The sequence below is a fragment of the Platalea leucorodia genome, assembly GCF_965183815.1.
Source record: "Platalea leucorodia genome assembly, chromosome: W".
Classification (NCBI taxonomy): Eukaryota; Metazoa; Chordata; class Aves; order Pelecaniformes; family Threskiornithidae; genus Platalea; species Platalea leucorodia.
Window position 1 is genome coordinate 10,682,096 of NC_138859.1, and position 63,409 is coordinate 10,745,504.

At 39.3% G+C, this 63,409-nt stretch overlaps 1 protein-coding gene across 2 annotated transcripts; it reads right to left on the bottom strand.

Annotated features, from left to right (window-relative positions):
- Positions 1-11,730: 11,730 nt before the first annotated feature.
- LOC309602049 (regulator of G-protein signaling 7-binding protein-like) lies at positions 11,731-53,379 on the bottom strand (the record flags this gene model as incomplete). 2 transcript variants are annotated; one of them, XM_082335350.1, is made up of 6 exons in its annotated part: positions 11,731-11,822; positions 14,529-14,599; positions 16,029-16,176; positions 25,389-25,519; positions 50,262-50,428; positions 53,221-53,379. In XM_082335350.1, 6 exons carry the CDS (start codon positions 53,377-53,379, stop codon positions 11,731-11,733), a joined length of 768 nt encoding a protein of 255 aa, XP_082191476.1. The 2 variants fall into 2 exon arrangements, with proteins under 2 accessions (XP_082191476.1, XP_082191477.1); XM_082335351.1 differs by lacking the exons at positions 11,731-11,822; positions 50,262-50,428; positions 53,221-53,379 and having other exon boundaries at positions 14,567-14,599; positions 16,031-16,176; positions 25,389-25,452.
- Positions 53,380-63,409: the final 10,030 nt, after the last annotated feature.

Genomic DNA, 63,409 nt, shown 5'->3' on the forward strand with positions numbered 1-63,409 from the left:
TATCAATATGAACATACTTGCTATCTTCATGATCTCTTAAACTTCTGAAGTATTTTAGTTACTACTAGCATCAATTTGCAGCATGAGAAAAGTGATGTGTACATCACTAATCCTTTAACAATTTAATATCAGTTTTCTATTTTGTCAATATTAACAAATAAAACCACTGCAAACTCTTGTAATATGGTGCCATATACCATTACATGCTCATGCTCCTTTACCATCAAAATTTGTATGAATATTACACCATCACTCGTTAAGTTTACATTTTTTAGATTGTGGCATTCAGTAGTGTCAGCTTGTGTAGTTTCCAGGAGTTTTTCCTGAATATTTTCTGCAGGTTAGTCAGGTACTTGTTTTGTTGTATTCTGAGCTCTCTTCAATGGTCTATGTTGGTTCTTGTGCAGTCTGCAAGGGAGCATAAATGAGGGACAAACAAAAGTGTTAGCCATAGGTACCCAAGATGTGGATCTAAAACTAAAAGAAAAAATAAATTGTGTGATACAGTATTATTACACATCTCTAAAACTGAAGGATTTTGTCTTTTTTTCTTTCAGCAATAAATCATAGAGAAGAATCATAATATAGCTCAGAATTGCAACAAGGAATTATAGCTAGAAAAAATTGCACGGTCTAACTATGAACCTGGAACACACTGAGTACCCTTACAGGTTTAATCTTTAAGGAGATCAAAGCTGCTGAGATAATCAATGCATATTGAACTCTGTATTTTCTCAGTGCTTCTATAGTTGACAACAACAAAGCAAGTCATATCTGCAGGTCACTCCAGGAGTATCATGAGTAATGAACCTGAGATGGTGCCTGTTCTCTGTTTCATACAATAATCAGTTCCAGTAACTTCTGAGCTGCATTTTCAGGAGTACATCTTTTGCAGTTCCTCACATCTTCTCCAGCCAAAAAAGGGAGCAATCTGTATTTACACAGAGCAGAATGTCAAATATCACAAACCTTCTAACTCAATTTATTAATAGTGTTTGATTATTCAGTAGTGCCCTGCAGTCTCCACAGTAGAGCCAGAAGTAAAGCTGTTGGAAAGTAGTTCTGATATTGCCATGTCTTGGGGACTCACCTATCTTAACTTGTCAAAATTACTGTACATCAGAGACTCTTAGGCAAAACACACACTTGGTGCCTCTTATCGCAATTTCTCTGGCTCAAGGCAGTAGTACCCAAGAAGGGCATTAATGGAGACTCTCAGCTGCAAATCACAATAAATAAGAACAAGGATGGATAGAAAAATGTGCCAAAAATGCTTCTATAATAAAAATGCCAGAACACTGAAGCTGTTCACGAGAAATTCTAGTATAACAATCATGAAGACGAATTTAGGGGATAAAGAAGAACACGAGATGCAGAAAGTAAGCAATTGCAGAAGAGGCACGGGAATGAGGAAACCAAAGGGATTGGAGAAATACAAGTACAAGGATGGAAAAGATACAAGCAGTCTGAACCAATGATTATCCAGTACAGTAAAATCCTTTCCTGTCAAGAATATGATATATTGTCATGTTAAAAAACTATTTGAGAAAGAAGATCAGAGGGAAATGTTTGTCTAGAAATGCAAATATTCTCCTAAAATGCTGTAGTTTAAATAACAGCAATAAAGGAGAAAAGTCTATAATAGAAACAGGCTATTTAGTAGAGTTTATTTAAACTCCAGTCATAGTATTAAAAATATGACTAACTATTGTTTACAGTTTTCTGTATAAGCTAAATATTTGTCCCACGGATAAAGTGTACAGTGAAGAATGATTAATCCTCATTTATCTATATTTTATATAAATATTCCTGAGGTTTTAACTTAGTGCAATAGTTTATAAAATATCCTGGCAGAATTTTGACCATCAGAGCATTTCAACAAAAAAATGAAGTTGAGCTATAAGAAACAGGCTGTATAATAACTGTATATGAATATTGCTTTAGCATCCCTTTGTCCCAGTGCACTTTAAAGCTTTCCTGTGTGAGGAAGCCATACAATAGTATGCAGTGATATTCTGAAGATATAGTTCGCAAACTACAATGTTTATCTATATAGAACTCCTACATTTAATTAAAAAAAACCCTATAGCTTATTTTGGGGACAACTCCACTACAGTAATTTAAAATTGAAGACATATGGTCCTAAGGCAATGCAAACAAGAACAGCTGATCAACTTCAGCAACCAATTTTTATATGTACTTCTATTTCAAAATATCTGATCATAGATTATTTAGTATCCAGCCCAGATCTGAGGAAAGGGGAGTTTCAAGACTGTTTTAAATATAACAGAAATACTACTTTAAGCTATGCTCCATGCTTGTAGTGTTTATTTTAAACTCCTATTGATTACTCATTTTCCTATTGTAAGTCATTTGTCCTCTTACAGAAAGTTCAGCAAAGGCCATAAAAACCAGTTGTTTCTTCAGCCAAACCAAGTGCGAACTACTTTCCAGACTTATGAACGTAATGGAAATTATTTTGGTGGTAGTGGCAACTAATGTTTTAAACAAAGTTTTGGTGCTCTAGTCTGCAGGAAAATTTAGAGTCAGTTTACGAAGAGACAATTATGCCTTAACTGATCCTGGACTGTATGCATTCCAAAGGAGAACACCAAGGAATAATTTACAGATGTTACATCCCTCCTGTCTCTCTCTCTTTACTTTATCACTCCTATCTCTCTTTTCTTCCACTTGCAGGGAAAGCATCTATTCCAGAACAAATGACCTGTTATACTCTGAAAAATATGAGTTTTCTGTGATTTGGGGTTTAATTCTACTTGTTAAGAAAACAGATTAAGTTCAAAAATAATTATTTGATCCAAATAAAACAAATATTAATTTGGCTGAAATATTACACACAAAAGATGGGAGTCACAGAAATACAATAATAAAAACCCAAAACTTGTAAAAACTAGTGTGGTAAGGATATGTTTTCCTTTTCCATATATATATAAGAAATGTGGGGAAATGGGACTACATGATCATAGAATCACAGAATCGTTTAGTTTGGAAAAGACCTTTAAGATCATCGAGTCCAACCATTAACCTAACACTGCCAAGTCCACCACTAAACCATGTCCCTAAGCACCACGTCTACACGTCCTTTAAATACCTCCAGGGATGGGGACTCAACCACTTCCCTGGGCAACCTGTTCCAACGCTTGATAACCCTTTCGGTGAAGAAGTTTTTCCTAATATCCAACCTAAATCTCTCCTGGCACAACTTGAGGCCATTTCCTCTTGTCCTATCACTTGTTACTTGGGAAAAGAGACAGGCATCTCTCCAGCCCCTCTTCCCCAAGCCTGTAGTGTTGCATGGGGTTGTTGTGACTCAGGTGCAGGACACACCACTTAGCCTTGTTGAATCTCATGCAGTTGGCCTTGGCCCATAGATCCAGCCTGTCCAGATCCCTCTGTAGAGCCTTTCTACCCTCCATGATACATGGAATTCACTGTGCAGGCTTCAGTTTTTCACATTATGTTTCGAAAGGAATGGGTTAAACTCTTGACTTGGGTTTATGCAAGGGGTCCAGGGGCATTTACACTTTTAAAGCCCTGTTTTTTACAAACTTTCAAGAATTAAATAAGGTAATCATTGCAGGGGAAAAAAATCTATTTTTGAAGACAACAAGAAGCCTCCAATACTGGACACTAATAATGAACTGTCTCAAATAGGCTTCAGATAATATGTAGCAGAAACGTTTTAAAACAAAGTGTAAGAAATTCGGATGCTGATAGGTGTTTCACAGACCTCAGACATACCTGGGCATATATCTTAAAAACTTTCCTAATACGGCACTTGACTCAAGAATTTTATTTCTGTATTTAGCTAACCAGTACATGATGGTTTGCTATAGAAAGGCTAACTTGCCTAACAATTACTACAGGATGCCTAAGTTTCCCTTTGAGGTTCTTCCTCAGTTCAGATCAGCTCTCTAGTGAGGTATTGGAATTAAAGAAGTTACTGTGGTTTTAAGCTCAACTTCAGAATAAAAGAAGTAGGGAATATGAGGAGGATGAAGTTTTCTTTCTAAGATACTAGGTTGCTTGTGCCAGGGACTAGGAATGCAAGGTACTGGAAGGAGGTTGAAAGATTGGGATCTAACAAAAAAAGTCTTTTTGTGGATTTGTACTGATGAGAACTTACATATTTCTTTCAAAGGAGAAAAAGCAGACTTTTAATCCTTTGAAAGATATAATTTTTTAGATATATAACCTTGACTTCCTTAAGGAAATCTCTTCTGTTACATTTAAATTCTACTAATTTGCTTTTCCAAACCTTTCCAAATCTCTAAAGTGTTCTGAATCTTAAATAATGCTCTCCTAGAACATCTGCCAGATCTGTTCCATGTGCAATTGCTGTTTCTGCTGTTAACATATCTTCTCCTGACTGAAAGAGATTAATGGTTTGAATCTGGAAAAAAGAAGGCCAAAACAGTGTTGCTCTTGAGATCAGCAACTTTCTCTTCCCCCCTTGCCCCCTCCCCCCCCCCCCCCCAGCTTTGGAAGCTTTATTACCTTTTCTTCTAAGTTGCAGCACAGAAAAGATTAAAAAGTCTCTTTTCAATGCTGACAATACAAATGATTTCTTTAAATTTTCCCAGATGTCTAAAAAAGAATTTTCCAAGCTAACGCTGAGAATACAGGAGCTAAGTAAATTAAAGTAAGAAAAAGCAGAGGAAGAAACATTTATCTTCTGTTCTGATTGATTAGATGTGTAGATTACTTTTCATTTGATGGCTGAAAATTAATAAGCTATTCCTAATATAAGTGGGGAAGAAACATCACACGCTTCATGTTATTAAATTTAAGGATGTTTTTGCTCTTTTCTGGATGCTTTAAACAGATTTTTCATATTTCTAAACAAAGCCTTCAGTTACTGAGTTTTTCCCCTCTAAATTTGGTAAGTACATTGTATTAGGTCTTGTTTCAGTAAACTATTACTGAAGGAACTCAAAAACAGAAAGAAGAAAATTGGTATTTACTCAGTCTTTGAGGAGGAAAGCATTTTCACTCTGAAGATATTGCTATAGGAATGTTTAGAGAAAACTAGAAAAACTTGATTTTTCAATTAGAAAAATGCAAGTTTATAAGGGTATAGTCCTCCCTAAGTATTAGGGGATAAGAAGTAAACAACAGCAAAGAAAGAACACTTAAAAGATAATTTAAGTATACAAACAAATTGGTATTAGCTATCCAGGAATAAATTTAGGCTGAAAATTGGCAGAAACTTTTTATACATCAAAGGACGGAAGTCCCAAAAGAGCAAGAAATACAACTTTTGAAAGATGGAGCTTGGTACATATAATGGCTCAAATGAAGATACAGCAACAGACTGGACAAATAGAACCAGGTGGTCTTTTGGACTCCAGAATTCCTATTACTACTGATACTTAACTATGTTAAAAAAAAATGGAAGGGATATAAATATCACACCAAGAAGATTTACAGATAATAGGAAATAAGGTGAAGTCTCAAGTACTAGTGAGGAGGAAGGGATAATAAAAGTACATCTGAAGAGGTCAGAACAGCAACAGACAATTATCAGCCTGAGGATCAGCCTAAAAACTGAAGAAGGGAGTGGTAAATCTGAAGGAAGCTTAGCTGTGACACAGGTTTAAAAAGTAGCTGCACAAAAAGCCTAGGCCTAGATCCTTAGAGTTGTCACATTACAGGGAGGGGAAATCACTCTTACATAGATAATAAGGAATCTCACTGACATGACACCAGTAGGCATTTTAGAGACATCAGTGCATCACTGTGCATTTATTCTTGAAATGGGATAAAAGTTGGTTATTTCTTTTTTCCATTTTTCTGACACAGATTTTCTAAGTTGAACTTCAAATCAAGATAAAAGTAGAATTTAAAGTTGTATTTTTAAACTTTCCTTACGATGGCATGATGTACTGATTTTGGCTGGGATAGAGTTAATTTTCTTCATAGTAGCTCGTATGGTGCTGTGTTTTAGGTTTGTGAGTACAACAGTCCTTTTTGGTGCCCTATCTGGGGCTCAAAGGGTTCGAGATAACAACAGGTGATTGGATATACACCTAATATCACACCTAGTTCTGGGTGAACACCACCAATGTTATTAAATCTAAACTCAAAAAGCCCAAATAGCAGTAATACAATAGTGCAGAAGTCCCAAGCAACCATATGTGAAGCACTTCAACGAAGAAGCCTGTTCCCGGCTAGGCCGATGATAGCTCTGTGATTCTGCCTGTAAAGAAGCACTTACATAAGTTATGGAAGTTATATCTACATAGAGGCAGTTGCTGAAAGACTGGCACTGCAGACTGGCAGACAAAAGCTGAAACAAAGGATGGTATGACCTGCAGAATGAATACTAACAGCATGTGAGGTTTCCAGTTCCACTCCTTCTCCAGCCTGTGGTGAGCTCGCCAACATACATGCTGTCTTCAGCTTTTTTGCCTCGCAACACCCAAGTCTGACAAGGCCCCTAATTTCAATCACTTTTTGCATTTCCCTAATCACACTGTTTGTTATAGCCTCATGATAGCCTTATAGCCTTATAGCCTTGTGAAGGCTACCCACACCTCATAATGTGTGCTAATTTCCTTATTAATTGGATATTTCTCTTCCTCAAAAAATGCATTTGTAATAGTTTTTATTTTAAACTTTTTTCATGCTCACACAAAATAGTGTTTCATATCAGTCTAAAAGGACATCAGAGTGTCAGTGAGGTTAGTTATTAATACATCTGTCCTCATTCTTTCTGTGATCCAAGGAAAATGTAAACATGGTAGAACAGTTACATGATCTGGGCTGGATAAAAAAAGACTGTCACACCTGAATTGTTTCTGTTCTACGCAAGAGAAGATCTGATCTCAGATATCAGAGATGATACATTATATTGCATGTGTTTGGGGTTTTTTTAAACTGAAATAGCTAGCCAAATTCTGTATCCAGCTGGTTGTCTTGATTAGAAGAAAAGAATGCTAGAAAAGAAAATCTTTGCTGAGAATGCATAAAATCCGAGGGTTTTGGAACACAGAAATACTCAAATGGCAGAAAACTGTTCTTTGCCACACCAACCAGCATTTACATTAAATGTTATGATTCCTCTTCCACTAAGAACAGAAATTTTGAACAAGTCATCAGTAGACATGATTTCTGCAGTCTTTTTTTAATAGAAGGTGTTAAAAGGCTTCATCTGTAGGGAATGAGATGGTAGCCTTCCTTAGAAATTATAAAAAAACAGGAGTTAGTAGGAAATTTATTCAAAGATACCTCTCAATTCTCCAATACCCAGTTGTCTTCTTTCAAAGTTGTATGAAAGGGTCAAGTGGAAAGACCTTCCTTCGATCACAGAAATGCTTAAATTGTAATATAGAAATTAAATATGGGAAAGCAGCAATAAGGATTATAGTATCATTTACTAACTATGGGTTTTTTTGTGTTGTGGCTAGCTATTACCATCCACTTGCACTGAAAGAAGAGTATTCATCTTTTTTTTTTTGTGCAAAAACTGATAAGGAGGTTAAGAGTATTGACTTAAAATTAGGTTTTGTTCTTGGGAGATGACACAGCATTAGAAATCTGTTATATTTGATAGTTCTTCACTAGAAAGTAGTGCAGCACTAGGATAGGTTGCCCAGGGAAGCTGTGGAATTTCCATCTTTGGAGGTTTTCAGGACTCGGCTAGAAAAAGCCAGTTGAAGTGGAAGGACAGACTAGGTGATTAGGCTAGATTAGATTTTGTTCTTGGGAGACAACACAACATTAGAAAACTTTACACTGTACATAGATAACTGACTTTTTAGACCGGCATTTTGTATAACGTGAAATATCTGTGAAAAGAAGAAAGGTACTACAAGTGAATGGTGCTTATAAAGAATTTGGCTTTGCTCTGAAAAGCAGGAGCTGCACAAAGTTTTAATAAAAAAGAGTTGGTGGAAATTGGCATATTTGGTGGGTACAGAAATTGCGCTTCTTGTTTCTTACCCTGCAAAAGAGTTGTGGTGCCTTTATCCTATTGCATCTTCAACTAAAATGTTCAAACCCCATTAAGGATTTAGAAAGCAAATACTGTTTTCCCCAGTATTTTCCCTAAATTGCTTGTTTCCATGCATTCAGGCATTTATCAATGTAAAGTTGTCTTTTTTTATAATACTTGGAAAATAAGCAAATAGAATGGTTCTTTATCATCTCAAAGTGATTTGTACATAATTTTGTTGTGGATTCTTCTTAACTTTGATCTCACATTGCCCTATTCCAATAAACTAAAATGTAGTAATATCATTAATGTTTATTCTTCTTGGACCTACATGATGTTCTGGGGCTTAAATTTTTTTTTCGTTTGTTTCCTTTTGAATTTTAGTGAAAGATAATCCTCTGCATTCTTAACCAAGCCAATTTATCCCTTAACACCTCTTCAACTGAGATACTTACCAGGCCTTGGTTCATGGCCACTATCTATTAAAAGATAACTGGAGGACATTCCATTTGCCCTTGATCACCGATATTCCTTAAGTGGTCATAAAGCTTGGGAATTAAGGCATGTGTCCATTAGGATTAGTAAAAGGTATAATAAATACAAGGGGCTTGAGAAAAGCTGCAAAATTGGTTAGAACTATGGAAAAGGCTTCAAAATGAGTAAAGACTGAAATTTTAGTAGACTTTAGTTCAGGAAGAAGAGACACAACTAGTTTCCAGAATAACAAAAGATACAAGGATGTGCATATTACTATACACTTTAAAACAGTGCAAACAAAAAGGTCTTAGAACCATTAAAGACAACATACGTAAATCTGTTTCCATCACAGGATGTGCTAAAGTTGTGCAACTCATTGTGATGAGATATGATTGATGTCAAGAGCTTTGCATAAATAATTAACATGTATACATTTGTCTCATTAATGTATATTCCATCACAATAGATGCAATAAAAATACAGATATATGAGCTGTCATGTAACTTGGCATGTTAACTTCGATGTGATGATATGTGGTCAGGTACTGCACTAGACACACTTACTGCTTTAACCTATCCATCTTCCTTTGAAAGTAGTTGTTAAAAAAAGATATCACACTGACCTGATACAGCAATTTCTCTGTGTGTACCAATATAACAAGATTTTAAAGAATTAACACAGTATGCTTATGTGAAAGATGTATAAAGGCTATTTTCTTTCTCCCTTTCTCTCTCTTGTAGCATTGCTGCATATACAGTCTTGCGTTCATACACTTTTTTTGTCATTAATGTCCACAGGATTAATAAAATAGTATCAACCTGGCTTTTTAACTTATGATGAACCAAAATTAATTGGTCAATTGTAATGACAGATCATCTCCTCAGACAATATTTTTTAATAGCCATTAGACATCAGGAGTTATTTTTCCAAAGTTTTAACAGTTGCAAAACCTGTTATATTTCTGGGGATGGAATCATAGAGCAAGTCTATTGGTTTGTAGACTTTTAATGAAAACATGTCAGTGCTGCCATCTTTTGGACATTCTTTAACAACTATTATGGAAAACTAGGATCTGATTAACAAGGACATTGTTCATGAAGGATGTGGGGAAAATGTCAAAGACTTAATTTTGAAAAAACATCCTGCTGTGGACTTTGATTCCATTCTTCTTAGAAATGCGTTCATGCTCACAAGTACACACTATTTTGTGAGTGTATAGTGGTTTCCCTGTGTTAAATGCTGTGTACTTTGAAGAATAGTTTGTGACTTGAAATTTTATAACACATTGCAGTTACATTTTTCTGTGCTATTTAATGAATATTACTGTGCTTGCAGCTATATGCTCTTTTAGTATTTAGTCATGCATTCCTTGGATGGAATTAATTTTGCTTATGGAAACACAATTTCCATGAGGGCATTTTAGATTTATTTGTCCTCACTGCATTTAAAGTATTTATTTGGGGGCGTGATTATTCAAAAATATATTTTCTGTCTGGGAGACTGAAAGGTGAACAGATCAGTCCAACCTGGAAAAAACCAAAACACCCTGCTGTATCTGAGTGAAAAGGAAAATATCCTTCCAGAGAAATGCTGGAAGCTCAGTTATATGACTTCCTAAAACTGGAATGGTGTGGCTCTGACTGGATCACTGTTCCAAAAGAAAAATTCCTGCCTTCTCCTCTTGGGATTAAACTAGATCTCAATTTTTGGGCCTTGCTATAGACAGTACACTAATATTTCTGACAATGTAGGTGTTTCCTTCCTTTTTCAGCAAACAGCATTCCAGGAGAAAAAAAAAATGGTAGAAAAATCAGTCAGATCAAACTTTGTAGGTGCCAGATATAGTTCAGCAAATAGCTATACCTAAAAAACTGCTTTTGGGAGTGGACTAATATCCTACCAAAAAAACACAGAGAATATAACTGTATGGATGTTTCCTGTGACAAGAAAACAATACCTCCTTACCCACCACTAAACCCTTACGCAGTAAGAAGGAATTTCATTCCTGTTGACATGCTGGATCATGGTGGAGTGGCAGAAGGACTCATAGTCACCTTCCTCATGTATTACTGACTACAAGGGTATGGTGACCTGCTCTATATGGCAGTTACAGATTGTTATGGGTTTCATAGTGTTGCAGTCTAGCACAAGTTTAGTTGTGGTGCCTTGCCTATCATCCTGAAATATCAGTCTGACATTCATATCTATTGCTGCTACTAGCTGTCATTTTAGCATTTATATATTCATCATCATTTTTGTCTGTCGTTGTAAACATACATCTTGAAATGGAAAAATTACCAAAACTTTTTGTAGCACTCTGACAACAAAATTAGAAAAAAATATATATTTTGGCAATGTAACTAGAAACAAGACAACATTTAATTTAAATAAAAAACTTTATTAACAATGTAAAACATGTAATATCTTACAGTCTGAGATAATTCTGTCATGCCCTATAAGTTAATACTTAGTGATATGCAGACATCATGCTATAAATTCTTTTGGAAACAAAATGGGTTGGTGTTGTGTTTTACATTGTTTATTTTAATACACCTTCTTTTAATAAATTATTTCTTTTTTCCAAAAGCTTGTAGAGATACTATTGTCTTAAAAGGAAATCTGTTACTTCTATGCATTGTACAGTATGTAGATATTATGATTTCTCTGTATTTACAAATTCTAAGTATTTTCATATATGGTTTGTGTATCATAAATTAAGATATTTTTCTATGAAGCTTTTAAATTGAGATATAGTGGATAACTAAATATGAATGAGAGCACAAAAAGCAACTGGAAATTTTGTGCAAATTCTGTTACAATATTGTTTAAATGTTTTAGAACTATAATACTTTTGCTGTTAAATAGTTTTCTATGCTTAAAGACTGTTAGAATATGATCAAGTATTTCAATATGATACTAATAAGAGTACTGTACTATGCACAAACTTTTAGCTGTAGTTCAAACAATTAAAAAGACTTAAAAATGAGCTATTATCCATAATTTGTGTGTCTTTACTCTGAGTGGTTGAAAGTAAGCATGCAAAACATACTTTAAAAAGTTTTAAAAACATTCTTAGTTATGCTAGATCTATTCCACAGCTGGTTCTTGACCACCATAACTTTAGACTATTAAAACTCTTGTTTTGAAAAGGAGGATGGAGAAGAAGAGAAAAAGCAATAGGCTAGTGTAGAAAATATACTTTATAATCAAAAGTAGCAATGTTTATCTTTTCAATGGTCAAATGATAGTGGTTTAATCAAAGTTATGATTTTCTTGGTGTTTCTAAATCTAATCTTCTAACTTGAGACAAGACAACACAGTCCAAAGAATCTTCGCTTCCGTCTTCTTACTAATGGGTAAGGAGTCAAGTTTAGGAGGCTGCTATCATCTGTGATGGAAAAACCCACATTTTAATACAGCATGTACACATGCACATACACAAAAGACTTTATATCATTTATGTGTCCTAACAGCACCTACAAGATCAAGTAGTAGATCCCATTGTTCTAGGCATAGAGCAAATAATAAAAATAATAATAAATATTTTTGTATATGAGAGTCTTAAAATATTAATTATCAGGATCTCCATGATAATGCAATAGAAATTTTGGCAAGAAGAATGCCAGTTCAATGATGAAACCTAAAGAAAATTACACCTTCAGTACTGGGAGACCTAAGCCAAAATATTCCTGCATGGATGAATAATATTAGGGTCCCAAATAAAACCTAAAGATAAATAGTTTGAGATCTTTAAGACATGCAAGTTCAGAAATGTTGATCCTAAGGTTAAATTCTGGCTTAATTTAAAGATGAAAAAAATATTATTGAGTGGTCGTTTGTGCACATCAGTGAGAATTTCCATTTAAAACTCCAACATTGGAACATCTTGGCATATGAAGACTAAAAGCACTTGTCTGGGAAAGTTAGCACAATATGCTCACCCTGCTTCTGGTTAGCTTTCTACCTGGTATATTAATTCCTTTTAAATTCATACAAAATTTATAAATTATTACCTATACTTATGTTAACTCATGCACTGTCGGCGAACTATCTCAAAAAATCTTTATAATTTACTTTGAATTTGAGCCATCTTCAGGCATGGTTTCAGGCTCAGAACTATGCCTCATTATGTTCCTATTCTTGTTACATCAGGGATCTAGTTTTGATTGTAGGCTCTAGATGCTACTGTAATACAAATACTTAACTATAAGAACATAGGTAAGAGTTCTGAATTTCTTAGCATAGTAACTTTCCTGCTGTCACTTACGAGAATTCCATACAAAAAAAACCAGGTCTGTGAGCAGTCAGTAACATTATGGAAAGCTTTCGTGGGCTTACAGTCACCTCCTTTCTGGCTGTCACTGAAATCAACAGCAAAACACTCATTTAACTGAAAGCAGGATCAGGTCTTGTAAAGATTGGTTCATTCAATGGCATTCAGTCATCTCATAATCATTCTCTTAAACCGTGCTTATAATTCATATAAATGTAAAAATTACAGTCCAGACTACTGGAACAGGCTTCCTAGAGAGGTGGTCGATGCCCCAAGCCTGTCAGTGTTTAAGAGGCGTTTGGACGATGCCCTTAATAACATGCTTTAATTTTTGGTCAGCCCTGAAGGGGTCAGGCAGTTGGACTAGATGATCATTGTAGGTCCTTCCAACTGAACTAAACTATTCTATTCTATTCTAATTCTATTCTATTCTATTCTATTCTATTCTATTCTATTCTATACTAATTACCTATAATGTTGTTTGTTTGTCCTATTTACTTACACTGTTATCTAGGTTTAATTTATTAAAGGTCTTGGAATATTTAAAAAAATTTAAGTGCTGTATGAATAATAAGTATGACTGTCCATTCTTGAGGCATCAATTCTCAGAGGTCATCTGTAAACTATGATCACAGTTGTAGTCTGTGGGAGCAGCAAAAACACCACTTATGATTCCCTGATCCTGGGGCATGTCTCAGAGCTTTTCAACTCTAGCTGACATGTTTCCCATCCTGCTGCACAGGTGATCAGCAATTTTCTGGCCAGTGTTGAAGGTGGTGTAGACACCAGACAGCAGAGAAGAATTCTGTATGCCTTTCTCTCTGTTCTAAATTCAAGTTGGTATATGCTTTATACCCCCTAAATTTGTCTTTTCTTTCCTTATTTCCACCATGCTCCTTTCTTCTAGGCTAGGCACAGACTTTATGGCATTTTTCCAGTGTCTGTAATGGCACATCTGTATCATAAGCAATTCCCTTTCTTCTTTCAAATAGTTTTCTATCAAGCCATCCTGACATATATACACCCATCCATTCTATATTCATCTTTTACCATATTATGATGAACATTAGACTGCTTAGTTACTTGGGACAAGATCTAGGACACATTAGGCATACTTCATCAGCTGCCAGTGTGCAAGGACTACACAGCCTTTAAGAAATACATATTATCAAGAAGAAACAAAAAAGGAAAACAATTATCTTTTTAATGTTGTTCACATGAAGAGAGTCCCTGTAGATGTGGAGTATTTAAGACTGCTGGGCCACAAAATGAAGGCCCATTGCTAAATACACGCATAGGGTGGAGATCCTGTCCCCTGTGCATTTGTATAGGGTGCCTCATAGCTGGCTACTGGGAAGAGCAAGCTGTTAGCAGTCTCAAGGCAAGTATCTCTTCTGCATAGGGTGTGTCATATCACAGAAGCTACAAGCCTTGCAGGGGTAAAGCAAACCACATCACTCAGCAGGATCCCTATCATAGTCTGTGCAATTTATACCTTCATCACCTATGAAAAAAGAAAGCCTCCTGACACAGGGAATTAGTTGTGCTGCTGCCTTCATGTCACCAGGAAAAGTCTATTATTTTATCTATAGATATCATATCATATCATATCTATAAACTTCCAGAATGCCTCATGTGAAACTCAAGAGGACAAAGTTCACTTATTAAATTCTGGCTCCACTGAATCAGTAGGGAAGGGACTTCACCTAGATTTTTCTTTTTGTAATTTCTACCAAAAAACCCTATATTTTTCAGATCTAATGGAAGGTAAAACCTTTAATTGTCTTAATTTTCCTTACATGAAGAAAATATAAAACCTACCTTGATTTTTCAGTGGTAAAGGCATAGTCTCCCTGAGTTTACTTAAAAGGTTTTTCATTTCTCTCATATCTCTGTGGAAACAAAAGTTGAAAGAGATGATACAGTAGAACAGCAGTTGAAGACTGAATGGGGAATGGCTCACAGTATAGCTTTATATGCTGAAATAATGGAGCAATAAACCAAACTAAATAATAGAAAAATCTATCGGGCAAGCATTTGGTTCAAATACATGTATCAGAAGACGCATACCAAAATAAAGGGCAGTAGATTTAATAAGGGAGCACTTTTAAGCCAGTCTGATTTTAACTAGTAGCATCCAGTCCAAATTTATGATCTATTCTGGCCCTTGAGTATTAAATGAGTTGGTGGGCACAATGTGATCCTAGTGGCAAAATACACAATACGCCTTAAAATTAGCACAAGCCAGTACTAATGTTGGCTTAATACCCCTTATAAGCATTTTGTAGCTTGTGCCATGAATGTGTTTCATTGTTTATAAGGAAATTATAATACACGTAGCTAATCCATGTCACATAAGCTCCCTGCACATTAAGTGCAAATTTTAGAAACAGCACTGTCACTCTTACCCCCTCTTAAGAGGACTTTGGCATGAAATTTGCTAAAAGGCAGAAGATGGAAACTATGATAACAAAATATCATCTCACAAAGCAAGTTATATATGGATATGTTTTGAGAGAGGCCATACGTTGCAAAAAGATTCCTGTTTTACAGATAGATGGCAGACCAGCAATTTTGTGTGCAGGCTTGTAATGTCTTAAGGCTTTCAGGATTTAAAAACAATGTGTTCTTGCCTCATTCATCTACATATAAAATAGTTCTTAGAAATGAAGCAGCATGACTTTCTTATTGCTCAGTTTTATTCTCCGAGTTACTCTCTCAGTAGAACAGAACTTTATATAAATAAATATGGTAACCATTAAAATCTCAGCAGCAACTTAATATACAAAGCCATCAAAACAGGCATTTTTTGCAAAGAAATGTTGGCCATCAGGATTGTTCCCTACTAAAGGGTCTCAGTTTTGTCTTTCAACTGCACAGTTAAGAGGGTAAGAGAAGTCCACTTTGACATATCTGTGGATGATGTTCCCCTCCTAAGGCTTCCACATTCATAACTATGGGCAGGCAGAAACAACTGACATGAACTAGATTCTGTGCTTTCGATTTATGAATGCAGAACCACAGGCCAGCAGATTTCAGGTACAAATTAATAACCACTTAAGATGAGACAAAAGCTGCCTCTTTTAGAGGACCTGGCCTGCTAGTACTATAATTTCCTACCCTTTGTTTTTGACAATTACCCTCTGGTAAGGTTGTCACTTCTCTCTGCCCTTCTTTTAGGAGGTGCTCTCAGATATGTTAAATGTAACAGAAATGTTAACAGGCTATTTAATTTACTAACACCTTTTATAGTAGCAATACTGACTGCCTAATTGGAAAAGACTAAATAAACCCTAGACAGAAATTAAGTTCTATACATACCTTTCAGTGTTTTCAATATCTGTAGAAACCTGCCATAAATGCTGTTGAATATCTGTTGGTGATGATGACGTGTCTTCTAAAATAGGTAGTTTGGAACTCTCCTCCACTTTAGTATCTAGGATCTTGGATGGGGCACAAGGCTCTTTTCCTTTAAAACAGTTAAACAAAACATGTATCCCCATTATTTATTAATTAAAATGTATGCTCAGATTATATCATTGATGTTTTGAGCTTGATCTTGCACTGAGTAAGAACTGTTCAGAAAAAGAGCAGACCACACCAATCTGCTAATCAGAGTGCTGCTATATGTTACTTCTACCAAACAAAACTAAGAGAAATCCCATGCAGGCATGTGTGGAGCTTAGAATTTTACTTAGTATTATGAAGAGCTTCAGTTAAACTCCAGTGGCTCACATGTGGCACAAAATAAGAGCCAGAGGACAAAACAGAACAAAATAAATTGGGAACTAGAGCATACATTCTGAAAGCAACTTCAAAAACTGGCATTAAAGAACATTGCAATCCATGTCTCCTAGTATTACTGCAATACTAAGGGAAAACAAAGGACAAAAATGTGCAGTTTTGTACTTGATGATTTTAAAAGCAATACATAGTCACCACCATTCACAGCCCAATATGCATTATATTCTGAATTTCCATGCTTACACTTGCCTAATTCATGCTTACTATATGAAAATGAAATGCAGTGTTGGAATTGAGTGGGGACTTCATGACAGATCTGCCAGGGCTTTTGTCAGGGAGACAATGGAATAAAGAATGTGGGCCATGATAGCGGAACATGCAAGACAGTTAAGTACTGGTGGGATTTTTTTGTATCCTTGAAAACCTCCTGTGGATTGTCTGATGGTATTCCTTTTCTGCAGTGGCAAGTAGAGCGGTGGCACCAAGTACAGGATGGGACAAATTCTTTTTGTGAGCATCATTTAAATGAGAATTTTCAAATTGTAGTGCATCCCAGACACGTTATTGAGAAATTAAAGTTTTTCCCCTCTTAGGTCTCTTACAAAATGGAGTAAACAATTCTCAGAAAGAAACAAATAAAGCCTTCTAAAAATAGAGAAAACAACATCAATGTTTAAACTAGTGGTATGAGGAGCTGAGTAGGAAATGTTTATTCATCTCACAATTTTTGCAATTTGATAAATTTTCACATCAGGACAAACCTGAGTACTTCCTGTAAGGTTTGACAAAGAACAGTAAGAACAAGAACAGCTAATAGAGTAGTAGTTATTTAGCCCATTTTTCTGGGACACTAGAGACTAAGGTTGTAGACTGAAAGGGTTAAAGCCAAGATAGACAAAGCCACTGCATCAAAATGCCTCCTGAAAGAATTAAAGCCTAGGGGCAAGGAGGATATTTTAAATATCTTAGTCACTTAACTAAACAAAAGAAAGGCCTTTGGGATTTAGAGAGTAGTTAGAATGGTTGCAAGATAAGGGGGCTCCGGGATAATCCCATCCCAGACAACTGGGCCTTGGGAGAACAAATGCACGGAAGATAGGAGGTCACAAAAGAATGACAACAGCCGCCTTGAAGGACACCGTTTACGTGATCCTAGGACTGAGTTTGCACAGAAGCAAAGGTCAATCGGCGAACACAGTGAAGAAGACTACGAGCCTTCATCTGAAGACCCCCAAAGACCACCTGAAGACCACCACGGGAGACGACTGCGCATGCGGATCGGACATTTGCATATGTTAATAAGTTCCAGGAAATCTCATGTTTATGTAAATGATTTCTCGGAAATCCTGTGAATATGTAGGATTTTATAGTATATAATCTCTGAAAGTCTACCAGATCGGTGGAGCACTTATGGTGGAGAATCCCCAGTGCTGCCCAGCGCTGCAATAAAGGATACCTGCTTAACAGTAACTTCGTTGCTATTGAGTTTCATTTCAGGGACTCTCTGAATACTCCGTTTCTCCCTTGGGGAGATTCGGACTGTGAGGAGAAGCATCCGTGAATTTTTGTATCAAGACAATTTCTTTTCCACATCACAAATAAGTATCCCAGCTATCAGGCTTGTAACCTTTTTTTTTTTAAACTAGAAATTCCTGGATCTTAATAAACTCTTTTGGGGCAGGTTCTCTAAACTGTTTTATTCTGGTAAATTATTCCTTTGTTGAAAAAAATATTTCTTAGCTACTTGTCTGAATGTCAAATAGACATTACTTATACTACAGAGGATATTTCCTTAATGTTTTCATTATCCTTTAAAGTCAATAGGAAGCCCTTTTCCCTGCTTCCCCCCCAACTAAGTCATCTAACAATTCCAAGAGATGGCATGACTTGACATAACAAGTTTATCATCTATAAAAGAATGATGTCCTGTGTCCTTTCTCTGCTGCTTACTTTGGCATCCACTGATAACATCTGCTTAGCAAGATGCCTCTGTGAGCCACTTTAACCCATCAAATGGTAGATTACCCCAACAAAAGGAAAAATAAAAGGTGAATAGTTTTCTGATGTTGCAGTGATTTAAGTCAGTAAAGGACTCTCTGAATACTCCGTTTCTCCCTTGGGGGGGATTCAGACTGTGAGGAGAAGCAGCCGTGAATTTTTGTATCAATAGATGCATCCTTCAGGGATGTGAAGTGTGATTCAATGGAAGCAATAACAATACTAGATGAAATAACAGTAAAGGTTCTTTTTCCCAACTTGAGAACAGAAGCACTGAGACTGTAACGTTCTTTTTGTTAGCACAAAGGCAATCATCTCTTGCAGATTTAGCAGAATGAACGGCACAGATTTCTTTTTAACTGAAAAGAGCTCTTTACCAGTAATTCTGTTGTATTGTGAACAATTCATGAAGCCTTCCTTGAATTTCAGAGCATCTGCTCAATCACTTGAAAACAGTTAGTCAGCTAATAATAAAGGCTTTGCTTGAATAATGTATATGACAAGCTTAACATTTATACTACATGACATAGACTGTAGAGAAACAAAAGCTCTTTAATCTTCTTATCCTTCTAGTGGGGGTAAGGATATATTTTGTATTACATTCTTAAAATAGGGATATGAACCCTAAATTTTACTTTCAATTTATTCAGTGGAAAGACTTTCATTAATTTCAGTTGGAGTTTGATCATGTACACAGTGTTTTCAGAGGTGTCCACATTCAGTTGCTGTTCTTGCCAGTTGACTAGACAGAGGCTCTTTTTACTGTGAAATTTTAATATAAAACTTGATGTATTATTTGTCTTCTAGCCTCTAATTCAGCATATCTCTTTAAGTGGAAAATGCCTTTGGTATGAAATTAAATTCATTGAATTAAATAATGCCAAAGATCCAACTTGAGTGATGATAAATAAGAGAGTAGAAAATGATCAGTTCAGGAAGGCTACATACATCACCTATGATCACTGTGCTTTATGTTCCTCACCTGTTGTGCTCCTTACTGCTTCTTTGGTGACCTCTGTGTTTGCTTCTGTCATGCTACTCTATGCACCTACTCTTAGTCATCACCTGCTTCCCAGAGAAACTTATGTAATGAAAAAAAATCTATTATAGGTCCCTCAGAGCTAGTTAGATTTCACTGCAGATGAATTGGAAAGATCTTTGAGGGGAATAACAGAATTTGACAAAGCTGATAGAACCCATCTCAAAAAGAAGGCAGGATTTGTATCAGTTAGATTTCTAACCTGGCAATTAAGGATAATTGCACAAGCTCTAGATCACAGCTAAAGTAAATGAAGAGAACATAAAAAGGGGAATAGGAAAGAATCACGCAGAAAGTGAAAAAGAAACGTGGCAAATATGGCTAACAGTCTGATGAACTTCATTCCTGACTTACACTTGGGATCTGCAGAACTCAGATATTGTCTTACTGGAAATATTATTATCAAGGAAAATGCAATGGGAACAAGAAGTCTATGGTGGAAATTGTGTTTTCCTCCTTCCATGCCTGTTTTTGTTCTATTCATTTTGTCCTCTTCACAGTGTCCACATGAGAATGGGTGATTCTCTGGATTTTTTTAAGTGCTTATTTCTCCACACCTGTGTGCTTCTTTTCTCTCTCACATCTTATCCCTCTTACTTACACATATCTACCAGTCTTTAAATAGAATGCTGAGATTGTAGTACATCAGTTAAACAATCCTTCCTTTCTCCTTCAAAACTCTAAATAGCATGTAATTTAAACAAAGCCAAATAAAATAAAAATCCCTTCACTGAATCGAGGATTTCTTTTTGTAATCTGTAACATAAGCTATCACAGGCTTTCAGGTACTATTTTAAGGAAATATATGTTGTTTTCACAAAACATACTGGAAAAACAACAATTATACTATGAACTTCTTGTATGGTATATGATACACGATACATGGTTACCTGTGATTTGGTATCATTCTGATGTACCAACAATGCAGGAATGAGTTCAGTTTGAATTTACATAGAATGCTTTGGGTTGGAAGGGACCTTTAAAGGTCATCTAGTCCAACCCCCCCTGCAATGGGCAGGGACATCTACAACTAGATCAGGTTGCTCAGAGCCCCATCCAGCCTGGCCTTGAATGTTTCCAAGGATGGAGCATCTACCACCTCTCTGGGCAACCCGTTCCAGTGTTTCACCACCCTCATCGTAAAAAATTTTTTCCTTATATCTAGTCTGAATCTACCCTCCTTTAGTTTAAAACCATTACCCCTTGTCCTGTCGCAGCAGGCCTTGCTAAAAAGACTATCCCCATCTTTCTTGTAGGCCCCCTTTAAGTACTGGAAGGCTGCAATAAGGTCTCCCCGCAGCCTTCTCTTCTCTAGGCTCAACAACCCCAGCTCTCTCAGCCTCTCCTCATAGCAGAGGTGTTCCATCCCTCTGATCATTTTTGTGGCCCTCCTCTGGACCCGCTCCAACAGGTCCATGTCCTTCCTGTGCTGAGGACCCCAGAGCTAGATGCAGTACTCCAGGTGGGGTCTCACCAGAGCAGAGTAGAGGGGCAGAACCACCTCCCTCGACCTGCTGGCCACGCTTCTTTTGATGCGGCCCAGGATACGGTTGGCTTTCTGGGCTGCAAGAGCACATTGCCAGCTCATGTCCAGCTTTTCATCTATCAGTACCCCCCAAGTCCTTGTCCACAGGGCTGCTCTCAATCCCTTCATCCCCCAGCCTGTATTGATACCGGGGATTGCCCCGACCCAGGTGCAGGACCTTGCACTTGGCCTTGTTGAACCTCATGAGGTTCACGCAGGCCCGCTTGTCCAGGTCCCTCTGGATGGCATCCCATCCCTCAGGCATGTCAACTGCACCACTCAGCTTGGTGTCATCTGCAAACTTGCTGAGGGTGCACTCGATCCTGCTGTCTATGTCATTGATGAAGATATTGAACAGCACTGGCCCCAGTACGGACCCCTGAGGGACACCACTTGTCACCGATCTCCATCTGGACATCGAGCCATTGACCACTACCCTCTGGATGCGACCATCCAGCCAATTCCTTATCCACTGAACAATCCACCCATCAAATCCATATCCTTCCAATTTAGAGAGAAGGATGTCGTGGGGGACCATGTCAAAGGCCTTACAGAAGTCCAGATAGATGACATCCATAGCTCTTCCCTCGTCCACTGATGCAGTCCCTCCATCATAGAAGGCCACTAGGTTGGTCAGGCAGGACTTGCCCTTGGTGAAGCCGTGCTGGCTGTCTCAGACCACCTCCCTGTCCTCCATGTGCCTTAGCATAGCTTCTAGGAGGATCTGTTCCATGATCTTCCCAGGCACAGAGGTGAGGCTGACAGGTCAATAGTTCCCAGGGTCCTTCTTTTACCCTTTTTAAAAATGGCTGCAATATTTCCCTTTTACCATTCCCAAAAGCCTAATGTTTTCTGTCCATAGTATGTACACATGATTTTCCCATAAGACTCAATTCTTCCCTTTTTTACCTAAGTATTCAGGTACCTACCACTCTGGTTAGTGCTGGTATCCTTCTGCCCTCGGCTATGTTTATACATGTCAGATGGGGCCCACACATCTCAATTACAGTGATAGAACTGTAATTTTTTCTTCAAGGCTTCCCAGTAGACTTGTGGTAAGAATAAACAATATGTAGGTCACAAGCATTAAAGTATTTTGCATCTTACTCTGAGAAATTATTCATATATAAACACATCATTTAGAAAAAGACACAGGAAAAAATAAGACTTTGAGACCATTTCATAAAAGAAACTGCAAGATTCTGGGAATCTAATATATCCTAGACTCATTTTTTCCCATAGATATTCAAATTCTATTAAAATGACTAGAGCTATGTGTATATAACTGAAAGCAAGAATTACCTCTCCTTGGTTGTACGCTTCTTTTCAAACAAGTTATAAACAATACAGTAGGTTCACTTGATTCTGGACCATAAGAATAATATATTCTTATAACTGTACATGAGCAGACTTATTTTGTTCAAATTCAGCATAAATGGCTACCAGCTTCAATCCTTGTACTTTTTTGACAAGATAGCTTTAACTATTTTTAAAGCATGTTTTGAACTCTGGAAAACACCTCCAGTTCATTTTAACCTTCAAAATTTCTGCCCCCTCTTTTCTTTGATTTGTTATATGGGCTTATTCCCTTAATTAGAAAAATGAGTGCCTTGCTCAAATGCTGCATAGCTAGCTAATAGAATGATTGCAATCTGCAATTTAGGATTTTAAAAAACATTTTCTAATATATGTAATTATATAACCAAACAAGTCAATTAAATCTGTAGATGATCCTAAGAAATTGATGGTTTCTATGTAAACATGTATGGGCATTAAACTTCGGTAATGTGCACTTCCACAGTGTCATGCTATAATGATCCAATGATAACAGTAATATTTTACAGTTCCTTACAATGAAAGTAATATATTATTAATGTAGATATATGAATCAGCAAAGCTCTTTTATCTGTTATGTTTACACATTCAAATGCAATGAAGTCCTTTATAAGGAAAAATGAAAAACTTTGACCCTGAAATATAATTCATCTTATGTAATTCATCTTATATAACTTTAGACATCTAATAGGTTGATGTTTAGTTTAAGTTAATCATGTAGATTCCATCCAGAGGCAAAAAGGAGAGACAGACACATTGGGGTTACTCAGGTCACCTCAAGTTTCTTTCATTCCGCAATTACAGACAGTGGTTTGTAAACTGTAGCCAACGCTAAGAAGTGTAGTAAAATCTGTCTTTAAAAATGATGATTCATTTTAGCAGCTACTGGTATCTTGGTATACGATGGCTCTATTAATTCTGTGTCTTCATATTTTATATATTTCTTTTCAACTTGAGAAAATCACTGAGAAGCTCAGTTGAGCAGTTATAAACCTCTAATTCTTATTTTCATAATAAAAAGTATCACTGGCTTTAGCTATATCCTATAGCTAGATGTGAAAAATACATTATGGGATCTTTCAGCGTGACAGAAAATACATAAGGTTAATTACAAGACCTTCATTACAGTTCATTACAGAACTTTGTCTTGTCTTTACCTGGTATATTCTTCTGAGATATTATTTGGGAAAAGAGTAGTTACAATTAGCACAAATACAGTCCCAATCAGTGCGTGCCATCACAAAGTAATGAGGTTACTGAGTAACCTGTTCAGTAAATTATCTGCATTTCTACATCTTCCTTTCAGTAGATGGCTAATCAAACATGAAATTATTAGAGAGAGGCATTTTCACTAAAGAAAGGACATCTTCTTTGTGTGTAAACATACTCTGTGGGGTAGATTTCAGTTCTGAATCTAGTATCTAGTTTTATAAAGGTGGGCAGCTTTTTAACCATAAGATGCTCTTAATATTTATCCATCTTTTGCTATAAGCTGGAATTGCTGGATAAATAACAATAGGGATAGTAAGGGATCAGTTTAGTACTAAAACCCTGCCATATTGCTCCACCAAACACTTGCCCTCAAATATCTTACCCAACAAATACCTCAGTACGGTCACTATGCTTAAAGTAATCAGTTTCTGCTGACTTAGCTGTTTCTTTCCTAGACTGAAATTTTTCACACCAGTACAGTTATCAGTGTGATCAGAATTGCTCTGCTTATTTTAAAGAACTCTTCAAGTTATACCAGTTACTCCTTTTGTTCATCAGTAGCTTATTACATGTGGGCCAACAAGAGGCAAAACATACATACTGTGTGTGGAGGACAATTGAGAACCAGGATTTCTATGATACTACTATGGTAGATTCAGCCTGAAAGACAGCGTGGCTAAAGCAGCTGAAATACTGACGTCACAGCACTGGAAACACAGGACCAGAGTCAGCTCCATCAGAGATCACCTTACACAATTCCTAGGAGCCCACCTGGGAAATGATACTTTAGAGTCATCCAAAATATTTGAGAGACTTGCTCGTTAGTATGAAATGTGAGGTGAAGTTCCTTACTACCGTAAGTCATCTGTGTGTTCTCATACCTTCTTTGTCAGAGTAGGAGGAGCAAATGCTGTGTCTGTAGTATAATCTGAGACTTTGGAGCGCTTGAATTTGTGTAAAGTAAATGGCAAGCACAGTGACTTGATTAGACAGCCCCTAAAATGGTTCATTCAGGATATGCAAGTAATTTTTGGAAGCATAAATTCAAAATAATGGAACAAAACAAACTCTTATGCTGCAAAGGGAACAGAAAAAAAGAAAACTTTAGTTTGAGTAACACTTATTTAACAATGATGTATCAAACAGAAGATAGGGACTTTTAAAGGGATTTTAAATCATTAGGCAGCCTGTGTTATAGGTCAAGCTCCTTGTTACCTTCTATTTTAATTACTGTCCTACTGACATCCTCTGACTACTGAGCATGACTGGAATTACAGTCTGGCTAGATGTTCGAGGACATGGTTTAGTGGTGGACTTGGCAGTGATAGGTTAACGGTTGGACTCGATGATCTTAAGGGTCTTTTCCAACCTTAACGATTCTATGATTCTATGGACACAGGGCATCCTGGCTGTAACTCCTATAAAGCTCATAACAAAGCAAACACATGTTAGTGTTGAAACCTGACCTGAAACAAAACACCATGATATGCATGAACTGAAATTTTTCAAAACCTTTCATTTTGCAGCAGTTACTCTAATAAAATGACTAAGATAGCTTGCTCACTGATCTGACTAATGACAGCTAAAACTTTTGGTTTGGGACCACTCTTTTAAAAAAATTTTCAGCCTTCTAAATTATAAGGACATTAGTGATACATGCCTAATATGACACACTTCTGTAAGAATGATGATAATGAAATAGAAAGCTTCAGTGGTATAGTTCATTTTACAGTTTGGTGCTTTGTCTTTCATGAATACCCACGCATGCCCCAAAAGACTGTTCTTTTTTTTTTTAAATCAGCATCTGTATATTTGTGCAATTCAATACCTTTCCGATGAAAATGCAGCGATCCTAGCAGACATATGGACTTAAGCATTTCTGTTGTGTACATTTCTAAGCAACACTGCAACTGGATGTATAATCTACAGATTTCAGGATGAATTTCACCATCTTCTGGACTGCAATAAAAGAGAAAAATTTTAGTTAGAAATGGGACTGGGAGGACCTGAGGGTCATCAAATCCACTTCCCTACTGTTTCAAGCAATCACATCGTAATATGCTTCATAAACTAGTAAGTGATGCATATATGATAAAAAAGCTGTTTCTACCAAACTATATTTAGAAACAATACTTTAACTCTATAAAGCTCTAGGCTTAAAACAGCTAAACTTGGGTTGTCTTTGGTAAGATTGCATGGTCCTTATTTTCCCCTCTGCATATTTTTGGAAAAGGGGTAAATAAGTGACTGAGCTCTCTCCTCCTCTTTAAAAGCTTTGGCAAAGTACTTTCTGGTAGGTTGAAGGGTTCTTTTGCCATCCAGTTACCCTTGGTACTGGTGCAGAAGGAGTTTGCAGGGTCACTTTCATGGTCACTGTTTAGGTTACAAATCCCGGATCAGGCATAATCAACCCTACTTTGAAGACACTCTAATCAGAAAGAAGTCAGTTGTAGTCTTTTGGTTCTATAGTTTCTGCCTGAATTTCCTTTTTCCCCCCTGTGTTTAAATTATTAGTCATGTAATACTGCACTGTGAGGAGAATGGAAGGTTCAAGATTTTTTTCAGAAAATAACAATTTTAAAAATAAAAATTGAAATCAAGAGTAATCCTACACCTCCAATTAATTGCTTAGGACACTAAGAAAATAATGTACCCAGATCCAGGAACCAATTCTCATGCCTGGCTGTAAAATTGGACATCAAGTCTCACTTTTGTAGGCTGAGAATGCTGCACAGGAATAAACATACTATTTTATAAACTTAACTGTTTCTGTGAGTGCTAAAGAAGTGATTTGCCCAGTCCTACCTGAGAATTAGGTTTTCAATGCCCCTTCCAAAGGTACTTTCAATAGGCAGTAAGTGGCAAGATTGAAGAGTTAGGTTTTCAGACATTTCATGTTCAGACATTCTTGCTATTGGTTTGCTACATAATGATGTTAAATGGCAAGACAACCCCCAAAACTGGGTTTTATAACAACTAGAGAAACTCACTTTTGGGATTTCTGAATGGGATTTCTGAATACTACTGCTAAGAAACAAACAAAAAAAAAAATTCAGCATGTTTTCAGATTTCTAGCCTATGAATATATATATAAAGGAAGCTTTCACAATAAAAGGTTGCTAGCATTCTTTACAGTGATTGAATTTCCTGTGGTTAAAGTGATACTTCAAATGACCCTCCTGCATATGAAATAAAATTAGACTTGTGGATTTCCTCACAGGCACCAAAGCAATTTACTTGATAAATTATTTGCAGCAACACTAGATTGGGCTGCTATGCTCAAATAATTTCTTAATACCAATCTAGACCAAACACTGCAAGACCTACAGCAGACAATGTCTATTTAAACTAGTAAAATAGGTTCTTTCTGACCTAAGGTAAGAGGTCATTATTTATACCTAGATCCAGGGTCCAGTCAAAATATTAAGTCCAGCTCTTTTGTCAAGAACAAAGCTTAAACACTCTGTTTTAAGGAAAATCCTATCAGTTTGTGCTAATACAATTTTACTGAAGTTCAGTTCAAATGAATACTGCATACTAAAACCTGTTAATTCTTGTATTTGAGATTCACCATAATTTCTAACAAAGGAGACCATACCTTGCCTAGAAAGCATGTACCTTCTGCCACTGATTTCAGTGACACCAAGGAAGAATATGCTCAGTCATATCCTGGGATAAGAAAACAGACAGGGCCAGTATAAGATAGGCCCTGGTTTATTTCTGTATATGTGGCTCAGTGGGCAGGAAAAGGGAGCAATCTCAAAGGAATATTTGATGCAAGGACTTGCCATAATCTGTCTCCAATGAGGGAGAAACTGTGTGGTTTTCCAAGGTCCTCAAGGGTTCCTGTCCCTCCAAGTGACATCAGAAATCAAATGGGACCATGAAGGTTTCACAGAATTGGCCAGAACCTTCCTAAAAGGAAAGAACAACCTTAGCACTTCCACAGCATATCAAGGAAGACTACTGATGTTTGTACATGCCAATGAAAACTGGTAAGAATCACAGTAGTGGTAAGCTGTACAATCGAGAATGCTTAAACAAGCAAAAAATGCAGCCAAAAAGGAAAAAAGAGACAATTGGAAAAGACTGAAGATTGAAGAGAAATCATGCTGGACTTAGAAGGGACAAAGGAAGATCGGTCCCACCTGCCAATCCATTACAAAGTAGAACTCATCAAAAAGGCAGGAAATGACTGGAGTACAAATTGCAATTGCTGTGGTCTGTGTTACTTTGTGAGCAATACCATGCACATGATAATAAACCTGCCCATCCTAGGAGCTTTATTTCTTTTGGCTAGACTATTATATATTCATTTCTCTTAAGCCACATCTAGTTTCACTTTTAAAGTGAAGTCTGCATTTGTTGAAAAATTATACCATACGTTATATGGTCTTTCCTGCATCTTAGTGTAAATACAGAATAAAACTATAGTGGCAGAACAAAAAGCATTCCCTCCCCAATACCTTAAAGATATCTTTTCAGGTGCTTGCTATAATATTTCTTCCTATTCTCAGTGATTCCAACTCTGAAAACATTTGATAGCCTTAAGTCCCTGAATATTTTTCCTGAAAAATTAGCTACCTTACAGAATTTTTTTGTTTATTCAGTCAAATCCTGCATATGAAAACACATATTTGCTGGAAATGGATCAAATCTCACATTCTTTTCAAAGGATATGAGCATAAGTATTTTTAGTGACTGCATAAGCAGCAGTATAACAGAATAAAGAACTCTAATTCTGAAACACTGAAAATTATGCTTAGAAGACACACAGCGATACAACATACATACATGCACACAAAATTACTTTGGGATAAACTAAATTGGAAATTTTAAAAACTGTACCTAATTGTAGACTCCTCAGATACTTAGAGGTTCTACTTTGTATATTGCAATATTTTATACTTGTTTATCTTGCATTAAGTATCTAGTACTTTTTACATTGCTTTAATCCATAGTATCTAGTACTGGTTTAACAAGAGTTAAATCTTAACATTCTCATTTTTAACCAATCTATTTGTTATATGAATTACAGCTGTTAGATCTGTGATCACTTAGCTGATTGTCTCAAACTGTTTAATGAGTGTTAAATTACAATAGTGACCACAAAAATTCCATTAGCTTCCAACCAAACAATTTTCTCCTATGCATGTATATAGGCCTCATTTTCATCTCTGAAAGCCATATGCTCTGATGCCAATGCACATAAAGATTTATTTTATAATCCCTGATGTACATTCTGTGTGGTTGGCTTAAAATTTCCCTTTAAAGAATCATCAGTTTCACTTCTCTCTAATTTTCTACTCCTATATGTTCAGTGTCATGCCATGAGAAATGTTAAACAGGGGACTAGAACAGACAACTTTCAGCATGCTGATTATGTGTTTATTATTAAATAGCTCTATACCAAATTGGTATTTATTTACATAGAAAAGTTCATGCAGACTTGTATTATTACCCCCTAAAATCAGCTACCTCTGTTTCAGTTAGTCCAGCTGATTTCTTTATGAAGACCACTTAGATATTTAAGAGAAATCTCACATAACACAATCTCATACAACTACTGTGATAAAAATTGTGTTGTCAACAGAGTTGTTTAATAGCTTAAGTGCAGCTGGACATACAAGAGCTAGCACAGCACCAAGCACCTGCCTATGAGCTAAAGACCAGCTCCTATCGCTGGCTTCTGAGAACAGCTGCCACAAGGCTGTGAATAGGAATTGTGCTCACTTCCTGCATCCATTGTAGAACAGAAATTTTCTTGCTTCTCCTTATCCACTCAGGTAAGATAAAGAGGTACTGATAACCTTTAGAGGCTTTGGATACACAGGTTGTAGCTTCTTGGGGATACTTCATCTGACAGGGGAGCACTGCTGCTGTTCACAAGATGAATGCAATGAATGGCCCATATAGGGAGGGACCAAAGATACAATTTATGGAATTCTACTGCTCTGAAAAAGCCTCTTGATTTGCCAGTGAAGCTGCAAGACACACGTGTTCCCATACATGAGGAAGGGGAAATAGTGAGATGGGTGTACATGTGCTTAAGCAAATATTTTGCATGTAGGGTAAAGTTTATAGGTCCATACAAGTTGGCATATTGCTTAATAACTGTCAGACTGTTTATACTAGTCAAGGACTTTTCAGCTTCCCATGCTCTGCCAGGTGCACAAGAAGCTGGGAGGGGGCACAGCCAAGACAGCTGATCCAAACTGTCCAAAGGGCTATTCCATACCATATGATGTCATGCTCAGTATATAAACTGGGGGGACTTGGCTGGGGGGCAGTGATCGCTGCTCGGGGAGTGGCTGGGCATCGGTTGGGGGGTGGTGAGCGGTTGCATCACTTGTTTTTCCTGGGTTTTGTTTCTCTCTCTCTCGTTGTTTTCCTTTTCATTACATTTATTATTATTATTATTATTATATTATATTATATTATATTTCAGTTATGAAACTGTTCTTATCTCAACCCATGAGTTTTCTTACTTTTGCTCTTCAGATTCTCTCCCCCATCCCACCCGGGGAGGAGGAAGGTGAGCAAGCGGCTGTGTGGTGCTTGGTTGCCATCTGGGGTTAAACCATGACAGTCCCTTTTGGCACCCAACGTGGGGCACAAAGGGTTTGAGATAATAACAGATTAACCAGTGTATTAAGGAATTTGTATCTTTTAACAGCTGCCAGTCACAATATTGATTCATCTGTTCTCGATATTAGTTTATCTGATCTGCATCGTGCTCTTGGTTTTGCAGTATGTGTTAAAGATTGATGTTGGGTTTTGCAGTTTGCTGTGCTCTGCAGTAATTAGTGATGCTTTGCCTGGGAGATTTGTTATTAAAACACTGGCCTTGAGCTTTATCTGGTATTTGGGTTTTGTACTGAAGCCATTACTGTACTTTGGGTACCACCTCATGGAGACAATTAGCAATTATACCTCTTCTTCTGAGAGGTTTTTTATGTAGGAAATACCGAATGGCGCCTTGGCTGCCTTCTTCTATGTTTCCTCCTTCATTACAACAACTTTTCAGTATCATCTTGAACATCCATGGGTAGTTAAGATACATCTATTGGTAGTTCTTGGGAATATTGTTTCAGTTTTGTCTAAGGTTAATAAGCAGTTTAAGAATATCATCCAGAGATCTGCCCCAAGGCTGGATAGTTATAAGTGGCAGGGTGTGTGGGAGAGCATGGGCAAATGCCTAGGATGGTGGGCCCCTCCAGTATTTTGGAACTTCACCCCTGAACAAGTGCAGAATCCTGAAAAACTAGTAAAGTATTTGGAAAGAGTATGCTGTCACCCTGGCAACTCCAGAGACACAAATCACTGCAAAGTGCTGGGGCCTGGCCCATGCCTACCGAGCCCTGTTCAACACTATTCAGTAAGCTCAAGGGGAAGAAAAGGTCTCTGGATCTCACAATAAAGCGACAGGCACTGCGGTTACTCCAACCCCTGCGACACACACTGCAGCTACTCAAACCCCAGCAACAGGCACTGTGGATAAACCAGGGAACAAACCCATGCTGGTATCAGTCACCCCTATACACAAGAAGAAACACTGAAAGCGGAAGTCAGCTTGTTTAGAAAGGGATGATAAAAAAGCAAGGCCATCACAAGGAGAGGAGGAAGAAGAGGAAGAACTCAAAAACGAGACAGAAACCACCCGATCCCTATCCTTGAGTGAGCTGTGAGATATGCGATAAGATTTCAGCCATCGTCCAGGCGAGCACATTGTCACCTGGCTGCGCCGATGCTGGAATTATAGAGCCAGTAGCCTGGAATTAGAGGGTAAGGAAGCCAAACAGCTGGGATCCCTTTCTAGGGAAGGGGGCATTGACAAAGCAATTGGAAAAGGGGCACAAGCCCTCAGCCTCTGGAGGCGACTCCTGTCAGGTATGAAGGAAAGGTATCCCTTCAAGGAAGATGTTATATGTCACCCAGGCAAGTGGACCACCATGGAGAGAGGTATCCAGTACCTGAGGGAATTAGCTGTGCGGGAAATGATTTATGGTGACCTGAACAATGAGCAGTTATTCAAAGATCCAGATGAAGTCCGGTGCATATGACCCATGTATGCCAACTCGTTGGCAATACAGACCTGGAAAGATGAAGAGCCACCGACAGTGGATGAATTGGCTAGCCAGCTCTGGGAACATGGAGAAAGTCTCTCTTCCTCCCTTGTCTCAGCTGTGCAGAAACTGTCCCGGGAGTTCCAGCAACTCAAAGAGGATATGTCCTACTCCCCACCTGTACGGACCAGTATCTCAGCCATTAGGAGTAAGATTCCCTCTGCTCAAGAGAGAAGATATAGTGAATACACACCACGGGGCACCCTGTGGTTTTATCATCTGCGTGACCACGGAGAGGACCTGAGGAAGTGGGATGGAAAATCTACCTCGACCCTAGAGGCACGGGTATGTGAGTTGCAAGGAAAAACAACTACAAAAGGGGGTTCTCCCAGGAAAATTGCTGCTCCAGTTTCCAGAGGACAGTTCCCCAGACAGGGTAGAAGGGCTGATTTGGCTTCCGATCTTAATAAAGGGACTTTTGACTTGCATTTACAAGAAGCGAATAACGAATGCTATGACCAGGACTAGAGGGGCCCTGCCTCCAGCCAGGTGGAGGAAAGGGACAATCGGGTGTACTGGACTGTGTGGATTCGATGGCCTGGCACATCAGACCCACAGGAGTATAAGGCTCTAGTGGACACCGGTGCACAGTGTACCCTCATGCCATCAAGCTATAAAGGGGCAGAACCCATCTGTATTTCTGGAGTGACAGGGGGATCCCAAGAGCTGACTGCATTGGAGGCTGAAGTGAGCCTAACCGGGAATGAGTGGCAGAAGCACCCCATTGTGACTGGCCCAGAGTCTCCATGCATCCTTGGCATAGACTACCTCAGGAGAGGGTATTTCAAGGACCCAAAAGGGTACCGGTGGGCTTTTGATATAGCTGCCTTGGAGACGGAGGAAATTAAACAGCTGTCTACCCTGCCCAGTCTCTCAAAGGACCCTTCTGTTGTGGGGTTGAGGAGGGTCAAAGAACAACAGGTGCCAATCTCCACCACAGTGGTGCACTGGCGACAATACTGCACCAACCGAGACTCCCAGATTCCCATCCATAAGTTGATTTGTCGATTGGAGAGCCAAGGAGTGATCAGCAAGACTCGTTCACCCTTTAACAGTCCCATATGGCCAGTGCGAAAGTCTAATGGATAGTGGAGACTCACAGTAGACTATCAGGGCCTGAACGAAGCCATGCCTCTGCTGAGTGCTGCCGTGCCAGACATGCTGAAACTTCAATACGAATTGGAGTCAAAGGCAGCCAAGCGGTATGCCACAACTGATATTGCTAATGTGTTCTCAATCCCTTTGGCAGCAGAGTGCAGGCCGCAGTTTGCTTTCATTTGGAGGGGCGTCCAGTGCACCTGGAATCGACTGCCCCAGGGGTGGAAACACAGCCCCACCATTTGCCATGGACTGATCCAGACTGCAGTGGAACAGGGTGAAGCTCCAGAACACCTGCAATACATTCATACTGACATCATCATATGGGGCAACACAGCAGAAGAGGTTTCTGAGAAAAGGAAGAAAATAGTCCAAATCCTTCTGGAGGCCAGTTTTGCCATAAAACAAAGTAAGGTCAAGGGACCTGCACAGGAGATCCAGTTTTTAGGAATAAAATGGCAAGATGGATGTCGTCAAATCCCAATGGATGTGATCAGCATCTTCACTGATGATCTGGACAAGGGGATCGATTGCACCCTCAGTAAGTTTGCAGATGACACCAAGTTGGGTGGAAGTGTCAATCTGCTGGAGGGTAGGAAGGCCCTACAGAGGGACCTGGACAGGCTGGATCATTGGGCCAGGGCCAACCGTATGAGATTCAACAAGGCTAAGTGCCAGGTCCTGCACTTGGGTCACAACAACCCCATGCAACGCTACAGGCTTGGGGAAGAGGGGCTGGAGAGCTGCCTGGCGGAAAAGGACCTGGAGGTGTTGGTTGACAGCCGCCTGAACATGAGCCAGCAGCGTGCTCAGGTGGCCCAGAGGGCCAATGGCATCCTGGCCTGTATCAGAAACAGTGTGGCCAGCAGGACCAGGGAGGTGATAGTGCCCCTGTACTCGGCACTGGTGAGGCCGCACCTCGAGTACTGTGTTTAGTTTTGGGCCCCTCACTACAAAAAGGACATCGAGGTGCTGGAGCATGTCCAGAGGAGGGCAACGAAGTTGGTGAAGGGTCTGGAGGACAAGTCTTATGAGGAGCGGCTGAGGGAACTGGGGTTGTGTAGTCTGGAGAAGAGAAGACTGAGGGGAGACCTTATTGCTCTCTACAACTACCTGAAAGGAGGTTGTGGCGAGGTGGGGGTTGATCTCTTCTCCCTAGTAACGAGTGATAGAACGAGAGGAAACGGCCTCAAGCTACACCAGGGGAGGTTTAGGTTGGATATTAGGAAAAACTTCTTCACCAAGAGGGTGGTCAAGCATTGGAACAGGCTGCCCAGGGAAGTGGTTGAGTCTCCATCCCTGGAGGTATTTAAAGAACGGATAGATGTGGTGCTCGAGGACATGGTATAGATGGACTTGGCAGTGTTGGGTTAACGGTTGGACTCGATGATCTTAAGGGTCTTTTCCAACCTTGACGATTCTATGATTCTATGATTCTATGAATAGCTGGGGGGCAGTGATCGCTGCTTGGGGACTGGCTCAGCATCGGTTGGCGGGTGGTGAGCGGTTGCATCACTTGTTTTTCCGGGATTTTGTTTCTCTCTCTCTCTTGTTGTTTTCCTTTTTGTTACATCATCATCATCATCATCATCATCATCATCATCATCATCATCATCATCATCATTATTATTATATTTTATTTAAATTATTAAACCGTTCTTATCTCAACCCATGAGTTTTCTTACTTTTACTCTTCCAATTCTCTCCCCCATCCCACAAGGGGGGAGGGTGAGCAAGCAGCTGCATGGTGCTTGGTTGTTGACTGGGGCTAAACCACAACTGCTCCAGGGGTAGATAGAGGAGTCTGGAGTGAAGTTGAGCATGGGAAAGGGGGAGAAAAGGTGTTGTTTTAGTGTTTGTCTTTTTGCTTCCCACTACCTGAATTAGTAATTATTTTAATTGGCAATAAATTAGGTTAATCTTCCCCACGTCAAGCCTGTTTTGCCCGCGACAGTAGTTGGTAAGCAATGTCCCTGTCTTTATCCTGACTCACAAGCTTTCTCATTCCTGTTCTTCCTATTTTCTCCCCATGTCCCGCTGAGGGGGGAGTGAGCAAGTAGTTGGGTGGGAGTTTGGCTGTTGGCCAAGGCTAACCCTCCACACTAGCTAAGCTTAAAATCCCTGACAGGATACTTCTAAGCACTCAGAATTCCAAGTGAAATTGCACATGTATCTTTAATTATGCTTTTGAGTTACTTTAAGATTTTAAAAAAATAAATGCAGGGCTTGACCACCACACCTTTGCAGAAACTAACTCTAAGCCCCCTTTCCATCATTCTTTTCTTCAGCTGGCTGTCCCTTGCCTTTACTTTAGGGAAATCCATAAGACCTCTGCACTAGCCAAAGATGAGCTGAACAGGGCCTTTCTCTCTGCACATTATCAGGCTCCCTATTGAGAAGAGGAGGTGTCAAGTTAGATAAAAGAAGTCTTTGGGTGAGCTCTCAAGTCAGCCTTGCTTAGCTCTAGCCTCAGCTGGACAAAATATCTGACTCACAGCCTCACTGGCTCAAATATGATAGTACTAAATAATAGATAAACCCAAACCACAGCACAGACCTTCCGGAAAAGATCTGTGCTAACCAAGAAGGAGGCAGTCAGATTAGTTGTATATGCAACAATTTTTAAGTTTCCCAAAGAAATTCCTATTCAGCACCCTGCCTTATCAGCATCTGCAAGTTGTTCTCAAATGAGTTTCTTTGATAAACGAGTAGTGAGAGCACAGACAGGTCTGTGCCAGCCAACAGGCTCAAGCCCAGTATACCTCCATATTGCTTTTTATAACTTGACTGCATACAGCGGAAACTCATGCTGCCTATGGATTTCCCCTTTGATTTTAATTAGAATAATAGAATCGTTAAGGTTGGAAAAGACCTCTGAGATCATTGAGTCCAACCGTTAACCTAACACTGCCAAGTCCACCACTATACCATGTCCCTAAACACCACATCTACCCGTATTTTAAATACCTCCAGGGATGGGGACTCAACCACTTCCCTGGGCAGCCTGTTCCAATGCCTGACTACCCTTTCGGTGAAGAAGCTTTTCCTAATATCCAACCTAAACTTCCCCTGGTGCAGCTTGAGGCCATTTCCTCTCGTCCTATCACTTGTTACTAGGGAGAAGAGACCGACCCCCATCTCCCTACAACCTCCTTTCAGGTAGTTGTAGAGAGCAATAAGGTCTCCCCTCAGCCTCCTCTTCTCCAGGCTAAACAACCCCAGTTCCCTCAGCCACTCCTCATAAGACTTGTCCTCCAGACCCTTCACCAACTTCATTGCCCTTCTTTGGATGCGCTCCAGCACCTCAATGTCCTTCTTGTAGCGAGGGGCCCAAAACTAAACACAGTACCCAAGGTGCAGTATCACCAGTGCCGAGTACAGGGGCACTATCACCTCCCTGGTCCTGCTGGCCACACTATTCCTGATGCAAGCCAGGATGCCATTGGCCCTCTTGGCCACCTGAGCACACTGCTGGCTCATGTTCAGGCGGCTGTCAACCAACACCCCCAGGTCCTTTTCAGCCAGGCAGCTCTCCAGCCACTCCTCCCCCAGCCTGTAGCGTTGCATGGGGTTGTTGTGACCCAAGTGCAGGACCCGGCACTTAGCCTTGTTGAATTAAGCTTCTAAGTTCTTTAAAATGTCCCTTAATTACTTACTACTCATTAATAAATGATTTATAAACTCTATCTTTCAAAAGTCTGCAAAATTTAAATGGTAAGAATTCATACCTACGCTCCTGTATAGTTCCTTTGGTTAATAGTTGAAAAGAGAATGTCTGAAAACTATCAAAACAAGTATATCATGCGGGATGATCTATGAAATTTGTTCTGATCTGTGTGGACAAATAGGGTCAGACTTCCCAGAAAGGCTTGAAAATTAATGAAATGCTTCGGGTATTTGCTGCTGTAGGATCTAGGTCATAACTACTAACATATGGGATTCGGAAGGAACTCTGCTGCAGGCAAGTGATGCCATCTGCTGTTGACCATCCACAGGACACTAAAACAGATGACTGCTTTGATTTATAACAGTTCTGTTTTCCCGTTTTTTCTGTCTCTAGTACCTACTTTGAATATAAATTCAAATATAAACATTTTTCCAAAGGACATTCCATAAAGCACTTGTGTGATCTGGATACCTGTTATCTGTTTGTAACATAAATTTCTGGTTTTCCTTATTTCAAAATGAGAAAAACAGAGCATATGTGAAGAGATGGTAAAATGAGAAGCAGTAAGGAACGATGTATTTGCATTTCCTCAAAAAAGATGACAAAACACTTTGGTCTAAGAACTATTGAAACTAAAGGGAAAATGTTCTGTTAGCTTCACTGGGGTTTGGATAAGATCCATATTGCATTAACAATTACTGAAAAGATCCATACATTCTCATAATCCTTTTTTTTTCTTGAAGTCAAGCAATGTGACTGCTACAATTCTAAACTGGAAGGAAAACAGTCCACCAAGCAGATCATTACTAGATTGCTCAAATAAGGTAATATTTGGGATTCTGGATGTATCAAATGCTTCTAGGAGTGTTTTGAACAGGTCATTCTTATGCCCTGGAGTATTTTTTTATCTTTTTAAAAACAAATATCCAAATACCTCCACATAAAAGTCTTCCAAGTGAAAAAGAAATTGTGGTATAATGTCAGTAGAAGTATCTCACACAGCTCCGCCAAGATATTTCACAGATCAAAACTGTATGAGTATTTAAGTTAAAAATCACAGCTGAGAGAATGTGAGAAAACTTTAATGTATCAAAAAAAAAAAGAGAAAAAAAGGAATAGATTAGCTTCCTGAAACATTTAAATTCATATATGGAGAAAGAAATTTTTAAAACCATCTGTTGATAAAATGTGTTCAGGAAGCATAAAGAACTTTGCATTTTTTTCACTTTTTTTTTTTTTTTTTAATCCTGCTCTAGTCTCCACTTGACTTTGTGAACTGGTGTTGCTTTTTTTTCCTCTTTGAAATGCCTGTTTCTGCTTAGGAAGCAAGGGTGCCTCCACAAAGTCTTCCTTGGGCATCCAGTATCCTGTATTAGCAGCCGTACAGACATACTACTCATTTCCACGTCTTGAATGATGTAAAATGAATAGCAAGGCTGTACATACATTACTTTGAGTAGGTCTGCAGCTAAATTAAATGCCCAGACTTTGGAATGCCCACGACTTTGGGGTCTTGGTGTTCTTCAACCTGCATGAAAGGACTGCTCCCTCAGCACACAGCTTCACATTGCTCAGCCTATGTACAGGGCTATGGTTGCAGCTGTCATACTATCCCAAAGTACCGTAATCTCTGTTTTGTTGTTGGTGGGTTTTTTTTGGAGGGGGGTGTAAATGCATATGGGTGGATAGTTCTGCTTCACCACAATAACAGCTCCAGAACTTGTGGAAATAATTGGAGGCTGCTGTATAAACAAGGCACTTTTTAATATTTTGCCACTTTAACCATTTCCCACACTGACAAGGTTACCAACAGTACATTTGCAATGATCTGTCTTGCCATGATAGACAGAGATATGAAGTGTCAGCTTTTCTTTGCTCACCAATAAATGCAAACTTGTTTTCTTCTGCAAGGGGAAGGCAGTTTCTTCAACAACTTTGAGCACATCATTTAATATAATATGACAGTATTTGAATTCTTATGCCAAATCTGCTGGCAGGAAATGTTCATGCAGAAAGTATTCATACGAAAGATAAGAACAGCAAGGTAAAAAATGGAACATAAGAGAGAAAAGGAAGAACTACAGTGAATAATTGTTCATGTACAAATAACTGAGTGTATTATTTCTCTTATAGTTAAAAATTATGTAGAAAATCTAAATGTAGATCTGCAAATGTATCCAGCAAAGAGGATATAGTATTCAATAATAGCCAGCACTTCAGTATGTTTAATTTTAAAACAGGAATTTAAACATCATTTAATTGATAGTACTGGAAGGATTCCTGATTAAGGAATGCCTAATTTAATGCTTTGTTCAGATGCGACCTTAATGCCTAGATAATGGTTTCAAATATTTAATTATTATGAAACAGAACTACAAAGCAATTAGAAAGACTAGAACAGATTTTACACACCTTATAATAAATTTGGATTTGGTTGGAATTTTCCCTGTGTAAGCCTGACAGATCTGAGATCTCCCTTGGTTGGAGACTGATCTTACAAGTTACTGATGATGCTGTTGAGAGCAGTTATCCTTTATTGTTTGGTACTCGACATCTTACTAGAGCAAATCTCCATGCACCAAAGTTCATGATCAATACAGAGACTTTTCTTAGATGACTCTGCAGGAAGTCTAGCACTTGAAGGGGCATGACAGAACATGGGTAGTGAGAAGGACACGCACTTAATTGCATGGTCCTGCACAATTAACTTAGCAACTGCACTGGCTGATTTCAGTGAGGGGCACAGAATCAAAATTGTTTTTTCTAATTAAAGTGTTTCAGAATGTTGAGAACTACTGAGAATTAGTAAAAATATTTGAGTTAACAGGAAAATTTTAGTTTAAAACTTAAAAAGGAGTTAAGAAATCAGAAGCCAAAACCCTGTATATGTGGAATTCTAAGAGCCCACGTTAAAGTCTTTTTCTAATGCACAACTTCATTATTTCATGTTCTCACTTCTCTGAAGATATGCGAACATATTGCTAAAATAGTCTGGATTTATAAGAACTTGAGTGAGAATCAGAAGTAATTTTCTGAAAACAATATAATCAAAGCTATACAGTACCAAAGTAAGCAGAGTGTCTAACACAGCAATGTGGGATTTCTTAATCAAACGGTATTTAAGAAAATGATCAGGAAAGAAGCACTTTAAAACTCATGACTAAATTCTCAGCTTTGGCCACAGCTGTATTTCAGTAGAAATCTAGAGAAGAAAATTACTGAAATATGCTGGTGAGACAGATCTCAAAGCAGTGGGCCTAAACGGACATAAAGGTGCTCTACTTGACTGTCTTGGTTATAGGGACAGTTCTTTACCAGTGCAACTGCAAATTTCAGTCACATCTGTGAAGCTAGGCATGAAGCTTCAGTACACTTTTTTTCAACAAATGTGTTTTTTGCAAAATTTTGCCAAGAAAGAAATTTTCTCTCAGAAATACTGAAATGAAAAAAAAAATAGTTTGGGTTGGTCTAACATTATTTTTGAACCCATGTAGGCTTCTGTGGTGCCCCTAATTTTTGTGAACATAGGGTCATTATCATGACATGAAAGACTCATAATAAGCTGCATTTGTAAATCTTTAAATACCTTTTAAAATTTAGTTCTAAATCCCTTTATAAAGCACTATTTGCAGATATAAGTTAGTATCACTCAGGTTTTTGCTCAGGAAGAGCTTATTGACTGATTCCACTTGTGACATGCTAAGATATATACAAGAGTTGCTATGTGCTGTTACGTGTTAGGGCCTAAAATTCCAGCAAATTGATAATTTAAAATAAAATTTTGAAGAAATAACTTAGGAAAACAATATGATAAAAATGTAATTTTCACATGCTTTATTTAGGAAACACTATAGCAATAATAAAATAGGATATTTGAATATTATGCCTTCCCTTGAAAGACTGAAATATGATGTAAAAGCATTAAATAATAGACACAGTATTTTTCAGAGATAATAAGTACTGGTACACCTATTTAATAAGTGATTCACCTAAAGGATCAGGCAGAGGTTGAATGAAAGATTTTAAAGACTTTTCCCAAAACGTAAAAAAAAGTAAATATTCAAAACACTCATTTTTCTTGTTAATCATGTTTATTACAGTAATGCCACAGATCTAATGGAAAATGAATTCCAGTGGGCTTGTTATTATATAAAGTACATTTGGGTCTCTGCCCTGAAGAGTTTCCAAATAGTTAATGTGACAGCAGCAAATGTGATATTAATTTCGTTACTGTTTGGAGATGGGCTAGGGCGAAAAAAAAAAAGCAAGAAACAGAAACACTGAAGAAAAGGATGACAACAAGGGAGAAGAGGGTATGAGAAAATTTGGAGTGAAGCGAAGGTAACAGCAACTGTCAAAAAAAGAGTCAACACTTAAGTTTTGTAGGCTTTTCAAAATCCCCACATTTCCTGCTTCTATAGATGTACCTAACAGCTGGATCCTCTGGCTGATTACTCCCTAAGAAAATTGCTTTCATAGAAGAAGTCTGAAAAGCTTTTTATGTCCAACAGTGATAGCAGGTATTCTGAAGGAAGGACAAAATGGGGCAAGAGAAGTGCATGAAGTTAGAGAATGCTTGCAGAAACATTGAATTGTCTAAAAAACGTCAGCTCTGATGCTGCAGCATTTCTAAAGGGACCCTGCCAAACTAATTCAGTCTCCAAATCTCTCTGGCTACATGTTGTTTTCCTTAACTTCAATTTTGTGATGTAAAAGGTTTGTATAGCTCAAAACGGGAGTGTAAAACAGAGTGGTTATTTCAACCATTGCTACAGATACATAGGCTCACCTTTAGCCAGAATACTCCACTATTCCCAAGTTAGATTTAGAGAAACAAACCCCCTGGAATCTAACCGTAGTGGAATGCTGCTCATGCATAGCAGAGAAAAGCGTTCCAGTGGAGGACTTAAAATATGGCAGCACCTTACTTTTTGTTATCCTCTTCCAGGCTGGAGTTTGGGACCCAGAATGGAGTGCTGAATGCAGAAGACATGTCAAAATGGAAGCCAAACCACCCTAAACCTGCAGCCTATTCCAACCCTAGACCAAGGTACTGTGTAGATGAATTTACAGTTCACCAGGCTAAAGATGAAGAACTCAGCATTCATGAGTTCTGGATCTCTGCTCCCCTACATCTTCATGTGTTTTATCTGCTTAAAACACAGAAAAAATAATGGGAGCAAGGACTAGAATACAAGTTCTCCTTACCACCAAGGAAGTTCCTTGACAGTCTTCAATGTTTACCCACACTGGCACTGTTTGAAACACAAATAGACTGCAGACCTCTACACCATTTTGCTCCCTTGTGCACAATACTCTGCCCACTGGGTCAGATGATGGCAATGTGCCCCCTCCTTCCCTGCAATTACCTCAGAGTTTCAGGTCACGTCACAGAGGAAAAGCTACAGTGCTCTATTTCTGCCAGGGAGAATATGCCTAATTGTGGTGATCCTTGAGCATGGGGCAGAGTCCCTGGCTGCTGGACTGGGACACAACTTCTCTTCTGAGGACCCTTCACATAAGAGGCAGACTTGCCTCCCTGGCTTACCCAGCATGTGCGGTCCTTGAGTGTCTCAGCAGTGGCAGTGCTGCACTGGGAGGTGCTGTGAATGTGCTGGTTGAGTGTGAGATGAAAGAAAGGGGCAAATAAGTGACTGACAAAGATGATGTCCATCTTGCTTTTATCTCCCACTTCCCCCTGACTGTAGTCTGGAAGTCAGGGCATTTTTATGGGAGGTAGGTGCAAGTGCTCTAGAAATTAAGTTGACTCACCTTTGGCTTTGGTTTAAAAGAAAGTGGCAGGTGCCCCATGTTTTGTGAGGAGTCCAAAATTGTCAGTGTGTGTTAGGCTCTGAGGATGCTCTGACAGCACCTATGGGATCAAGTTCATCAGAGCTTGGACAAGCAAGAATGCCTCACTTCTGCCTGCTGATTAGGTTTACTGTTAAGCAAGGTGCTAAGCTCTTCCACTTTGTCAAAACTAAGTTACACTGTGTCACTGCAGATGTAGAACTTTCAGGCTTTTCGGAATTGCTGTTTTGGAAATAGAGAAGTAAATGCTAAATTCAGATTTAGGCAGGTTTGCCCTTTACTAAATCTGGCCCCCAGTTATGAAAGACAGCTCTATAAAGGGAGATATTAATACCTTGTATCTTTAAGTCCCAACTGCCTATTAAAGCACAGTTCCAAAGACAAAGGTACAAAGCAAAAGTGAGTCTGTGGAGGTTAGCTATTTTGAGAACTCTAGTTTTAGTAAGTAATCTTGTTTTCTCCTCCATTATTTGCTTTCTGAATTCACCTATTAGAACTTGAGGCATCTGTCTTAAATTATTTCTTTTTCTACTTGCAGCTTAAATTGAGTAAATAGATTTTATTCTCAACAACAGAACCCACCTTAACTCAGTTCCGCAGAAAATGGTCTTACCTTTTCAATGTCCCTTTCCATCATTTTAGCTTGTATAATTACAGAATTTTTTGCAAAGGAAACTAGTGAGAGCAATGTATGTGTGTCTTATCCTCTTGAGAAAGGAGTAAGCTATGGTATACTTATTGTGCACTAGTTTGTCCATAAAGAGTATGTTCACAAAATATCTGTATCTGAGCTTACTTCCCAAAACATTCCCATGTAGACCAACTCCCATTAGTCAAAAATGGGATTTGAGTCACTGGAACAAGTGCAGTCTCTTATATACAGTAATAAGTCTGGAAATCAGTGAAGATATTCCAAACAAAGTGGTAAAAACACAGTCAGAATTTGCCCCTAGAATCTGATATGCTCAAAATCACAAGAAAATTGTAAGCATTTAGGAAAGCTACAGTAAATGTTTACAGAAGCTGAATGTAAAGGTTGAGGGAAAATGAGACTTTATATGATAAGAATGCTCAGTAATGAACTTGCTCCAGATCCTGAAAGCTCTTCTTTGGAGGAAGAAAAAGATCTCGCTGACTTTTCTCATTTTGGACAGTCCCAGTCAAGTCGTCAGGACAACTTGCTGAGTAAGGTAACTTGCAGGTAAGCCTTGATTGTAAGAATTGTGGGATCTGGCCTGCCAGATTGGAACAACTTACTGAGATGATTTGTAGTATACGCCTGTGAGTGCAAATGGGAAGTTTTATATTTCCCACAGTTTTCAGAAGTGCAGAATCTCAACATTTTGTACTTAATAGGATTTTTAAGGTCAGATTTTTAACTTCTTAATGTTTTAAATATCTGCAATATTTTAGCAAAAAAACACCATATGAATTCAGGAAGCATTATGCCGTTGGTATGCCATGTATAACAGTATTGATTCTTGCAGTGAATATTGACTGCTTGCTTTGTTTTCTTACATGTCATTACATTATTTTTAATATTTAATTATATTCTCAACAGGCCACATTCTGGTTATCATGGTGCAACCTCTGTGAAGCACTTACCTTATTCTTAACTTTTCATCTGGCTGTTGAAACAATGCTAACTGTAACTGAGGTAGGATACAGGGGCAGTGCCTGTAATTCAGAACTCCAAGGATCAACATTAACATCACTCTCCTACCTCTGGCACACATGGTTAGAGGAGTAAAATAGCAGTGACTGCAAAGACATTTAGGGAGGGCAGAGATCTCCATACACGCTGCATGATTGGTATCTAGCTTGGGCAGAGCTCTAGTTTGTTGCTCTATCTGCTGGCATTACCTTGTTTTTGATTCATAATTATAAAAATTCTTCCCTGTTGAGCTAAGTGTTGCTATGCTTTATTTCTGCTCAGCTATACTGCCTGCCAGCAGTGCTTTATTTAACATCTTAAGTTAAACAGTTAAAATGATTTCTATTATGTCTGTCTGTCTTAATGCAGCTCTCATCATGTTATAAGCCTGAAGTCTCCTTTTCTCTTAATTTGTAAAATATTTGGGAGCAGTCTTTTTTGTTAGCTTGTGTGCTTTAGAAAGCAGATAATCATTTTAAAGTGTCACAATTTGGGGAATATTCAGACATTTTAATAAAAAATTGGCCACAACTGGGTGTCAATAGAGTGTTTTGAAACAACCTTAGGAACTGATCTAATATTAATTAGATCTATTGCTTAATGAAAACATCAGAAATCTGCTGTAGATTGCAAAGGAAAACAAAAGTAGAAATTAACTAAAACTACATACTTAAAGCAACACTATGGTAACATTTCTGTGCACTGCAACAAAGAAGGGAATGCAATCAGAATGTGATTTTTAGGACTACTTCCTTAACTTTTCTTGAACTCAGGGGAAATTACATGTAACAACTGTATTATAAAAGTAACGGATGCACCCCAATGTAAAATAAGGAAACTTTATCTTGGAATTTTCCCAATGAGAAAATTTACGGTGACTTTTGTCACAGGCTGGAAGGAACATCTAGAGCTAATCTAGTCTAACCCCCCTGCTCAAAGCAGTGTCAACTGGAGCAGGTCACTAAGGACCATGTCCAGTCGAGTTCTGAGTATCTCCAAGGATGGAGACTCCACAGCCTCTCTGGGCACCTGTTCCAATATTCTACCAACCTCACAGTAAAAAAGGGTTTTAAAAATGTTTAAATCAAATTTCCTGTATTTCAGTTTGTGCCTACTGCCTGTTGTCCTGTCACTGGATACCACTGAGAAGAGTCTGGCTGTGTCTTCTTTATGCTATCTGTCATGGTTTAACTAAGCACCACACAGCCGCTTGCTCACTCCCCCCACCCCAGTGGGATGGGGGAGAGAATTGGAAGGGTGAAAGTCAGAAAACTCGTGGGTTGAGATAAGAACAGTTTAATAATTGAAGTAAAATGAAATAGAATAGTAGTAATAGTAATAATAATAATAATATAACACAATAATAATATACAAAGAAAGTGATACACTATACAATTGCTCACCACCCGCCGACCGATGCCCAGCCCGTTCCTGAGCAGCGATCGCTGCCCCCCGGCCAACTCCCCCCAGTTTATATCCTGAGCATGATGTCATGTGGTATGGCATAGCCCTTTGGCCAGTCTGGGTCAGCTGTCCTGGTTGTGCCCCCTCCCAGCTTCTTGTGCACCTGGCAGAGCATGGGAAGCTGAAAAGTCCTTGACCAGTGTAAGCACTACTTAGCAACAACTGAAACATCAGTGCGTTATCAGCATTATTCTCATCCTAAATCTAAAACACAGCACTATACCAGCTACTAGGAAGAAAAATTAACTCTATCCCAGCTGAAACCAGGACACTATCCCATCAGGTATACACATTGATAAGATCCTACTTCCAAGCCTTCTCTTCTCCAAGCTAAACAATCCCAGGACTGTCAGCCTCTCCTTGTATGTCAGATGCTGCATGCTCTTAATCTTCATGGCCATTGACTAGACCCGCTCCAGTATGTCCCTTTCTCTTTTCTACTAGGGAGCCCAGAACTGGACACAATACTCCAGATATGGCCTCAACAGTGCTGAGTAGAGGGGAAGGATCAACTCCCTCAACCTGCTGGCAACACTTCCTACATAGGAGGCTGTTGGCCCTCTTTGCCACAAGGGCACAGTGCTGGCTCATGTTCAGCTTGGTGTTCACCAGAACCCCCAGGTTCTTTTCTGCAAAGCTACTTTCCAGGTGGTTGGCCCCCAGCCTGTACTGGTGTACGGGTTTATTCCTCCCTAGATTCAGGACTTTGCAACACCAGTCTGAACAACAGAGGACAACCGCTTTCAAAGCTAGGTTCACACAGATGTACATTGCCATGCACCCCTGGGCTCCTCACATAGTTTCATTTCATGAAAAAAAAGCCACTGTCAACATATATATCAGACTGTCACAGAGACACTGCCAGTTCTGGTTTCACTGTGCCAAGTGCACACAGAAGTACTTGCATTATGTAAGCATATCAAGTGCTTGAGAATATGAAAGGGACATTTACAAAAGCGTGTACACAGTTGCGCAGACCTGTATCTTAAAATACAGTTCTGAGTTATCTTTCTGTTTACGTCCCAAACATAGTGTACTTCACCTATAAAGCTGTCTCTCTATTTGATGACTTCTAAAATATCACCAGAATCTTTATCATCCCATAAAGCAGATCCCCTTTCAAAACAGAGATTTGCACATTTTCTTTTAATCTTCCTGTTGTTCCAAGTATTTTTCCTTTCTTTTCCTTTGGAAAAAATCATGCTGGCGCATTTTCTTGCTGCTTTACTTTCTCCAGTTTTGACCACGACTTCTGATACTGCAAGGGTGCACAATGTAATTAGAGACATTTAATTTCTGATAAATGAATACAGCAGAAAATGTAATGAAAGAACAAAACCTTGCTCACTTTCTTCAGAAGACAGTCTCATTAAAAAAATCACTAAGAATTTATAGTATGAGCGTGTTGAGCAGGAATTGACTTGAAGTCCTGAGAATAACAACACTGAAAAAAAGTTTATTTTGACTTACATTCCTAAAAGATCATCAGCTAGAACTAGAATATTTCAATTTAAAATATTTTTATTTCTAATCTTTATTCCCTGAAAACCATGATAGCGTTGGTAATCTCAGGCATGCATCTGCTCTTTGATAAAACTTCACCTATTTCTACAAGAAAAATACATAAGAGAGCAAGTTAAGAAGAGGGTGCAATAGCTATGAGGCCCTATTAGGTTAGAGATGGAATCTGAAGTTTCCCTTCTCAATAAACTTAATCTTTTTTTTTTTTTAATTGATTTGTGACATTTTTAAACACACCATAGTGTAAAGATGCCATTATTCATCCACAGCATTTTCTGAGTAAAAGACCTTCATATTTAGACAAATCCTGAAATCTTCTGTGAGAGCTCATATTTGTCAGATACGAATTGTTCAGATGCAGCCTTTGGTTCAGGAAACCCCTAAACTACTGATTGTTGGGTAGTGGCAAGTATACTAGGGAAGACATCGTTCTATGCACAGCCTGTTTTTATATGCTTTTTTACGAAATCTCTGCTACTGGCAGCTGTCAGATTTGGGCTAGCTGGGGTGATATGGTCTAATCCAGTACAGACTTCATAAGATTTTATGCTTCCTTGCTACTTCCTTATCTTTGTCATCATCTCCTTTGGTTTTCTTTCTCTGTTTTTAAAATGTAAGCGTGGCTTTCACTCCCTCCATTTCCCTAGCTGAATTTCCTTTTGATGGCTTATCAGTGTATACTTTTCCTACAGCTACAACTACAGTCATCTTGTTCATATTATACCACTGTCCTACTCTGATGTCCATCTAATATTCCAGAACTGATATGCCCATGATCAAAGTTTTTTCCTCCTCATAACTTCTATCCTGTTCAGTTCCTAATGTATTATCTCCACCTCAGCATTTCTTTCCCTTCCCACAGTTCCCAAATTTTCTTCCAGAGCTGCCTTTCTCAGCACTAGTGGATCTGTTCCTATTTCTTTCCTTCTGAGTCTTTGCACCTTTCCTCTTTGTTACCTTCCCTAGTCTGGTAGAACAGGTGAGTTATGAAGGGAAATAGGTGCCTCTTCTAGCTGCCTGAATCAGAAGTGTGTTTGAGTCTCAAATCCTGATGTATTCAAACAGGAAGCATAAAATGAAGCTGTCTGCTAATTTTCCAAGGAAGACATCAGCAGAAACAAGATTAATGAACTTAATGTTGTCTGAGACAGCAATGCCAACTTCTTGAAAGAAACTCAGAGTGCCCTGCAACAGCTCAGGTCACTTAGAGACTAACTGAATATTATTGATGACCTTAACTAATAGAATGCTGATATGTAATGAAATTTTATAGTCTAGTAACATAATTATCTAATTGTTATTATTCTCCCTGGCTGGGAAAGCAATAGGCTTTCTTTAACAAGCTTTGGAAGATGGAATTGGTTGTGTTACCCAGGAGTTTGCACAGTACAGTGCTATGCATTTTGAACTAAAGCAGTGAATTAAATGAGCCTTTGTCCCATCTGCTGACTACCAGTGATTTCTGAGCAATACGCTACCCTCCTGACTATTTAATACTGGGGATGATTTAATACATTCCTGTCCCTAAATATTTTTCTTCCTGATACTTTTTCTTCCTGCCAAGTTAGGTTCCCATTCCAGATCCTATGCCATATGCACTACATCGCTCTTCCTGCTGAATTAAAGACTGAACCTCTGAGACTATTTATTACTCCTCTCCTTCTATTTGTTTTCTACACTGAAGCCTTGCTGCACCTTCATCTCCCATCTTTCCTCACAGATAGATACACCAAAAAAATTAAGTTGGCTCACATGGCTTTCCTCAGCTGTAGGAGGGTGAGGATGTGAAGCACATCCTGTAAAATGTCTATCAAACTAAACAAGTAATTTCCAGAGGGCTTCTAACACCTACCAGTTGTTATGGATATCACATTATTATCATAGTTATTTAAAACAGTTTTAGATTAGCTAAATGTCAATCTCACAGCAACTGCACAACCTTCAGGACATCTTTGTGTATATGACAGACTCCCAACTGTAAAATGATTACTTAAAAAAGCTCCATACTTCTAAATGAGCATGTGTCTATGGTTTTCTTTATGAGAAAAAAAAAATCCAAGTTAGGTTCTGCTATTCAGATGTATTATTTTGGTTTGTATTAGTCTCTTTTTTGAGTCTGAAAGTGCACAAGATCAATTTCACTGCTGTTTGTTCATTTCCACATTTTCAGTGCTACAGTATTGAGGTAGTGTATACTGGCTAAAAAGAACCATATCTTGTGGTTGGTTTGGGTTTTTTTTTAATTCTCACAGACTTTAGTAACTTAAAAGCATGTATTTTGTTTGAGGAAAAAATCAGAGGCTGTAATATCAACTTAAGAGTCTTCGCACAAAATCACATCTGAAAATGTTAACAGTTTACTAAAATGACCAACCAGTGTTTTCTTCTGTTTATTTTTTTAGTGTGGCCTTCCCTTATATATTAAACCTATGACAGATTTCTCATATACATTAAACTGATGAAAGAACTTCAATGGGGATTAGGCAGAGCTGCAAAAAAAAGTTTTTTTCCAGTGGCACACAATGGTTTATGCTGGATAAGTCAGGTGCAGAAAGCTCTGACGAAGTGTGGTCAGAGAGACAAAACTCAGGAGGTATGTGTTAATACAAATGCCCCAGTTGCCATACTGTGAAGAACCCACAAATAATTAGACTTTGTGTAAGCAGCATGAATTCATGTTTTATAAGATACAGCTATTTATCCTGGTTTATCTTGTACTGCGGCATAGTCTCAAGTATGTGATGATACATTCTGTCACCATAGAAAGGAATGTATATAATGTAATACACTAAGTTCATCAAAGAATAAATTCAAACATTATATGCTGGCAAAGCTTCAATCCTCATTTCAACACAAATAAGGATTTAAAAACATATAGAATGTAAACACAAGTTTTCACAATAGTATTTGTATTCCCCCCCCTTATGTAATTTTCACCTAATTATTTTTTCCTCTAATTTTGCTAAGTCTCTAGTTGAGCTGAATTAGTTGTCTCTAACTGTTCAATTAGGTATACCCGATGAAGGATTGGGCAGAAAGCTATTGCTATTTCATCCTTGAAAGGCAAGGCTTCCCCTTGATCTTTTTAAGTTGTCTAGTGATACAGAGTAAAATCCTGTTCATCTTACATAAAAGCATCCAGTGAAATCAGTAAGATACCATCTTGGTAAGGGGACCAGGATTTGACCCAAAATTGCACTATCATAAGGATATGAGCATCATGTAGAATTTGTGGTCATACATCTCTATGCCTAAAACAGAAACACAAGTTAATGCTTTTGCTGAAAGTTTCCTCAATGTAGTATTTAGCAAAGATGTGCATATGAGTAAAGCTTTAATTAAACATAAGTAGACTCCTACCCAGAAATTGCTGCTAGTTTTTGATGAGCCTGATAGGCCATCTCACATCCTCGGGTTCGAGTTTTGTACATTTCCGCATGCAGAGATGGACAGGTGACTGAAACATCCCCAATGGAAATGACCAGCTCCCGGTATAGAGCCACCTGGGTATTGAACTCCTGGACAAGCTGAAAAACAAAGAGGATTTATTTACATGAGAAATTTAACTACACTGATAAAAACAATCAAGTTTTTAAAAAACATGCCCAATCTAGGGCTTGTTCCTGCTGCTCCCAATTTCATGGCATACAGGATCAAGTGCCTAAGATTTAGTAAATGCCTCCATGCCAGCTGCCTCTTCTGTGAGCTATAAATGTTCATTTGCAGGAAAGTAGTGTTTCTGTTTTTAATCTCTGAAAGTGTTTGAGTTATTAGTCTTAAATATTAAGCAGACAAAAAAACAGCTGTTTTACTAGTAGCATGAGGTTATTTTTTGCTATCATAAAAGACAAAAATATCTCCAGAAATGATTGCCTTTGCTCCTCCTGCTTCCTGATTAACAGCACATTTAGGGACTATAATGTAGCATTCACTTTTACACTGGAGATTTTGCTAATTTATTTTGTAATGATTTCTGTTCTGTCACTGGCCTCTAACCCAACTTTCAGACTTAAAACTGATCAGAAACTATTGGCTGAGAAGATGTACCAGATAGATAGGCACTTTCCAGTTAGGATTCTAGAAAGCACTTTTTCCGGGGGGGGGGGGGGGGGGAACCAAAGAAGTAAATAAACACTTCAACCTTTTCACGGAAATCTAATATCCAGCAGATACACATGGATACTGTTGGATAAATGGGTAACTTTTACAGTGATGGAAAGATCATTATTGTTTAGTTCCACTGATCACCTATGTGGGATTATATTTTAAGGAAACAAAGCATTTGCTGTCTTCTGAAAGAAAGCACATCAGACCATTTGCTCCACATGGTGGCGAGGGTGGAAGGCAGGGAGCAATAGAACAGAATATTTATTTATCTTTGTTTTGCTAATTTGACCTCAATTTCCAAACTACATAAAAACAGAGAAGAGTAACTGCTCATAATTCTGCAGCCATCATTACCACCAGGAGTTCAACATATCCCAACATACAAGCATGCTAAAAACCTGGATCTGGCACCTGGATTCTATCAGATCTACCAAATTTTAAAGTCAAGCCCTCAAATTCTCATACTCAGAAAATAAATGAGTCACTTCTCCTGCGACATTCTGGCTCTTCATGCATCCCACTGTAATTACTCTGTATAACTGAGAATAGTATCAGGACTCATTTTTTGGCCACGCTTTCTTAAGTTTCATTGTAAGAGTAGCAAATAGGTTTCTCTGCTTCTGGAGCAGCAAAACAATCCTGATGCATTCTGATACATCTGCAAAAAAAACACCCCCAAAACCCATAACAAAAAAAAAGCACACACCAAACAAAGTCCCAAGCACAATACTTGTACTCTGCTAAACCTGGCTTCGACTCTCATTCTGTAGCTTAAGAGGATGCATGAAAACAATGGAGGAAAAAAAATTTTACTACATTGTGTTATTCTGCATTAAGAAAAAGAGAAAAGCATCTCATCCTGCAACTGGTAACTGGTTGCGCCAGACACATTTTGACAGTTCTCGCCTGATATCTCTTGTCTAAATAGAGGACACATTTAGCCACTTCAGCATTGCCAAGGAAAACAAAACCATACTGATGTTGCAGCATCGAGACAGAGAAAAAGAAAAAAAACATTGGTTTTATCTCCTGAATCTTAGTGCATCTTGACAATCCATCTGTAAATCATATTTTATTTCTAATCAGTGAATTATACCAGATAAACAGTGAAGAAACAAATCTAGCACTTCTGTTTAACTAACCAAATTATGCTGTCGGGAATGAGAAAAAAGGCAGGACCCAGTAGGATCCACTTGTTGGGTATATTTATAGAGCTACTGTGGCAGCTTTTGTTCCTTGGTGCACTGGGAGTTGCTCTCGATTTTGAAGTATCAGAGTGGGTATCTGCCAGCACAGTTTGCAATATTAGAGGAAAAAAATTGCCAGAATCCAGCAGAACAGAAGTAGCAGATGATATATTTCCAATGCTACTGGACAGAGCTGTAGCAAGATCCAGATTTTTCAAGTAAAGTAGCAGCAACTTCATTTGTTTTCTATTTCTATCATTGGTGAGAGGAGTAATTTTGGGGCCCAATGTCCAGCTGACTGTAGCCCAAGGAGCCAGATATGGGGTGTATGGTGCTGGTTTGAAGGAAAGTGTCAGGATCCAAACATTTTGAACATGAATGGAGAAAAATGTCATACCATAATGTGACAGTAAAAAAATAACATGGATGCAGGTGTTTGATCTGAGATTTTACAATTGCAGTCAGCTACTCCGGGGAGACTGGAAACAGGTACCATGTATGTCAGGGACAGAATTCTGGGGCCTCAAATTCTGAATCCTGTTTTAGAAGGATTTTAGGGCAAGAGTGTGGTTGCTGCACACAAGACAGCAAGCACAGAGTGCACCGATGAAGTGGAGGCAACTATTTACCTATTTAGGCTGCAGTGAGTGCAAGTCTGGGGACAGATTTGGCCAGATCTAGCAGAATGCAACTCCACCTGCTTGGCAGCACCTCGAAGGCAGCATGTGCTGGGGCGAGGGCTCCTGCTCCTGCAGGGCCAGGCACCTGGCTCTGGTCCCTGCCCTACCTGTCCTGTAGCACCCAGCCGGCTCCCCACAGGTCTCGTTTTTCCCTCCCCTCTCCCGTTTTTGAACCACTACGAATTAGGCTACAGGGCAGCACCCCCGACGGGGACTGCAGTTTTAAAAATAGTGCAACTGCACGTGATGGGAATAGGCAAGCTGAGGGGAGGAGCGGCACCGCCGCCAGCGACGAGAACACTCAGAAAATATAAAAATTAAGGCAAGCCCTTTTGTGGTACCCACCATCTTGCAGTCATCCAGGGCTCTCTGGGTCTGGTAGGCGCTCTCAGAGCCGCTGCCCCGGCGTTCACCGTCGCGGCCGTGCGGCGAGGTCTTGATGCCCTGGAAGATGGAGGCGGCGGAGCGGGGGCGCTTGCTGCGCCCGCTCGGTGCAGAGCTCATGCACACGCATCCGCCGCGCGGAGATGCCCGTCGCGCGGGGCCCCGCGGACGCAGGCAGCGCCTTCCCTGAAGAGGGGTGAAGGCCCGCGCTGCTCGTCGCCTCGGCCCACCCGGGGCTGCGCTAGTCACGGCAGCGATCGCGGCTGCTGTGGGTGATAGCCTGGGGAGCGCCCTGCAGCATCGCCTTCGCTACCGCGGAGAGAGGCGGAGGGGCTGACGCCTTCCCTCCTTCAGCAGCATGTCAGTCCCTGCGGAACCGCCCCGCCGGTGGCATGCTCTGCCGTCCTCCTTCCCGCAGCCAGCGTGGGGGGTGGAGAGCGGCCGTGCCCGGCGGAGAAGGGCTCCCATCCAGCGGCCCCCGAAACCTGACCGATGCTCCCAGCGGGGGAGCCCACCCCGCCGCGCCGCTACGCGCTCCCCCGCGGCGCGTCTCTCCAGGGCGCCCGCCGGGAGCCGCTTGAAGGGGCCGGTGGGGCGGCTGGGCCCGGCGGGCTGACGCCGTCGACAGCGCGCCGCCCCCACGGGGCCGCCATGGGAGGCGGGTCAGCGCCGGGGCGAAGCGCCCTCCCAGTGCGAGTCCCAGGGAGAAGCTGGGCAGCGCCTTCCCTTCGGGCGGCTGCAGCCTCAGCAGGAACCGCCCTGGGGCCGCCGGGGCAGTTTTCCTGCGGACGTTAGCACGTCATCCGTCCAGCTTTTGCCGAAGTTGATACTAATCCTCAAGAAGATTACTTAGAAAATATGTCTCTATTTAATGAAGACTTGGTTCACTGCTCAGATTTGTTTTCTTTCACTAAAAAACATCCTATTTTGGGGCTCTAAGAAAAATGTTTGGAGAGTGTGATGCAACTACACTGTAGATTGTATTTGTTCATTGTAGAAAAGATTAAATAATAATCGATTGGAGAAATTGTCCCCTCTGTGCTCCAGCAGAACAGTGCAGTTGTGGTTCGACAGGCTGATGCTCACAGTACCCCCAGGCCTTGGGCACCAGCCCCTCTGATGCAGATGGCTGCAGGGCTGTGCCCACACTGTCTCTGCAGCCACCTTCTCCAGGGCCCCTTGGGGACCCCACTGCCCTGTGGCAAGCTACGGGCTGGGCCGGATTTTGCTCCAGGGTTGGTCCTATTCCTGTCTGTAGCCAGGTAGCTATGGCCATTTAGGAGTTTACCTCACTTCTGGTATAATTTTATTTCTTCAAGACATTAAATAGAAGATTTTTATGTTTCAGTAATGTTCTTGATACCAAGGGAACGCCAAACACATCATACACATAAACCCAGTCTTGCCAAGGAGCCTGAATATGCCAGCAATGGCACTCTGGCAGGTTGAGGACCTCTTTTCAGGCTTTGCTGAGCATTACTGTAACTCAGACACCCTGGTATCTACCTGAGTCTGGACATTGCCTATCTAGTCTACTTTGAAACTCTTTTTAGAAATTTCCTGCTGTTTTCCTAGAAATAGAAGCTACTGGATGTGTGTTAGTGTTGATGGGTTTGCAGTGCTTGCAAGCACTGTCATCACTTTAGGTAAAACAAAACTGACCTTGTGATTTTAATGCTACCTTGTAAACATACTACTAGGTCTTCAGCATCCAGAGCAGCAAGAACTTGCAGTTTGCAAGTGTTATTTTAAGGACACCACATTTTCTTTTCATATTAAACTTAATTCTATTACTCATAGGAAAGAAATGCCTGAATTTGGTGCTGCATGAGCACAAGCTTTGAGCCAGGACATCATATTGCTTCCATACACACACAAACCATTACCTAATGACAAGGGAAATATTTGAATACTGGCAAAAAGCAAAATGAACGCATCTTCTCCTCACATCTATATAGAACAAAACATATATATTTGTAAAGGGAAATTAAAATGTAGTACTATGCCACATTAATGCTAGTGTTTTAATCATTGATCATGTATCATTTTAGTCATATGTTCTAGTCTTATTTCAGGTCTCTAAGAGCTACTGTAATACCAATAATGAAATAATACTAATATTAATACTAAAACCAACAATAAATCTACCAAAGAGTATAGCATGTTTGCTTGTACATTACCTGTCTTGGCTGAAGTTCTGGTCCCTTGAAGTCAATGGCAGAAGTCCTACTGACTTTTAAAAAAGGTTAGAATTTAGTTCCTGGCAATAAATCTGCCCTGTATAAAGCTGAGTCAGAGCTGAGTTTTGCCCTTTGGCCAACATCTGGAACAGTTTTGAAGTTCCAGTGACCTACAGCATGTTCACTCCTGACTGTTTATATTTTTCTTTTTGTAATTTATAAGACCTCATGTTTTCTTAATTCTTCCAGCTGACCTCTGAAATCATCATAGAATATGATGAATTTGATGGCACCCCAGGGTTACACTGGAGAAGCAGGAGTGATAGGGAACAAGTCAGTCTGGGATGCAAAAGAAACGATTTTTGTAGGCATCCCAGTTCTCGGGCTGGGGGGAAGAGCTCCAAGCTAAGCCACCAAATGCTGTTGCACGGGAGTGCTGGGAGCAATAAGACTTGGTTTGAAAATATATACCACCAGGAAACAAAATGCTCTCCTGGGAAAACAGAGGTATATATGCTGCAACACTTTCCTGAAAAGAGAGAAACATGATTCTTTCCTCTTGTCTGAACTAGAGTTCCTGTTGCAAATGGCTTTATTCTAGCTTCGTTGCCTGGTGTTTAATGGATTACAAAAAGCAGGGGCTTGCTGTTCCCTCCTGCAGCAGCCTCTAAAGAGCATGGGAAGGTGACCTTGAAATAAGTTCAGAGAGTACTTGGTCCGTTACATAGTCAAATTCTTCGGCAGCTCCACATAATGAAATAAAAGTAAATATGTAGGTTTTGCTATACCTAGCCTGTATTGTAATTTTTAAAAATGAACTGAGATGAACTTTTGACTTGGGAGTATCTCTTGTCTCCAAGCGATAGATGAGCCAATGGGGAGAGCTGCTATGCTGGACCTTGTTCTTACCAACAAGGAGGGGCTGGTGGGGAATGTGAAGCTCAAGGGCAGCCTTGGCTGCAGTGACCATGAAATGGTGGAGTTCAAGACCCTTAGGGCACCAAGGAGGGTGCACAGCAAGCTCACTGCCCTGGACTTCAGGAGAGCAGACTTTGACCTCTTCAGGAATCTACTTGGTAGAGTACCATGGGATAAAGCCCTGGAGGGAAGAGGGGCCCAAGAAAGCTGGTTAATATTCAAAGATCACCTCCAAGTTCAGGAGCGATGCATCCCAACAAAGAGGAAGTCAGGCAAAAACACCAGGAGGCCTGCATGGATGAACAAGGAGCTCCTGGACAAACTCGAACTCACAAAGGAAGCCTACAGAGGGTGGAAGCAAGGACAGGTAGCCTGGGAGGAATACAAAGAAATTGTCCAAGCAGCCAGGGATCAGGTTAGGAAAGCTAAAGCCCTGATAGAATTAAATTTGGCCAGGGACGTCAAGGGCAACAAGAAAAAGCTTCTATATGTACGTCGGTGATGAAAGGAAGACTAGGGAAAATGTGGGCCCTCTCCAGAAGGAAATGGGGGACCTGGTTACCCAGGATATGGAGAAGGCTGAGGTACTCAATGACTTTTTTGCCTCAGTCTTCACCGGCAAGTGCTCTAGCCACACCGCCCAAGTCGCAGAATGTAAAGGCAGGGACTGGGAGAATGAAGAACCGCCCACTGTAGAAGAAGATCAGGTTCGAGACCATCTAAGGAACCTGAATGTGCACAAGTCCATGGGACCTGATGAGATGCATCCGCAGGTCCTGAGGGAACTGGCGGATGAAGTTGCTAAGCCACTATCCATCATATTTGAGAAGTCGTGGCAGTTCGGTGAAGTTTCCACTGACTGGAAAAGGGGAAACATAACCCCCATTTTTAAAAAGGGGAAAAAAGGAAGACCTGGGGAACTACAGGTCAGTCAGCCTCACCTCTGTGCCCGGCAAGATCATGGAGCAGATTCTCCTGGAAACTATGCTAAGGCACATGGAAAATAAGGAGGTGATTGGTGAGAGCCAACATGGCTTCACTAAGGGCAAATTGTGCCTGACAAATTTGGTGGCCTTCTACGATGGGGTTACAGCGTTGGTGGATAAGGGAAGAGCAACAGATGTCATCTACCTGGACTTGTGCAAAGCATTTGACACTGTCCCGCACGACATCCTTGTCTCTAAACTGGAGAGACATGGATTTGACGGATGGACCACTCGGTGGATAAGGAATTGGCTGGATGGTTGCGCTCAAAGAGTTGTGGTCAACAGCTTGATGTCCAAGTGGAGATCAGTGATGAGTGGCATTCCTCAGGGGCTGATATTGGGACCAGCGCTGTTTAACATCTTTGTCAGTGACATGGACAGTGGGATTGAGTGCGCCCTCAGCAGGTTTGCCGACGACACCAAGCTGTGTGGTGCAGTCAACATGCTGGAGGGTAGGGATGCCATCCAGAGGGACCTTGACAGGATGGAGAGGTGGGCCCATGCGCAACCTCATGAAGTTCAACAAGGCCAAGTGCAAGGTCCTGCACCTGGGTTGGGGCAACCCCCAGTATCAATACAGGCTGGGGGATGAAGGGATTGAGAGCAGCCCTGCGGACAAGGACTTGGGGGTACTGGTGGATGAAAAACTGAATATGAGCTGGCAATGTGCGCTCACAGCCCAGAAAACCAACTGCATCCTTAACTGCATCTCTTAACTATAGAAGTCATTAAATCACCATGCTTGCTTAATTTTCTAAGACTGTTTACTGTACATAAAGTTAAGTATGTGTATACATCTTTGCAGTATCGACTCCTACATCACTGTTATTTGAACAACTTTTTTTACACACATTCTTTCTTATTTAGCATAACCTCAAACCACAGTTAACCTCAAATTTTTCAACAAGAAAATGTATTAAATAGCCAAATGTTTACAAAAGAAAAACCGATTGTGTATGCACACCCTATGTGTTAGACTTGGTGTGTATGTAGAACTCTAGTGCATTCACTGCATGGTGTGTTAATGGTATTTCTGGAGGAACAGATAGGCTATGTAGTACTACTGTTAAGATCTTCTTTCAAGCTGGGGATTTGGGGGCCAATGTCTTAAAACAGCATTGTGTGTAATTGGCACATAAGAAATTGCTAGCAAAAAGCAGTAGTAGTACTAACTTTTAGCCTCAACTCATCTGCATGAGATTGAAAGTAGAGAACTGGTAATGAAGAATAGTTCATCCTACAAAAAATTTGAATAACTGGTCATTCCACAATCATAGTCTTTGTATTTATTTCTTTGTAGTCTTTTTTATTTTAATCTTGTCGCCTTGTTTATTTTAGTTTTTGTAGCTATTTCTTGGATTCTGACATAGGTTCAGGAAGTTAGAGTGGTGTCTGGCTCATTTGTTGGTATCTGAACTACTATAGTGTTGAGTTCGAGGTATGCAAAAGACAAAATTATAGAAAATTATGAAGTTTGGATTATTTATCAAATTATAGGTTATAATAAAAAACAGGGGTTTAAAGTCTTTATTAAATATACCATAGTTACCAACAATCAGATTAACATTTAAGGTGCTTAAATGATCAGTAGTTAATATAATTTTTTATTCTATTATTTTATAATATATATCTATATTACTTTATTACAACATTTTTTGAATTTGCCACAAGCCTTTGAAGAAAGCACAGTTAAAAGAAAAGCAGTAACTGCAGTGCCTGCTATAAAAGGAAGGATTTGTCACATTTCCCAGAAAATGAAGGAACACTCATGAAAACTCGGAATGGCGAGAGAGGAGGGTTTGCACATGTTCCCCATGGCTCTCAACAAGGACTGCAGCAACTCTGACTCTGACTGAATGTGATAAACAGCATCAAGTCCAATAGAGTATCTAAAAACTGCATCTCCTATAAACTGGTAATGTCAAACATCAATTTCTTAATAAACGTTTAGCATATGTTTGTCCTGGTTTCAGCTGGGATAGAGTTAATTTTCGTCTTGGTAGCCGGCATGGGGCTGTGTTTTGGGTTTAGGATGAGAACAATGTCGATGATGATACACTGATGCTTTGGTTCTTGCTAAGTAGTGCTAAGCTGTTGCTAAATAGGTGCTAAGTGGCGCTCACACTGGTCAAGGACTTTTCAGCTTCCCATGCTCTGCCGGGTGCACAAGAAGCTGGGAGGGGGCACAGCCAGGACAGCTGACCCAGACTGGCCAAAGGGCTATTCCATACCATATGACATCATGCCCAGTATATAAGCTGGGGGAAGAAGAAGGAAGGGGGGGATATTGGGTATGATGGCATTTGTCTTCCCGAGTAACCGTTACGCGTGATGGAGCCCTGCTTTCCTGGGGATGGCTGAACACCTGCCTGCCAATGGGAAGTAGTGAATGGATTCCTTGTTTTGTTTTGTTTGCGTGCACGGTTTTTGCTTTGCCTATTTAACTGTTCTAATTTACTTTACTTCAATTATTAAACTGTTCTTATCTCAACCCACGAGTTTTCTCCCTTTTACCCTTCTGATTCTCTCCCCCATCCCACTGGTGGGGAGTGAGTGAGCGGCTGCGTGGTGCTTAGTTGCTGGCTGCGGTTAAACCACGACAATGTTAGTGTTATTTTGCTTTTTCTTTCCATTAAAGTTGAAAAGTTTCATTGTTATAAACATTTATTTGAAATAAATACTGAGCATTTTTTGCATTCGTCAAATATCTGACAAGAGATATCTATTCTTGTTTTTTAAAAAGGTTTTTAAAAACTTGAGAAACAAATGTTTAGATATTTAGTAATTGACTCCTGTTGGTGGCTTTAAACTATTTTTTCCATGTTCTTGCTGATATATTATTGCAGTAAATTTCAATTAATTTTGAAGTCCACTACTTGAAAATGCTAGCTTGCAATAAATCTATTTGTTTATAATATTAAATTAGAAATCTATTTACCAATATAAAAATAAATGAGAAACCTGCTGGTTTCCAATATAAAAATAACTTGTGAAATCATAACAATGCTTACCTGGGTTATAATAATGATTGCAGGAGGATTCTTAGACAACTGGTATAAATTGACATAGAAAGGGAAAATATTTCTTCAAATATTTTTCCTTATGACTATTTAATAGGAAAGAGAAGTATCTATCTCCAGAGTTTTAATCAGGTATTTACTTTGATATGCTATGGTTTTAATATGCTTAGTACTATAATTGTACCTTCTCCCTATATATAGTAAAATATTAAAAAACCCAGCACATTCGTATATATTATTGCATTCACTAAATATTAAAAAGTTTTTAAATAGATAGCAGTTTTAGTTGCATTTAACTCTATTTCATTTTTACAGGGCATCACAGAATGTACTGAATGTAGCCTCATCATTTCTAGGAGCTAGATTCATGAAGGATCATGATTCCAGAATGCTCAAGTTATCGACATACTCAGATCTTCAAGTTAGTCATTTACCAAGGGAATAGAAATTCAAAATAGGACTTAAATTCCCTCTATCTAGAAGAGAGAAGATTAGATGCAGGAGAATGAGATTCACAATAGTCATGTGCTGACTGGGGGAAACAGCCCCTAAAATGCATATTTTATGCATAAATCTTGGCATATCCAAGATTAGCATTTGCCCCATTTCCCCTTCTCCCACGTACCTCTGAGTAAAGCATTTCTGTGAAATAGGAACTTAGAAACCCCATCTGCTGCACTTAATAATGTATTTAAATTCAGAGAATAGTATCTTTCTTTCACTTGACAGTACAGTGTTGCTGCACCCTCACATGCTTACATAATCACCTAGTGCTTAGGGCATTTGCTCTGGACAAGGGAAGCTCCTTGGTTTTAGGAGGATATGTTTAAATCCTTTTCCTGGAAGCGCTCCGGCCACTAAACTGTAGAAAAATATTACCATGATCAATGATAAGCACATACATAACACATACTGCTATTCTAAGGGGAGTTAGGTGCCGAGGACCTTTGGAGGGTATAGGCCTAATTCATTTTGTGTTACAGTTCCTTCCTGGGAATAAAGGAGAAATATTTGGAGAGCTGCAGCCACTGAATTTCCAGTCACCTAGAGCCTGTTCTGGCAGTGCATTGCCAGTTTGCAGTGTCATCTGACCATGCTCCCTGCCATCTGTACGATTTCCTAATGCCAAGCAGTACTGCATACAGCCAGCTATGCTGGCTCTAGTCCATGTGAGGATTCCTGCACTAAAACAGAGCAGAGCACAGCAATTTCAGATGCAGTATGGATGTTGCAGTGGTACAGAAAAAGCACTAGTGAGAGACTGGATTTGTCCCTAACAGTAGGTTAAAAACAAGGGGCTTGTGGACAACTTTCATTGCTGAATCAGGACTTCATCCGTACCTGTTTAGAAGATTCTCTTTTCTAGGACTTGACATTTTCTCAAACAAGTCCTTGATTTTAGGTGCACTGTGACTCTGTTACTGTGCAGTGGTCGGACTCACTGCTTTACCTTTCAGGAAGAAACAAATGAATCACAGTTGTTGCATTTGAAGATTTTTTTAAAAAATATAATACCATTCATTATGTTTGAAATCATTTGTTACCCTGCTTTTGAAATCTACCCATTATTAATGTCTAAAAAGTGAGTAATTTCAATACATTTAAAAAGATTTTTTTTGTATTCACCATATATCACAATTGCACTGTTTTTCTACTATAATGCTGAATTATGTTTATAGTGTTTTCCAAAGGGACAACTCAACAGTCTTTACAAGCATCCTTTTGTATAAAAAAAAAAAGATTTGTGACTGCTATGATCACATTGCTGATCACTGATGATGTTGACAACGGAAAGGTTTCCTGACTCTTAGGTTTGTGCAATTACTACTGGATTGCTTTATTTGTATTTGTTAAAAAGCTTAGACATTAAATAAACTAATCTTTCTAGTGAGTAAAAAAACAGAAAAATGTTTGATAAATCACACTGATTTATATTTTGTTGCCTGAAGCAACTTGATATCTATCTGCACTATTTAAAGGTTTAGATATTTTCTCCTTTTCCTGCTGAGGGTACTTAGCTAAGCAGTATGTGGAGGAATGCTGCTAGTGGGAATCTTTCAGAAATCTCCTTCTTACCAGTGGGTCACAGACATATCCTGAAAAACTTTTAATGTTAAACTTCCTGTAAAGCAGTACATGCTAAACCAGCTTTTTTTTTTTAAGTCAATAAAGAATTTAGTTAGCAACTACACAAGCCATACAAGTGTAATTTGGCTGTCCTTTGATTGAAATTATGATAATAATGATAATTTAGTTACTGTTGCCAAAATATGTGTTAACCTGTTGGATTAACACTGTAATACATGCATTTAGATATCATCTTGTGCTTGTAAAAGTGCCTTTCACTTGAGAGGCTCTAAGTGCTTTGCGCATTGAGCAGCGTTGCTACTAGACTCTGCATGGGAAATGGAAGTTCTGAAGAACTTGTTTTTAGAGATTCAAAATAATGAGAATTTGACCTGTAAATCACTGAAAACAAGGCACTTGAGGAATAATAGCTAAGGAAAGAGAAGGATATCTCGATTTATGGTATTGTTATCATTACACTATATTCCTGTCTTAAGCAGAATTAAATAAAAATACCAGTACAGCTTGGTAATTTAATGCCATTATATCTGTTTTTGTTGTTTAGAATTTAATTCACTGTCCAGATGATGAATAAAAATGAGTTTGGGAGCCTTAACTCCTAGGTAAGTATACAAAACTATTTTGACAATTTTGTAGGTCATGTAAATGACATATCATTCCAGGTGTGTCCTCATCAGTGCTGAGCAGAGGGGAAGGATCACCTCCCTTGACCTGCTGGCAACACTCCTCCTAATGCAGCCCAGGATACCATTAGCTTTCTTTGCTGCAAGGGCACACTGCTGGCTCATGTTCAACTTGGTGTCCACCAGGACACCCAGTTTCTTTTCTGCAGAGTTGCTTTCCAGCTGGGTGGCCCCCAGCATGTACTGGTGCCTGGGGCTGTTCCCAGATGTCAGATTTTGCACTTCTTGTTGAACTGCATGAAGTTCCTGTTAGTCCATTTCTCCAGCCTGTTGAG